We start from the raw sequence: 72,089 nt of genomic DNA, 5'->3' as shown, positions 1-72,089 counted from the left end.
GTGGATCGATGCTCATGATATCAGTCACTGGATTGTCTGGTCCAGACTCGATGATTTGCAGACCGCCGTCATATAGCTGGAATATTGCTGAGTGCGGCGTTAAACAAACCAACCTGACACCTCACTCCTGCCATTTGACGCGACGGCGGCGTGTAAATTAAATTATCTTTACTCATTGCGCGGCTGAATCTAAGTTGTTTTGTATAGTTCGTTCCAACTGAAACAATTGGAGGTAGAAGCTCAGAAAGATAACATGGACATTGATTTCGATGATTTAATACACTGTTGTGAGATTTGTATTTTACGTTGCTCAGGGCAAGGACAAACAGTTAAAAACAATTATTGTATATCATCCGGCCGATATGGCCTATGGGACACCAAATGTCTCATAAGTACAAATAAAAGCACATAGTGCTAAAAAAACAAATGTTACAAAAAAAATACATTTAAAATAAACGATGTAAAACGTGTAAGAGGCACGGGCGCGCGACATGTATCCCGCATTAAGTAAATGATTGGATAGATATAGGTAAATAAAATAGATGGATAGATACAACTACATGTGCAACAGTCATAGCAATGCGAGATAGACGACCCGGGCCTATGGCATATTACTTGTTATTGTAAAATGCGGGGGCACGGGTGGCCCAGTCGTCTAAAGCGCCGCGATTCGCTGTGCAGAGTTGCGTCCCTTGGACACGCCAGAAACCTATGATTGTGGGTTCGAATCCCGTTTCGCCCCGATTATGTTTCTAGGTTTGTCAGCACCATACCCGTGCTCGTGGGTTTCACCAAAGTGGTAAACATCTGAGACCTGCATCACTTCGGGCTTTCCCCCCACATTACGCTGACACGCCGTGATATAACTGGAATACTGTTAAAAGCGGCGTTAAACCCAACTCACTCACTCACTATTGTAAAATGCTTTCGACGCTGAAACACCCGGTTCACTAAAGCGGCAAGGCTTGCCGATAATTCATCGCATTGCATTAAGAAGGCGAGCTGGTCAGTAGGAGTCATAACCACAAACAATAGGTTAATTAAAGACGCTTGATGGAATTAGTTATATCTTAGGTCTGAATAATGGTCACAAGTAACTAAAAAGTGCGTTTCGTCCTCAACTCTATCTCAGTTACAAAACTTACAGGTACGTTCTGACAGAGGTGTTATAGGGCGAGAGAATTGCCCAACTTCAACTTCTAACGGAAGAGTGCCACAACGAAGTTTAGCTAAACAGCTACGGTTTGACCTGTTCCAGTTATTGTAGACATTGTATCATAAGTATGAAGCGTGTTCTTAAATAATCGAAATGTTCGGAGTTTATTACCGTTAGGCTGACCAGAATCGTTCCATAAGGCACTATGCCACCTTTCACCATCAATACTAATAAGTTTTTCTTTAATAATATGTAAATCTCTCGGTGAGACATTATAACATCTAAACCAAGGAGCTGTAAACTATTGAGCATGTTTAGCACAGTGTTATCCCAGGATTTACTGAATTTTCTTGACCAGGTTTTAATGAGGCAAATCAAACGTTTGGGGGGTGCATTATTCAATTTTGACATAAACGTGAGATATCGATTCTTTGTTTCGTTAGAGGTGATAGCCACCCCATTTCTGCGCGAGTTGCCAAGTTTGGGGCTTTGAGACCAACTCCCAAGTAGAAACGACACGCTTTATTTTGGACAGCATTAATACATCCAAACTCACGATTACCCCAAATAGCAGAACCATAGGATAACACCGGTTGAATCAGATTATCGTACAATGTATTGAAAACCTCGAACGGCATTCCACCCATTACTTTAATTTGCTAATTATAGCGCCGAGCGCTCTACCCGCGTATTTAGCTATTTCTTTTGCGGTATAATTTAAGTCGAGATGTTCCTGGAACCAAAGCCCGAGGTATTTATAGCTCGGAGCGATGTCAATCAAACTTTCACAACAGTTAAACAAATAGGTAGTTTTTGCGACACTCGGAAGTCTATAATGAACGATCTTAGTTTTATTTAAATTGATTTGCAGTCTTCAATTTTTACACCAGTCCGCGACACAGTCCAACATAGACTGGAGAGAGCGCTCGTCAGGGGCTATAAGTGCAATGTCGTCCGCATATAATAATAAACTTAGCATTGTACCGTCGACGTCTTTACCGCAGTGAAGACTGTTGATATCATGCGCCAAATCATTAATAAATACGGAGAATAATGTGGGGGATAAGACGCACCCTTGTCTGACGCCGCTTGATACGGGGAACATGTCTGTGAGATGACCGTTTAACGACACACACGACTTAATTTTTTTCGTACATCGATCTAACTGCAAAATAAAACTTTCCGCCAATACCCAATTTTAACAGTTTATACCACAGACAGTGACGGTTCACCCGGTCGAAAGCTTTCATAGCGTCAATGTAACACACGAAAGTAGATTTCTTAATTGCCTTTCTGTTGTTAATGACTGAGTAAAGTGTATACAGATGATCAGTTGTGCTCCTTTTTGCGCGAAAGCAATTTTGCTCTTCCGCAAGAATTTCGTTGTCGTCCAGCTATTTTGTAAAGCGGAGGTTTAATAAGTCAGAATAGAGTTTACACTGAATACATATCAACGATATACCACGGTGACTAAGAGGATCGTCGGCGAGAGTATCTGGCTTTTTGATAGGGGTTACCATGCTTTTTGCCAAGTGTCCGGACAAGTATTATACTCAAAACAGAAAGTGAAAATTTTAAGTTATAGAGCAACACATGTGTTATTTTTCAATGCTTCAGCTGGGATTTGATCAATACCAGGGGACTTACCAACTTTAGTACGGTTAATAACATTAACTAGCTCCTCCCGTGTTACCGGAGCATTTAGACTGCTAACGTCATATTGCTGTGGATAAGTAGAGGTGCTATTTACATCATATAAAATATTTTCATAAAATTATTCATCAAACGAGTCAGTAGGATCTGCATTATACAATGAGCAATAATCAGTTTTCCATTTCTCCAGAACAACTTTTCTATCCGTAGCAACAAACCCATTTAGAGTTACCTCCCAGGGTATTGAGCCACGCCTATCGTTAGCAGTACCGAGTTTACCAATGGATTTCCAAAACTCGCGGGAATCCTTATGCTGGTACTTATCAATCAGCCGCTGTTGTTCCTGCAACTTAAATAACCGTTTTGATTTTCTCAACAGCTTATCAAAGGATTTCCTTCCACTACGATACTTAACTTTCAACGATTTCTTTAGAACAGATCTGCATTTTAACCACTTACGCTCACAGTCTTTAACAATGTCCCACAATGTCTGTAGTTCGTCATATGGTTTAAAAATGATTTACCTCTAATGGGTTTTTTTTTGTCTTTTAAGGTACCAACCTTATTATCTAGTTCAGTACATGTATATAAACATGTCAAAAATTCATTATAAGCAGCATTTACGTAATTTTGGGAAGAAAGATGAAACTCGATATTCGTAATAGTATTATTAATACTGGTCAGGGCATCTTCGCTTGCCAAAAAGTCATTGGAGAAATTCTTCAAATTATATCGTTAAAAAAGCAGGTGGTGAATTATGTGAATGAGTTTCGTTTGTATCATCACGGTAATAACAGGTTGGAGATACCCCTGAAATGAAGGAAATGGACCCACCTGAGTGAAACACCCCCAATTGAGTGAATACACGCACCCACTAACCCCTATAAAAAGGTGAAAAATCCACCTTGCGGCGTCTGAACAAAACGTCGCAAGATGGTAAGTCACTTTTGATCAGTACGGTACTACATTCTCCACTATGCAACACATGCCGACATGAACACGTGCCTCGGTACATGCGTTGATAAACATTTAGAAACAGACATTCACTCGTTTTACAACAACTCTGACCTGTCACATTGCTATTACGCTTCGATACAACTCACAATTTACACCAGAACGGCATTAATATCCCCTCTCAACACACACTAACCTGCCGGAAACGATGGCCGCTCATGTCACTCGCCAACTGCGAAAGCACTCGTCGACAGAGATGTTGTCCGGAACTGTGGTGAACCGAAAGGGACACAATTCGAACACATTTACAAGCATTTTCCCGAGGCAAGTGAGTTAACTGACTATAATAGTCCAGTTTCCACCCTTGCCGAACTAGGCTGTTATTATGGAGTTACATTTTGGCTGGACTAACGAGTCTATGCATAGTCCAATCAAAATCGTGCACCGAAATCGAAATCCGGTTCGTAGAGTGTCATGCAGATTTCGGTCGACTGCAGGATTTGCAAAGCATGTGCACCGCTAACTCGTTGTCAACAGATATTTTCTAAATCTTTTCATGGTTTTAATCAAGGTGCTCACGTGATTTGATGCACTTCGCGATGTAAGACTCGTTTTATCACAATATAGATCTTGATTATCGATCAGATCGTCTTGACTGGGCGCCACCGTTTTGTTTGAAACAAATGCAAGTGATACGAGAGGTTGAATCTGATTGGTCAATAGGAGAGGCATAGAAAGGACATAACTCGTAATAGCCACTGGTGGCGCTACGATCGAGCCCAGGAATTCCAGCCTAGTTCGGCAAGGGTGGAAACTGGACTTTTATAGTCAGTTAACTCACTTGCCTCGGGAAGATGATTTACAAGAGAGGAAACCCTGCACGCATGTCATCATTGAGGGATGAAAAATCACTAAATTGCATAGGAAAAGAGTTATTTACATGAAGAGATATATAACATCATCCAGCTGCAACTACATGAAAATAAATTATTGCCACATTCAAAATAAAACATTGTTTCTGAATGTAAAAGGAAAGGAAAGTACAGATGAAAACAAAAAGTAAGAGGGCAACATGGAAAAAGACAAGTGTCCAAAAGTCCTCCACATCAAAAGGTCACCACACGGGCCCTAGAGGACAAGCTTTCACTGAGGACCCCAAGGACAGGGCCAAAAGCTTTTCCAAGCGGAAATTAACTTTGATTAAAATGGTAATTTATTCAGTATACAATATGTGTTTACCGTCATAAGGAGCGTCACATTCCATTGCAGCCTCCACACCCAGGAGCTCTTTATAAAAGACCATTATTTTAGCCTTTGTACCGGAGCGGACTGCCTTCAATTGACGGCGCATGTCATCATCAGCCTTAAACAACTACTATATTAATATACACATAACAATATGAATTCAAAACATACCAAAGAATACAAAAGTTGGGGTAATCTATGAACATAAACGATTATTACTATGTTATCAAAGGTACACTATTCATACCTGTACATGTTGCAATGTGACCTCCACCAAGGTCAGTAGTTCGTCTTTTGTCCGGTGCTCTATTTTTAGTGATTCCTCCCTGTCTGCAGCGGTCACCATGATCTTTGACAAGGGTGTCCCCTTACGGGAGAAATCCCCGCAAATGGCCTTATCCCTGTTTATATTAAAAGCGCAGACAGTGTTACAGGATAAAAAATGATGCACATACAATGAAATGTGTAAGCAACGTTACCAATTGCTAGTGTACGTAATACAAGTTTCAAGAAATGTATAAGGATGGGTACAATGGGTGAAGATCAATGCTGGTGTCCCCCGCCGTTATATTGATGAAATATTGCAAAAAGTGTCCGAAACCCATAGACAGTGAAGCACTGTTTAAGAAATAAGTACTAACTTAATAATATACACACCTGTATATTTGTCGGTTTTGCTGCCACTGTCGCACACAATTCACTAGGTCCACATCAAGATGAAGGCTCTGGTCAAGGCCAACATGCGGACTATTACTTTCAGGGTTTTGAAAGTAATGCAAGTGACTCAACCATGACCTCCATCCTGTTATGTCAGCAGCCAATGAAAAGTGTGTGACAGTTGAAAAGTCGTGGCTGACTGTCATGCCTGCAGCGTCAAACATGGCTGATTTCAACTATGAGAAAAGAAATAATGACAATTATGATACACTCTTCAAATGAACAGACAATACATCAAACCTAATATTAATGTATATTATCACGTATAACATGTATGTATGTCCAATTTATAACAAACAGGTCAAAGAGTTCATAACGACCACTGGAGCAGATGTGTAAATGGAGTTTTGTGCGGATGGGGGTGGGGCCCATTTCTATATGGCCACGCCCTTTTTTGAGGGAAAATACGGTGTATGTATACCAATGTTACTTCTTACAATATAGATAAATAACCACTTTGTGATAGATATGGCATATGGAGGTTATATTGCATACCTAAATACATTATTATGAATGGAATCCCTGATCAATTTCATATGCATTCACTATTTTAACAGGGGCGGTCGGGTAGCCTAGTGGTTAAAGCGTTCGCTCGTCACGCCGAAGACCCGGGTTCGATTCCCGACATGGGTACAATGTGTGAAGCCCATTCCTGGTGTCCCCCGCCGTGATATTGCTGGAATATTGCTAAAAGCGGCGTAAAACCATACTCACTCACACTCACTATTTTAACACGAGTGTTATTGGAAAACTAATAATATAACGTCTTATGCAGGAACCCGATGGAGCAGAAGCTGTTCACCAGAAAACAATCACAATCCCCAAACCAACACACATTATCACCCAGACACCTAATGAGCCATCATCACCACAACCATCTACATCTGCCACATCACCTTCCCATTGTATGGAACCGTCCATTTCCATGAAAACATCAGACCCGCCCATTCAAGACAAGAAAAAACATCAACATCACCCGCCAAAACGACAGCCCCTTCCAGACCCAAGAGAAAGGCCACTAAAAAAGTTTATGGACATTGTAAATCCACTAAAGTTCAAAATGTCACAATTTGCAGCTGTTGTCAGAAGGAATATACCCCAGAAGATCAGAGACTAAATGAATGGGTGGGATGTGAACACAAATGTCAGCCCGAATGTTCATTTTGGTGCCACATTGGCTGAATGGGTGTTCATATTAAATCAACCAAAGACCTGAAACCTTTAACAATTTACTGTCCTGTCCATAATCCATCATTAAAGTCATAATATGAATCACGTGGTTGTTGTTTGTTGAATTAATGTACTGTTTATTGTGCAAGGATACGGGACCGCCACTGTATACTGGTATTGCTTCATATGAAGTATATCATAGGTTTCGATGTGTTTTATGCATATTTTAAGCCGTAACTATATACAGGAGTGGGCATGTATTCTATATAAATCATGTTCATATAGTACGAAATGTGACGGTTCACATCATATTCATATTACATTATATGTTAATGTTTTTAATTAATGGTATTGCAGTAAAGTGTGTTAAGAAACACAACTTATACTCCTGAGAGTGACATTGTACCAGACTATTGTTTGTCTACTCCGACGTCCGCGCCTCACATATTTAAGCCGGGGCAATATTACAGAGGTCATAAGAAGAGAGCAGGCAATATTATCGTTCTGGGGACGAAGATCAAACCCTTTGGTTAAAAAGATATGGCAAGACAAAAACACTCGAGATGAAGCCCTAGCTCGAAAAAATCCCTCACTAAAGCCATCTTGGATATTAGTACGTGAACTCATTCGAAGTCACAATTGCGATGACATTCAGCCTCCAGAAAGTCACTACAAAGGGTTACACCCTCCCTGGACTTTACAAACTCCCAAAGTTGACACTGCTTTAACATCAGAAGTCACTAAAAGAGAAAACCCACCCCTTCTACGATCAGTAGCTATCACTAAAATTCAAACTACCTGGGACAGCTGGGCCCATATATACACTGATGGATCCAAGAATCCTATCAACAACAGTGCTCCATATCCACGGGATCCATATCCACAGCTCCAAACCACAAGCACATTCAGTTCGCTTGCCTGATGGTCAGTCAGTATTCACGGCTGGATTGGAGGCAATTCGTCATGCACTCAAACTCATACCGGAACTCCCGCAAGCAAAGGCAGTCGTCCTATCAGACTCGCTAAGTCCACTTCAGGCCATCAGTGGCAGAAACTCAAACTCCAGGCCAAACACAGTCAACAATATTCTATACGAATATACAAAACTATCGGACCAAGGGCAACAGGTGGAGCTGTGTTGGATCCCCTCTCACATAAATATTCATGGAAATGAAAAAGCAGACTTACTGGCGAAGCTAGCTCTAGACAAAGCGGATATACAGCCTATTCCCTTTAGTAAACTAGAGATAAAAATCAAAATCAAAGCCTCCATAGCAGAAAGATGGCAAGCCGAATGGGACGCAAGTAAGATCGGCAGATGGCTATACAAAATTCAACCCAAGGTCCAACAAAAGCCAAACTCATCCTCAAATGAAAGGAAATTGAAATTGCTATCTCACGCCTCAGACTTGGTCACAAAAAGCACTATGACAAGGTTTGTTCATCTTGCAATCAGGCTGAAACCATTGACCACGTGTTACTAGAATGTCAAGGCCATGCCCCAGCCCGGGCTAGGTTAAAACAAGAATTGCAGTTAGATCCGCTATCTGTCATAGATCTCCTAAAGCCAAGAGATGCAATAGCGAAGGCCAAACTAACTCTTTTTCTGAGAGATGGACAGCTACTCGAACGTTTATAAACAGAGCAGCCAAGGATAAAAAATGAAATCATATCAATATAAGAAAATAGAAATCATATCAACGCAAAAACAGAAATAATGAGAACACCGAACTCACAATAGATATGTGTACCCTTCTCACACACAGGAGTCCCAAAGAGGGACAGGTCAGCTGAAATTGCCTAGGCAGAAGGTGACCTCTTAAACACTTAATGCAACAACAACAACAGAGGTCAGTCAGTGGTCATTTAGCTGGATGATGAACACGTGAGTTGAAATATTGCTTGTAAAATAAGTCCTATACACTATCAGTTCCTTTAAAAGTCACTGTATATGAACGGCGTGAAAATTACATCATATGTTAGTACAGATGTTAAATACCTATAGGCTTTTTACCTTTTCTAATCTGTGAAGATTGCGACAACTACGGAGCCAGCCGTTTTCTGTTGGTAGGCCTGGTGGTATCCACATTTTTTATTTTTCTGTTCCAGGCTTCAAGGACGAAATCCCCTCCTTCCCCTTTGCTCGGGTGACCAGACTGAGAGAGAACTTCGCTGTGATGAAGAAATTCGGTTACCTCCGGTGGTGCCAAACATCGGAGGACTTCATCACGAAATTCAGTCTGCTTATACATGGTATTGTTCATGCCATAAAACAAAGTGGTCATTCTGTATTTGGAGGCCAATATGACACGGCTGTTGTTTCTACGAACAGAGGCACGAAACATGAAGAGGGGAATGACGAATGTTTTCAAAACTTCCCAGGCAAAGATGTGGTTTGGATTTGTACAATTTGATAGCCACTGGAGACATCCCTCAATGCTGAACTTTGTGTTGTTGACAATGCATTGACGAACATAAGGTAGGATCAATTCGTCGATTGTCCCATAGAGAAATATCAACACAAACTACCAAGACTTGTGATGATTCTGTGCTGCTTGTGCATAGGCCAGCGCATGTGGTGTACGAAACCCTGTCATAATTGCCATGTGTTTAAGAAAGGGATGCCATAGTAACTTAAATATGGAACGTACCATGTTCATTTCATAATGACCAAATCCAGGCACTAACAACACATTAGGACACTTCATACATGTGTGTACATTGATGTCATTCCTGTCATGTTGACTTTGCAGATGTTTGGTCAATTGTTCCTGGCCCCCTCTACATTCATGTTGACACAGAGGACAAATGTACCATTTGTTTATGATATTGGTCACAATGTTGTACGGACATCCATCACATCCAACAGCTATCCATGTGCGAACATCTCCTGTGCCAGTTTGCTGATGTAGCTCATGCAGTACCTTGTCTACATTGTCATAGCTGTTGGGTTTTGTCAACACAGGATCGCCCAAGGTGACAGTGGGTTGTTGGGGTGCATGTCGACTTTCTATGAATGCATGGGGATCATGGGATTGTTTGAATGAACAGGTGTCAATGAGTGGATGATCCCTATCAACATTGTCTCACAGAGTACCATCCTGTGTGGGGGACTGACCCTTCGCAACTTCATGTAGCCTGTGCTCAAGGAAGTCATGAACAAGACTTGTCATGATGTGTTGACTTTCAGTGGCCATTTCATCTAATAGTGGTGAAATAACATCTTTTAGGTTGACTGAATGCAACCACACATATGGTGACAACTATGGGACTGGTTGTATTTGGGAGGAGACAGGGTCATTTATGTAAATGATGTTTGTTGTAATGCTGCATTTAGTTTTGTTATTTAAGGTGACACGCCAATTCCGTTCAATCTTTTGATTGTTATAAAAAAATGCCATGATTGAGCCAACAGGTGGACACTTCAGTTTATGTTATGTCCCGCTATCAAGCCACTGTGAATTGATCGTATATGAACCAGATGGAGATGTGTGATTGTTGAAAACCGATGCCACTTTACTTCCGGTCATGAAATACTTGAGCAGGTTGATGCTAATGGCCCAATGATGTTGCTGGTCACCATGTAGCACATGTTTTCAATGATTCTAGACATGATGAAGTTTTTTTTGACCCCATTAAATTGATCGGGAACTTTAAAATCGTGACCTGTCATGTGTTGGATGAGAGTAAGCATCAGGGGATTCCGTTGACTTAACCAATGGGTGATGTTGATGTTATTGTAAAAATCTGCTTCACGGTATTGTGATTTTATTTTGTCTGATTCTGTTTTGATAATTTCATGTAGATAGTCTCCAACACTGGCAATGATGGATATGATGTTCTCCGTGTTTAGTTTCTCTTCACGTAATCCGTTTGTGATTTTATCTACAACATCATTAAATGATTGTTCACTGTCTGAAAAGTCATTCTTGACATATTCTACACACCCATGACAAATATATTATTTTTGAATCGTGAGTGTGTTGGCCTTGTTTTAAGAGTGCATCAATGTATTTTTTAGGGTGACGTCGAGATGATATTTCTGTAACTGGTGAGGTGTCTGTGGAATAGGCGTCATAAGCTTTACAGCTGCACCTGTGAATTTTTCGTTTAGGCATGATTCTTTTTTAGCCTTTACATCCACATCTGTAAATAATAGAAATTTGATGAGCATGCAGCTTTAAAATGTTTATTATCTGTACGTTTGTGGTGACGTTTATTCTGCAAATGTAGTGAATTGTGTGTTGTAACTTTATATGTTTTTTTCATTAACTTGTAAATATGTTGCTGGAGTTCCATTGTTTTATTTCAATAAAAAGATTCACATGCAATTTTGCTTTTTTCATCCCTAAATGATGACATACGTGCAGGGTTAACTGCCTTCAGTGTATTCGAATTATGTCCCTTTCGCTCCACCATGGTTTCTGCCAAAATCTCTGACGACGAGTGCTCTTTCGCAGTTGGCGAGTGACATGAGCGGCCATCGTTTCCGGCAGGTTAGTGTGTGTTGAGAGGGGATATTAATGCTGTTCTGGTGTAAATTGTGAGTTGTATCGAAGCGTAATAGCAATGTGACAGGTCAGAGTTGTTGTAAAACGAGTGAATGTCTGTTTCTAAATGTTTATCAACGCATGTACCGAGGCACGTGTTCATGTCGGCATGTGTTGCATAGTGGAGAATGTAGTACCGTACTGATCAAAAGTGACTTACCATCTTGCGACGTTTTGTTCAGACGCCGCAAGGTGGATTTTTCACCTTTTTATAGGGGTTAGTGGGTGCGTGTCTTCACTCAATTGGGGTTGTTTCCCTCAAGTGGGTCCATTTCCTTCATTTCAAGGGTATCCCCAACCTGTATAAGGAATCGAAAAATCACACAATAAGACAGAGTGGTTCGGAATAACATCAGGGGCATTACTTCCATTCACACAAGACGACATTTTCAAGACATTGACATTAGAAAAACGATATAAATCCTCAGGTGCCGTGACCATATAATCAACGACGGAACACCCATTTTTTTACATAAGTATAGTCTTGCTTACCCACTCGGCCATTTAAAACACACACATTGCTCTCAGTCAAAAAATCGACAAACAGACTGCCATATGCGTTCTCTTTGTTATCGATGACCACACGGTCACTCGCCGTATCCACACCGTCAATATAATCAGTTTTCATACCAATACGGGCATTAAAGTCACCACAAATACAGATCGTTCCTTCGTTCTGATATAGGTACACTTTTTCTAAATAAAGTCTGGAAAAAATTCTCTCCATCATTAGTTCTAGTGGAACCAGGCGGCGGTAAATAACAAATACATAATACTAAGGAAACTTCTTGATTAGTTTTAGACACAAGTTTGAACCAGATGACGTCATCAACAGATGAATCTAAATCAATCACATCAAACAGAGTTAAAAGAGAGTTTTTAAAAAGGGCGCCAACGCCACCCGATCAACGCTTGGCCCTTGGGTTGGCCTGTCTACGATTATTGCCAAACCACGCATAGCCTTCTACCTGAATATTTTCTTTATTTCTTAAAAAGGTTTCGCACACACCAAAAATGTCACAGTCAAGATCTTTAATAAGCGACTCGCGAAATTGTTTATTAGTTGACTCACGTCTAGACCAGCCGCCAACGTTCCATGCACACAGCCGCACCGTGCCCTATGCGTCTTTCATAGCAACCAGACGTTTTCCTTGGAAACGTATTTTCTTCCCCTTCCCGATTTCCGTGATCATTGTCTGCATGTTGTTTCGCGCTGCGAGTTCAGCCTGAGATAACGCACTATCAAAGTATATTCTCGAATAGTCCTTGCTCTTTCGTAAGTTCTTCTTGTTTTGAAGTAATTTATTTTTCTGTTCTCCAGATTCTAACTGTACCATACTCAAGCCAGGTTTGTTGTCATTCCGGTTTTTTCGCACGTGTCACGCGTACATCTGTCAGTTTCTGGCCGTCTCTAATTACATGGGTGACAAGTTGACATGTGAGGGTTGGATCACTGTTCTCAAGTTTATCAAAAGCCAAATTTCTGACAACCACTTTACAAAGCCAGATCATCTTTTGCAGTTCTACCTTTTACAACTTCCGAGAATTTATTTTCCAGATTTGTTAAGAGTCTCACCGCACCACATTTCTTAGAGTTATCTTCATTAGCCGTTCTCTTGAGATTTTTCAAGATACACAACTTCATCCCTAAGAATCTTTATTTCAGCATCGAATTCTTTCTTCAATTTCTCAGTCTCCTGCATCAACTGTTAAAGATCTCGTAACTCTAGCTTCACTCTCACTGAGTTGATTACTGAAAAACTGCTTCATATTGCCAATTGCAGCGAGAATCTCGGCGTTACCAATTCTCGGCGTTACCAGACGCCTGTATAGTGCACGTGCTGTGCGTGTTTTCAATGTTTACATGATTGTCAGATTTAATTGGTACATCTAAAACTTCCTCAGAATTATTAATTCGGTCTTTTTTCGCCGCCGACGGTGTACACATATCTGCCGTACATTCTGTAGTCATTGGCTGAGACATAACCGATTGTACAAAGTTTTCCGCTTCGTTTAAATGATGGCCTGTGACATTTTCACGGGCAGCAGATGTCCACATGGAAAGTCCCACACAATCGATAAAGAATCGGCAAAGTCGACAAATTCAGCTTCAGTAATCTATCAGGACTGGTTACACAAACGTTCAGCTTAAATTCAGTATATTTTACCGTAGGATGGCGCCGATAAGTAGAGATATTTCTCAGCTTTTCAAACTTTTCGTCAGAGACGATGTGCGACACGACCGGACCATCCAAGGGCAGTAACTCTAGATAAGCCTTTATTTGCCGAAATCTCACGAAGTCGACCAGGGGGATTAACTTACTCTCGTCGAGTCATGGGAAACTCGACTTCGTGTGCACAAACCCCACAAAGACTTCAAAATCAGAAAACTACAAGAAGCCATCAACATAAAAAGACCATCAACTCATCCAAGACCCCAATCGGCCATAATCCTTTTGTTTATATTACTGGCTTCAGCCCTTTGTTTATATTACTGACTTCGCCGATCAATATGTTCACTACCCTTTTTCTGCACATAACAGGCTTTTCCACTTCAGTGTAACTTCATGTGATATCTACTCTACTGTATAAACACTGCCTCCTACCCGAATATATACTTGTCATCCATACTCTGTACATCACTTGCTTGATAACGGTGTCAGAACCTTGACCGACACGACGCTCCTAATCGTAATAAAGATGACATGTTCATCCGAAAATCTTATCCTTACTTTTTAAATCACAGTGTCAACATACTTAGACCTATTGAGTGAGTGAGTGAGTTTTAACAGTATTTCAGTTATATCACGGCGTGTCAGATCAATGTGGGAGGAAAGCCCGAAGTGATGCAGGTCTCAGACGTTCACCACTTGGGTGAAACCCACGAGCACGGGTATGGTGCTGACAAACCTAGAAACATAATCGGGGCGAACCGGGATACGAACCCGCAATCACAGGTTTCTGGCGTGCCCAAGGGACGCAAATCTGCACAGCCAATCGCGGCGCCTTAGACGACTGGGCCACCCGTGCCCCCTCAGACCTATTGACGCTTGTTAGCATATGTTCACGTTTGACACCCAAAATACCAAGGTGACCCTTCAGTGATGACGGTTTTTATATGTACAGACTGTAAGGACATCTGATTATTTGTTTCAGCGAGGGTTTGTTTTGTTTGTTTGTTGTTTAACGCCGCACTCAGCAATATTTCAGCTATATAACGGCGGTCTGTAAAATAATCTGGACCAGACCTATCCAATGATTGACATCATGAGCATCGATCCACGCAATTGGGATCGATCGATGACATGTATCAACCAAGTCAGCAAGCCTGACCACCCGATCCCGTTAGTCGCCTCTTACGACAAGCATAGTCGCCTTTTACGGCAAGCATGGGTTGCTGGAGACCTATTCTACCCCGGATCTTCACGGGTCGTTACAGCGAGTGAATCGGTAATCATTTTACGAATTAGAAAACCCATACACAGTGAATACATGTGTTAATTTTACAGAACATTTTGTCAAAAATGAATTAAATCCAAACTGAAACTACACTGTGACTTCATCTGAAGGGCACATGACAAACCTGGAATTCATAATTATACAATTGGTGCGCAATCAAAATTTTGGTTAATTTAATTATCTCGTTAATTTAATTCGAACAAAACGTCTTACAGAATACTGTACATGCGCTCTAGGATTAACCTATCCGATAATGTAAAAAAGTACAGAAAAAAAACAATGTTTCCAATGTGCACTGGTTTATGGCACTAGTAATATAAGGTGACTGTTCAAAGATTCACGAACCAGCGACGCCAAATTATTTTTGCAAATCCATACCCAGTGGCTAAACCGTTAATTGGATTAAATGGGTCCATAGTTAGGATTCAGTCTGGCCATTCAGCGAGATTCAATAACGTCGTCCCGAGGCTTACGTCAACGCGTACAGTTGCACTGCGCCATACAACTTGTCGTCTTTAATAAGGATTAATATATTTTCGACAAAGCATTCAATAGACTAATCTTCATCAGTCTCTCGTTAGCATGAATATCATAAACATATTTAACTAATATCGTTAAAAAAGAAGGTAAATACTTAAAAATGGCTTTGATCTAAATTGTTGCTGGGCTGAAAACAATATATAGTTGAAACAAAGCAAACTTGAGGTCCAATACACAACTATGATACCCGTATCAAATACATCACCATCGAAAAAACGTTTCTTGTTTGTTTCACTTTCCTTCCTAAGGTGTATACTTTCTTTTACACAACAGTTAAGTCAGATTTAATTAAAGTCGGATTGTCAGGACATCTTGCTTTGCCGACAAAACCGTTGTGCCATAATGGAAAGAACCAGTCTGAAATATATAGTTTGTTTGTTGTTTAACGCCGCACTCAGCAATATTCCAGCTATATGACGTCGATCGGTAAAAAAATCGAGTCTGGACCAGACAATCCAGTGATTAATATCATGAGCATCGATCCACACAATTGGGATCGATGACGTGCATCAACCAAGTCTGCGAGCCTGACCACCGATCCCGCTAGTTACGACAAGCATAGTCGCATTTTACGGCAAGCATGGGTTGCTGAAGACCTATTCTACCCCGGATCTTCACGGGTCCTCAAATATACATGTCTTAAACATATGGGAGGATATTCGGAGGAAACAGAGAAGTTTGTTCGTATCGGTAAAACTACAAGGAACAGCAGCAAAAAATATATCTTAACCCGTTTTCGTCTTGTATGGCGAAAAACGACGTTGTCCTTCAGCAACACCATTCATTGTTGTAGTTTGTGAAGCGGACAGACGTCACTGCCACCGACAAAACTGTCTGGTCTACTCTCCTCACAGCTCTGCGAGGCAATACATAGAGACTGTCCTATTTTCGATCGTTACTCCCTCAAGGAGAGGCGGACGCGAGTGAGCCCTCGGGACAAAGACAGCGTTAATTGGTCCTTAATTGAAACGTGTCAGCGTGACTATCTTGTATTGTGTCATTCACCTGTTTGTGTTAATGTCATACTAGTCGTTAGTATTCACCGGAAAAAGCCTGTCTTGAATTAAACAGTAGCATCAGTCCACAATGGAGCCCCGTCATGTTGTTGGTCGTGAAAGCTGCCACAGCTTAAAAACTAGAAGCATTAAGCGAGACTGGCGTTGAACACAGTATTCTAAAAAGCGCATGACATTGTCACCAAACTGAATTCTCAACTCCCGCGGGAGTACACAGCCTATGCTTCTTGCATAGAAAGAAAACTCAATTTAGCATGACTTCATACCGGATAGCGTGGCGCAGTAATTTTTGCAAACTAACAACAAACAAAAAGAGCACGGAGGCGTGATTCTGTAAGTCACTTCCACACATTGTCCACCAGGAAGCGTATGAATGAATACATAATCCACCACATCCCCTTTCTTTAAATTACACATTGTCACTCGGTGTCCATATTCTAATCAGTTAATTTCATTAACCTGACAGGTCTTCAGCAACCCATACGTGTGCCGTAAAAGGCGACTAACGGGATCGGGTGGTCAGGCTCGCTGACTTGGTTGATGCATGTCATCGATCCTAATTGCATGGATTTGGCGTTAAACAACAAACCAACTTTTAGATAAAGACGCCACTCCAAGCTTTCTTCAACTAAGTGAAGTTTTCATCACACCTCTTGTCACTCATATAAAACAACACGCGTAACAGAGGCTTTGATAAGTAATCTCATCTACAGAGTGTCGCAAAACATTCCACACGCAGTTAAGGCTATTTTTTAGCCACTCGAGGTAATTTCATGTGGCAAAACATTCCAGATTTACAGTATCCATTCACTGCTGGGTAAACAGAAACAAATTCCGATCGAAGTTGCTTTCCAAAGAGACGACATTAAGGAGTCTCTAGTGAGTGAGTGAGTATGGTTTTATGCAATAAACCAAAATCACAGTTATGCGAGTATCTAGAATATTAAGGGTCCAGTCTGTCTTGAAAATCTCCAACAACGTGTAAGGTGCAACGTTGGTACAAACTGGCCCAATAGAAACGTACTACAACACATATTGAAGAACATGGGCTAAAAACGAGGGGCTTAAATACGGACAGTCCCGGTATGTATACATAATGTTGTGATAAGCAGCCAATTAACATTAACAACAACAACAACAACAAGTAATGATAACAAGTAGCACACAAGACAACCTTCCTTGACGACATGGATGAAGTCACGGAAGACTTGCTGTCATAATATGTATATTTAGAGACGTTTATGCACGTCTGTTTCTACCAAAATTTTATGTGTCGAAGCTGATGCTCCCGCCGTCGATGTTGGGAAATTTTGTGACATTAGTTCTGATGTGATTTGATATGAAACTATGTTCAAAATATGAAGAAGAACTGTGTGCATGTAGCTGTTGTATTACGTCTCCAGTATACCAGCTATTTTGCGTGTAAAGCAGTTAATTGATAGACAGTGGACTTTGCCAGTGACTCTAAAGACAGGTGTCTCACACAACAGGATGATGATGTTAGGCAAAGACGTTTTCCTTGTCCTACACAACAAACTGGGTCAGCTTGACCTGGTGTCTTTTGATCTTCACGGGTCGCTATTGATACTGACCATGTGTATTGTTATATGGCGGGGTCTGTGTCTCCAGGCGTTTTTCAGAGAGAAGTGTGGAGTTAGCAGACATTGTTTGTTTGTTGTTTTTTTTTGTTTAACGCCGCACTCAACAATATTTCAGCTATGTGACGACAGTCTGTACATAATCAAGTCTGGACCAGACAATCCAGTGATGACATCATGAGCATCGATCCACGCAATTGGGAAACGATGACATGCATCAACAAAGTCACCGAGCCTGACCAACCGATCCCGTTAGTCGCCTCTTACGACAAGCATAGTCGACTTTTACAGCAAGCATGGGTTACTGAAGACCTATTCTATCCCGGATCTAGCAGAGAGTGATTAACATGATTGATAAACAAAGTGTGAAGTGGATACTAACAATAGTGTAATATTAATACGCCATGACTATGGTACCAGCCAAGGTTATGGAGTAAACCTTTAAATGAACAACCAGTTACAGTTGACAGGAAAATAGAAGACTTGCATGAGAAGTTTGACGCAGATATGAAGAAAATATCACACAGTCTTGGAACTAAACGTAATGAACTGGCCTGTGCAATGAGTGAAATGGAAAGATTTTAGAGTATAGAGTTAAAGCTGCGCAGTGACATTAAGATCCTTGTGTTTCAAACGAGAGACAAGGACGCACGGAATAATATCCTGAGAGGCAAGGGCAATAAAAAAGGCGAGTGACATGGATGCTAACGTGGATTGTGGTAACAAGGGACAAGAGAAAAGTGTCGCCAAGAAGCCCCGATACAGTCAGAAGTGCTCAAGCAGTGCCCTACTCTCAACCACATTGTCAGTCAGGACACCTGCCCACACAGACCCTTCAGCCAAGGTGAGTTGGAGGACAGGAGTTACAGTGATATTGTACGGCGATACTATTACAACAGAGCAACCACAACACGAAAGACCACTCACGGCAGTGACAACATCACAGAGGAACCACCTTCGCAGAGACAGTGCGAACTTAAACGCTCCACACAGCCAACCAGAATCTCACAGCGAACATGTCACCCCTTGACAATGAATGCGACAGGTGATATAACAGCGCTTTACTTCGATACAGGAGGATCCAATGTCTGAGCTGATAAGTCGATTGATATTAGCCTTGATGCCATTACTGACTATGGGAAAACGAGTTCGAACCCAATTTACACAGTACATTTGAGTGAGTGAGTGAGTTGGGTTTAACGCCGCTTTTAACAGTATTCCAGTTATATCGCGGCGTGTCGGCTTAATGTGGGAGGAAAGCCCTAAGTGATGCAGGTCTCAGACGTTTACCACTTCGGTGAAACCCACGAGCACGGGTATGGTGCTGATAAAAAAACCTAGAAACATAATCGGAGCGAAACGGGATTCGAACCCACAATCATAGGTTTCTGGCGTGCCCAAGGGACGCAACTCTGCACAGCGAATCGCGGCGCCTTAGACGACTGGGCCACCCGTGCCCCCCACATAGTACATTTGAATATAGATCATAGGGTTGGTGAAACGGTGTTACGAGATGACAGTTTCTGGCCTCCAAGTTTTAATTTCAGTGATGTGCTAATAGGGTATCATTGATCATTTAATATTGGTAGTTTTGCTTATTTGATACTTATCCACATGCTCAGTATATGAACATGGAATTAAGAGGTGTACTGTATTGTCGCCAGTACTAAGAGAAACTAGTAAGTGACAGTGATGTCCTTGCAGTGTGTGAACCCTGGCTGCATGATAGAACGCAGGGCTGTCTTAATGATAATTGTGACGTTGCAGTTAAGGTTAAAGCTAATCAGAGAGGATACAGAGGAGAAGGTGGAGAAGGAGAAGCAATTTAAGTTTGAAAAAAACATGTACAGGTACACATATATGTGAATGTGAGTATGATAATTCTTACGAGACTCACCGTCCCCAGTGTGCTCTGCTCCCATCCACGAATCACAACGCAGTAGTGTTTGAGGAGAGCTTCAAGGAAGTGTTTGACGTGGTTGATGAGTTATCAGAAAACAGTTATGTTGTTCTGTGTGGAGATTTTAATACAGGTCTTGTAAATAACCCTGCATCCCTTCGCTCCACTACACAGCAGTCATACTTGGATACAAGAAACATGATACCATCATCGACACAACTGTGGTGGTATTCAAGGACATCTCTGTAGTGCACAAAGGGAGATAACCAGAGTTGTCATGAGGTAGCCCTCACGAATAAATGTGTCTCAAACACACTCCTGCGTCCGTCCTGATTTTGAAGGAATAAATAACATAACATGGTGTCAGAAGCTGGATGGTGTCGATACAGGACCTAACGGACATCATACCAAAAGGGTACTCGAAAGTTCTATGTCAAAAACTTTATTTTGAACTCAAAACGAACTGTTGCAGTATTTAAAGTGGCTTGCCAATCATCATCCTTCAGCATAACAAGTATTTTATAGTACATAACACAAGGTGAACAATCGTCCTGGAGTTTGCCTTATGTGGATCGCCTCTCTCGCATGCAGTCATTGTCCTGGCGCAAGGCTTCACTGGCTCACGTTTTGCACGCTTTTCTCACTAGACTTCCAACATTGTTTACAACTTGTCTCACTCGTCGTCTGGCGGTCTCTTTGAAGTGCTCTCTCACCAGGCATATTTTATAGACTGTTAACTTGTGCTGTTTTGAGTTATAATGAATAATTTGAAACCACCTTGTGAACTTGACAGGAAATATTGCTGAAAACTTCAGAACAGAATTTGAAATTTATTCAATTGCCAGCGGATTGGATAAGAAACCTGAGAAAATTCAAGCTAATACATTTCTACATGTTATTGGAAAAGAAGCCAGACAAGTGTATAATACTTTTGAATTTGAAAACGAGGCAGATCATGAATCAGTCGGAATTCTTCTGCAGAAATTCACGGATTATTGTAATCCAAGAAAGAACATTACATATGAAAGATTTGTGTTTGGAAGTCGAAACCAGGCTCCAGGAGAGAAATTTGATACTTTCTACACTGATATTAGAAACAAAAGTGCAACTTGTGAATTTGGTCAGTTACGTGATTCACTTGTTCATGACCGGATTGTGCTAGGGATTATAAGTGATGAAGTTCGATCTAGACTTCTTAGAGAACATGAACTAACGATGGAGAAAGCCCTTGATATTTGTCGAACTGCTGAAATGAGTGAGCTACATGCTAAATCTTTACAAGAAGAAACTCCTGCTGCTGTTGGCTTTCTCAAGAAGAAGACTACAGGCCATTCTCAAGGTCACAAGTCAAAGGCAACCAATAGAGATAAGCCCTCTCGTCAACCTCCTAGTCATGCTCGCCAGGCTCCTAACTGGAATGAAAGGCGACGAAACGACAGCTGTTCGTATTGTGGCAAAGACGCACATGATAGAAGAGCCTGTCCAGCTAGGAATGCTATCTGCAATTCATGCAAGAAGCGTTGACACTACTCATCAGTGTGCAGGTCTCATAGTTACGTCAGAACTGTAGATGATGACGTCCCCTACTCTAGTGATGCATCTGAAAGTCTAGAATCACTGTTCTTGGGTTCGGTTGATGGTACCAGTTCAAACCTAAGAGAAAACCACTTTGTCGATATACTCATGGACAAAACAAAGGTCACAGTCAAAGTGGATACAGGTGCTGACGTGAACTTTGTATCTGAACAACTATATAACAAGTACTTCAAATGCAAACCAAGAGGATCCTTCATGGAATTCAGAGTGAACTCTACGTTCTTGGTTACTTCAGTGTCAAGCTCGAGTGGAGAGATAACACCTTAGAGGACAAGGTGTATGTTCTGTGTCGAAAGACACACTCACTTCTCAGCTGCAATGCAAGTGAACAGCTGGGTCTGCAGTCACCACACCAAGGCGTGTTCCAATTCCAGTTCTCCCTAAGGTCACGGAAAGACTGCAGAAATTGGAAGTCACCAAAGTCGATGTGCCCACAGACTGGTGTGCTCCTATGGTAGTAGTGCCTAAGCCTCGAGGGGATGTCAGGATATGTGTGGACTTGCGTCGTTTGAATCAGTCTGTGCAGCCGTAACATCACATGCTTCCCACAGTTGATCACACTCAAGGTCAGTTAGCTGGTGCCAAGATCTTTTCGAAGATAGACGCTAACTCAGGATTTCATCAAGTGAAGCTGACGGAGAGATCCGCACTGTTGACAACAGGGTTCGAAATTAACGCTCGCCCGTTAGCCCGTGGCTAGAGTATTTCCTACAGGGCTAAGAACATCCGCAGAACGCTAGCCCGGGTGGCTAACTAACCTTAAACTGAAGAGCGCGTTTTTGCGTCTTGGACGCACAAAAATAAGTTTGAACGCACCTGCGTAACATGTGTGGGTCTCGTGGACGCAGTGACTGGGGCTATATTAATTTCATATCGAATTGACACTGTTATCGTAAATCAAAGACGTACGTCTTTGCATAAAGGTATTTGTTGCCAAACAAGACAGCGAAGCATGTTGATTAACACCCGTTTGCTTAACCAAACCAGTTTCATTATTCTCTCCCTTTTTATGACAAATACCCAAACCGGTTTCTTGACCTATATCTATTGTCGGTTTTGCATGTATTAATTTTCGGTATGGTCCGTAGCTTTGCTTCAGCCAATCAGGTGCCACATATTAAACAAGTCGGTATAATCGTAATTAATTTAGCTTGCTGATTGGTCGAAAATATCCTGACCTTGTGTCAAACTAAAAATAGCCAGGCACATCAAGGGTATACTTCAGAACGTGGTAACAGTGACCCGCGAAATCGAGCGACCGTGTAGGATGATACGCTATGTTATCGCGGTAGTTAATTTATAATGGATCGTAGTGGGGCACGCTTACAAACTTATTAAATATGTGATTCACAAAATGTTTGTTGTTCATTGGATTGATTGATGCTGATTTTCTTTACCGAGTTCGGTAAACAAAGTACCTGTCATTGGTGAATCTTACCGCAGTAAGTAAGGCTGTGTGGATTATATGGTATATCACTTCCTGTTTTGAATTTTGCATACGACCGGGGTTTGGTCAAGGGACTTCGTTTGAACAAATGGGTTCTTTTTCTAATCAATTTTGAATGGAGGAAGGGGTAATTCCACTTCAAAAACATCCCAGGAACTGTCATAAAAAAGTACAAGTACCCGTGACATACCGCAACGAGTCCTGTATTCGACCATGCGATGAAATATATCGTGCTTAGATTTGCATAAGTAAACAGTCGACAGGTTGTGTGGATTACGAGATTTATCAATACCGCGATACTGTATATGATAAAGAATGAATGCGAACACTTGAATGTACAATGATGTAAGCATTGTTTTTATGTAGCGGACTCTGAATATATTCTACAACAGACTTATCAAGCTGATAATAATTCAATCTCTTGTGAGTTATATTAAGAATTATTAAGACCTGATTTTATGGAATCAGGAACACCATCTTTCAAGTATGCAAATCACCTATGTCAAGAAAACCTTCTCAGACTTGAGGAGAGGGCTCAAAATCCGTTGTCTGCTGCTCTAGTCATTGCAAAGGATGTTGCTCAGTCTGATAACTCTCCATCTGACTATGAAGAGTGTTGTTAAACTAATGAATTGAAAGAATTTGCGAGAAATACTCAGTGAATCAGTGTTGTTGTTATTTGATGTTTCAGTGGCATTAATTTTAGAAGTTGAATGTGGTTGTGATGAGAACAAAGATGTTTACTGTTCATCTTCATCTTCTTCAGGGCTAGTAAAGTTCAGCTGCAGTTAACCCTGTGGACTGGATCACTTTTTCAGTTAATTTCTAACCCTGGACAACCTTCATGACTCCTTTCGGGAGATATTGCTATAAAAGACTCCCATTTGGAATAACTTCCGCTCCAGAATACTACCAGAAGCAAGTGAAGAAAACTCTTGATGGTTTGGATGGAACAGCTGGCATCATGGATGATGTGATAATATATGGTGCCTCTGGAGAGGAGCATGATAAACGTTTAAAGAACACTCTGACAGCTTTTATTGAAGCTGGCATCACACTCAACCAGGATAAGTGTGAATTTGGAAAGTCACAGATCCAGTTCCTAGGACAAACTGTGAGTGCCAAGGGAATCGAAGTCAGTGAGGACAAAGTCTCAGCAATCAAAGACATGCCAGAACCTAAGAATGTAGGCGATGTCAGGCGCTTTCTTGGAATGGTCAATCAACTTGGAAAGTTTGTCGTCAATCTAGCTGATATGACAAAGCCACTCAGAGATCTTCTCAACAAGAAATCTGTCTGGACATGGGATAAGCCTCAACAAGAATCATTCTCTCGGATCAAGCAGGCCCTCAGTAGCAGTCCAGTGCTAGCACTCTTCAATCCGAACTTACCAACCAAGGTTACAGCTGATGCATCTTCGTTTGGTCTTGGTGCAGTCCTCACTCAGAAGACCACAAGTGGCTTGAGACCAGTCATATATGCATCAAGGTCCCTCTCTGAAACCGAATTACGCTATGCGCAGATAGAAAAAGAAGCGTTGGCGCTGACTGGGCGTGTGAACGATTTCAGGACTTTCTTGTTGGTATAGACTTTCTTCTCGAAACAGATCACAAACCTCTCGTCCCTCTGCTAGGTCTGAAGGATCTTGATCAACTCCCTCCAAGGATCCAAAGATTCAGGATGAGACTAATGAGGTTCTCCTATACCGTTGAACATGTGCCTGGTCGTGATCTCTATACAGCTGATGCTCTATCTCGAGTCTAGTAGCATCTCAATCTAGTTCAGACAAGACTCTTGAAGCAGATGGACAAGTGTATGTTGAAAACATTCTCCACTCTTTTCCAGCTTCAGATCGGAGACTGGAAGAAATCAGACTTCATCAGAAAGAGGATGACATCTGCAAGGAGATCACTCGATATTGCCTGGAAGGACGGCCTGAAAAAAACACATGATCAAAGGCATTGCTAAACACTATTGGCCTTATCAAGCTGAACTTACCATTCAAGATGATCTCTTGCTCTGTGGTGAAAGGCTTGTGATTCCTGAAACACTAAGGCCAACCATCCTGGAAAAGCTTCATGATGGACATCAAGGCATCACAAAGACTCGTGAACGTGCAAAGCAATGTGTTTGGTGGCCAAATTTAAGCAAACAGATCGCTAAATTTGTGTCAAAGTGTCATGTGTGCTGTAAGAAAATGGACAACCACCCTGAACCATTGATAACTTCTAAAACTCCTGAAAGACCTTGGCAAAAAGTTGCCTCCGACCTTTTTGAGTTTAAAAACAACTAGTATGTTCTTGTGGTGGACTATTACTCCCGTTTCATAGAAATTGTCCGACTGTCAAGTACATCTTCAAAAGAGGGTAATCAACTCGCTTTAAAGTATCTTAGCAAGACATGGTGTGCCAGAGACTCTAGTTTCTGACAACGGTCCTCAGTACAGTTCTTCAGAGTTTGCCAACTTCAGTCGAGACTATGGTTTCTCTCATGTTACCAGCAGTCCTGGACATGCATCTGGGAATTGAGAAGCTGAACGCGCTGTGCGCACTATAAAGACTGTTACATTCAGCAGAAGATCCGTATTCAGCTCTTCTCAGCTACCGATCAACCCCACTCAGCTGTGGTTACAGCCCAGCTGAACTGCTGATGTCAAGGAAACTGCGCACAAAACTGCCAATCATAAAAAAGAAACTTAAAGTTCATCCACCTGTGAAACAAAAGTTTGTAACCTTTGAGAAACATCAACAGCAAAAGCAGGAATATAACTTCAATCGTCGCCATGATGTGGGCTCACTTCCTGTTTTGCAAAGGGGAGATAATGCATGGGTACCAGACGGGAAAGAAACAGGTACTGTGCTCAAACAGCTAAGTCCTCGGTCTTACCTCGTAAAGACTGACGATGGAACCTATAGGCGGAGTAGACGTGACATTAACTTGTTACCAAATTTTCCTGAAAAGGAAGTTCCGAATGTGACTGAAAAAGAACACTCACCTGAACCAAATCCTCATCCATGTCTGAAACAAACAAATGACTCCTCAGTTTACATAACACGATCTGGCAGAGTCTCAAGAAAGCCAGATAGATACTAAGACTTTCTCTCATTTAAAGTTTGACAAGTGAGTCAGTATTCATTGTGTATGGTTGAGAGATTTATTATTCTGTAACCCTGAGGCCATGGGTATGCTAAAGCTGTGTTCACAATGTTGTGTGAGTGATTCTTGATTTGTTTTGTTTATATGCATTAAAATGTTTCATTGTCAAGGCTCAGTTGAAAGTTAACAGTATTGTTCTCCTGGAAGGGGAGATTTAGTGGTATGCACAAAGGGAGACAACCAGAGTTGTCATGAGGTAGCCCTCACGAATAAATGTGTCTCAAACACACTCCTGCGGCCGTCCTGATTTTGAAGGAATAACTAACATAACAATCTCAAGACATGGTGCAATAACGCTGGAACACAGACATCTCTGATTCATTATATTTTCGTAGCATGTGCTCTTCAGTCTTTGTTAACGACCGCTGCCCATAACAATACCAATAATGAAATATATGATCATTCATTGGCGGTGGTACCATTTCATACTGATGTGTCCACGTCAGAGCAAAGGCTATGGACTCTAATGACATGAAGCTAATGGCGTTTGACTGAAGATTAGCACACCTGATAGTTAACTAAATACTTAATGACGCTCTACCAGACTTGAACAAGAGTCATCCGAAGATGACATATCCCCCCGACGTGGCATGTCGGTAAACTGTGTGAACCTTCAAATGAATTTAGATTGGCAAGGAAATCTTTTTCCTTGATGCCAAAACCAGAAATATAATGAAGGTTATTAAATATTGGTTCATGTAGCTCACTTTCTGATGATCTCATGAAATTGTAATAACAATAACTTCGCAGATTCGCATATGAATAGCTCCGTAGTGGCCTCATGACACAAAGGCATAAAGAGAATGTACTAGGTTATGTAGCTCACATCATATATAGTATATGATATCAGTAAATAGTACACCTTAGAAAAAAACACCTGACAAAAAAACAAACCCTAAACATCTTGTTTCATTATATGTCAGGGGCTACAAATTAAAAAGATTAAAATCTATAAATAACGAACTGCACTACTAGTGAACATGATTGATACGTGCATAAAGTTTGGTGAATCTCTGTCACATGGTTTAGAAGATATTCTCCAGACGAGGACATTACCCTAAGTTTATCAATTTTCAATTTAAATTTAAAAAATAAATAAAAACTCTGTTTACATCAAAGGCACCACTATATAACCTGTTTGATAGGTGTAAAAACGTTTGAGAAGCTAAGTTGATATGGTCCGGACAAGAGCACTACCCTCAACTTTCCTAAGTTCATCATATTTCCATGGAAACGACAAAAATTTAAAAAAATAAAAAATCTCTAAATAGCAAAAGGCACTAACACTGTGAAGCTAGGTTGTACGGTTTAGGAAATATGCTCTGGACAAACTGATTACAGACAGACGGACATACTGATGGCTATATCCCCCTGTCATTATATGTAGGGGGGATAAAAATGCCAACAGCAACATGGTGGAATATCATTTTAATGCTATAGCGTGCTCTCTCCACACGTCAACAGCGATGTACATCCCAACAGAATACTACAGACTGTACATTTGACCCTACTGGAGGGACTCTTGTCTGGACTACAACCACAACCAGATGCATCAGAGAAGACGGCAATGGACATCTGAAGGTAAATCTAGAGGAGATTCACTTAGCTGTCATAAACAATTATATAAAGCAGCTAAATGCGATTCCCTTCGACAGAAAAAAAGCTGAAAGACAGTGGGAGAGACAAGTACACAGAGATGTAAAGTGGGTGTGATGTGGACATTGGTTAATTTTACAGAACTGTAAGGAAACATTGGAGGACTAATGTTACACGTACATCTCCACAGTGTATGACAAGATGGCCAGCACAGATGAGGACATTTGTGGACTACGAAAGCCTATTAGGGCCAAATTCATTGATAACATTTGTTATTTAAAAGTTGTAATTACAAGTAGTAAAGTTGTAATTACAAGTTGTAAAGGTGTAATTACAAGTTGTAAAGGTGTAATTACAAGTTGTAAAGGTGTATTTACAAGTTGTAAAGGTGTATTTACAAGTTTCTCAAGGTGTAATTACAGAACTTCAAATGTTTCGATCATTCAGTGAAATGTCACATTTCCAACTCATAATTACACCTTTTCAAACTTGTAATTACACCTTTCAAAACTTGTTATTTCCATTTCTAAACTTGTAATTACGCCTTTAAATCTAGTTATTACACCTTTCAAAACTTGTATTTTCATCTTTTAAACTTGAAATTACACCTTAAAACATGTAACTACAACTTTATAACTTGTAATTACAACTTTTGAATACAAAATGTTATCAATGAATTTGGCCCTAATAGGCTTTCGTAGTGGACTGATTGCTATGTTGATCTGCTGTCTTTCTCGGAAGGCCTGAGTTTGAAACTGACATTGTTGAGGAAATCAAAGATGTGTGATACAGCAAACACTAACTTTATTGAGAATCCAATTCTGAAGACAGATATTGCATCTAGTCAAGTGCACCATCTTTAAGAGGCTGAAAGAAAAGAATGTTTGCTGGGCTGTATTTCTGTATATCACATCCATAAGGTTGACACTTTTCTGTTTCAACACCTGGCACACCTCTATACTATGATGGCCAGTGCATATGACACTCCTGTCATGATGAGAACTGGAACTATTATTCCGATCTACGAAGGGAATAACGAGGAGTTTGTATTGAGATATGTTTTCAGCTAAAGCTGCAAAACCAGATACTTTTAAATTCAAATTATGAGTTTCTAAAAAACACATTGCAACAATGTAATTTTGTCGCAGACATTTAATTTTTTTTAAAACAATATGAAGCATAATTATTTATTTCAAGAATCTTTGGGGACATTCTATTTTTTTATATTCATGAGAAATATCTACCAAACGCCGAGTCGATTGTAAGATTTTTGCACATTTCGCTTCAGTTCTGCTTACTCTGTTGGTCGCAGGGACGGTCGGGAAGCCTAGTGGTTAAAGCGTTCGCCCGTCACGCCGAATACCCGGGTTCGATTCCCGTCTTGGGTACAGTGTGTGAAGCCCATTTCTGGTGTGCCCCGCCGTGATATTGCTTGAATATTGCTAAAAGCGGCCTAAAATCAAACTCACTCACTCACTCAATTTGTCATATTTCTATTTCTATTGTCATTGACAAATAATGTAATGTAATCGCATGTACTACTCTCCATATCATTTGGGGAAATAAATCCATCCATCCATACATGTTGTGCTAAGTAGCAGATTAACATTTACAACATGAAATGAATAACAAATAGCTAACAAACAATTGGATGAAGCCAGATGTACAGTAAGAATAACAAATAGCACACAGGTTATGAAGCAAGATATATGGTAAGGAATTACAAGTCGTAACAAGCGGATTGCATACTTATCAGAATGGGTCTATTGCTTGGTTACGCGATGTAATACCCTTGATCTCCGTTGATCAAAGGTTTGTGACGGAGGATTTCTATGGCTTCTGAGTGTTTGATAGAGAGGATTTGGACTTTGTCAAACTGTCTTGGGAACTTTTGATGGTGGTCTGAGAGGGTTGAAATGCTGTCTGCAGTGGCTGTGGACGTTCTTAAGTTCTTTAATGCGGATATTTACAAGGCGGGAGATTTTACCAACGTACGAGACACCACAGTCACATTTAATCTTGTAGATAGTTCTTTTGTGGTATTGTTGGAGGGAGGGTTAGAACAGATTAGTGAAGCGATTAATGGACATTAACCATAGCATCTGAAGAACATCCCAATATGCACAACTTGCAAAGACATGATCCAGCCGTGAGTCCAAATGGAACAATAGAGTTGGTTTAAACATATTTTTATTTCAACTGAAAATTGTGATCAGTAAACAAGACAGCGCTTATTTGAATACCTCTCCACACACTGAAATCAGGTAAAGAAGATGGTCAAGGATGGACAAAATATTTACACAAAATACCTTGGTGGTCAGTTGTCAAGCATAATCAGCAGTGTCCGGCTTTGATAGAGAGGATTATATAGTCAGGATTATGGGTTTTCTAATAACATAATAACAAGTGCATTTATGATGCGCCAGATTCCATTCACCAAGTGGAGGCTCATAGCGCTACACTATTATTACCCCGGTCAATGGATCAGTGAGCACTCAATTTTCATTCTCAGCTCCCTAGGGAGTATACAACCCAAGCTGCCTGTGAGGCGCTAGAAGGTTAACAGCCACATTACCATCTCATCCTTCCGGGTACCCACTCACTGCTTGGTTAACAGAGGCACATTTCGAAGAAAGTCACTTGCCTAAGGAGACACCACATGTGGTACATGTGCTTCAGTGTGGGGCAGGACCGAAGCCCTAGAAACTCTCAGGAGTCAAGCTGCTTAACGTGGTCACCCATCCAACTACTCTCCGAGACCGACGTAGTATATGGTACTGCATAATGTACACAAGATACATATATATTACATGTGAGAGTTTGATGTTAACAGTATTATTTAAGTTTAAATTTACCAGAATTTAAAGAATGTATGGACAGATAGAAGAATTTCTTGATTTGCTTCAGATGATAGACCTTCAAATCCGTAAAGTACTGTGTTTATATCATATCCTTTTATATAAATATAATAAGTTGCACATAATAATAAGTTTAACAATACAGTTTTCACATACACTCCCAGAAATACGCTTCTGCTTAAGATTAGGTAATATTATTGACATTTAAAGTAACCATTTGCTATTGTCAAAAATATTCAAGTCATAAAGATTAAGGACATTCATGGGCATTTGTGTCCTATGTATATTCATGGCGCACACACAAATCTGTATACTCAGTTATTCTTCAACTACTGGTGTACTGGAGATATTTGTACCTGTGCCTTCATTACACACACAGTATCGTACAGTCCAAATCTGCACTCCTGTACGAACAGCTTCTAGTGGCAAAAGGGGGCATGGGTAGCCCAGTCGTCTAAGGCGCCGCGATTCGCTGTGCAGAGTTGCGTCCCTTAGGCACGCCTGAAACCTATGATTGTGGGTTCGAATCCCGGTTCGCTCCGATTATGTTTCTAGGTTTGTCAGCACCATACCCGTGCTCGTGGGTTTAACCGAAGTGGTAAACGTCTGAGACCTGCATCACTTCGGGCTTTCCTCCCACATCAAGCTGACACGCCGTGATATGACTGGAATACTGTTAAAAGCGGCGTTAAACCAAACTCACACACTCACTCACTCTAGTGGCAAAAGCAAGTTTTCATCTGCAATAAACAAACACTAAATACAAGCGACACAGCCCTTTAAATACTTATGATCAGACCCGTGAAGATCCGGGGTAGAATAGGTCTTCAGCAATCCATGCTTGCCGTAAAAGGCTACTATGCTTTTCGTAACAGGCGACTTACGGGATAGGGTGATGAGGCTCGCTGACTTGGTTGATGAATGTCATCGTTTCCCAAATGCGTGGATCGATGCTCATGATGGTAATCACTGGGTTGTCTGGTCCAGACTCGATTAATTACACACCGCCGCCATAGAGCTGGAATATCGCTGAGTGCGGCGTTAAACAACAAACAAACAAACGGGCACAGAAAAAGCGGCCTCAGCATCGATAGGTACATTCGTGCTTCGTGTGAGCTAAACACATTTCCTTTTACTTTTTGCTGTCGCTCGTATGATTAACAGCATTCATCCAAAAGAAATGTGTGGGCAAAGAAATTAGCCACATAGCCTGTCCTTAATGCAGCATGTGTGTGTGTTGCCACTAATGGCTTGGAGAGCAGGAGGCGAGCATGTTCCCACTCTCGATCCCACCAAATGAGGCCAATATCTGCCATACGGCAATATCTCAGACTGCCTTACGGCATGTCGTTATTGAGCTTCATTGAAATGTAAGTGGATTAACGACATTGATGTAGCTGAGGGAAACGTTCCTAACCAATTTACGGCATTTTTTCTCCTGGCGGTAATTAGTGATATGAAACATAATGATATGAAAATTCCCATCCTGGCTTCGGGATGGTCCCTATGGCAATGTATACGTTAACTGGCCGAGATAACAATGGATTCAGTTCCAGTCACAGACGCATCTTACAAGTCGCGGAGAAAGTCTTTGTGTTATTGACTCGTACTCGTCATTATTCTTGGAGTCACTGAACAGTGTTTTTGCTGCACTATTTCAAAAAGAGCTAAAGCAACACACACTCACCTGTGTTCCAGCTACATGAGTGAGTGAGTGAGTTGGGTTTAACGCCGCTTTTAACATTATTCCAGTTATATCACTGCGTGTCAGCTTAATGTGGGAGGAAAGCCCGAAGTGATGCAGGTCTCAGACGTTTACCACTTCGGTGAAACCCAGGAGCACGGGAATGGTGCTGACAAATCTACAAACATAATTGGGGCGAACCGGGATTCGAACCCACAATCATAGGTTTCTGGCGTGCCCAAGGGACGCAACTCTGCACAGCGAATCGCGGCGCCTTAGACGACTGGGCCACCCGTGCCCCCTCCAGCTACATGAAGGTGAATCGAGTGAGTGAGTGAGTGTGTGAGTGTCTTTCATTCATGTATATCAATATATAAGAGAGTTACGCGATAAATCGCAAAGAACCTTTGAAAACGAAGCATGGTTTATTTCACGATAATACATTGTTCTATCATAACGTCTGGAGATTCGAACATGCGCTCGATGACGTCGTAAATTGGACTTGGGAAGTGTCTTGTGAGTTGTTTCCATAAATGTAGCTCGACAGTGCAGATAACGCACCCAAAAATGGGAGAGAAATGACAATCGGTACGTGCAGATAATCGACATGAAAATTGTGAGAATACCAAACCCACATGTTCCTAAAATGGAGTTTTTCCGACTTTGCCGAGGTCGGATTGTATTCCGGGAGTCATCATGATTAAAAAACGTGTATATGTTTCAAAAGCGTGTACAATGTATTGACATCCTTAAAAAAGGTTGTACAAAATGTTGATATCTCATATAAAAAATAAACGACCAGTGATCGTTGTTTATCATACAATAAAACACTACAGGGAGAAAAAGGCCTGTGATGACTGCGCCCCTCATGGTTTATTCTCCCTGTAGGGTTTTATTGTGCGATAGGCAACGACCACGGTTCGTTTTTTTCTGTTTGTGAGGTGTTTATTTAATGTGATGTTACCCTCTAATAGTTGACATGAAAATGGTGAGTCCGGACGAGTGTACAATGAATAGTCTTTCCCTGGGTGACACTGAAAAGTTTGTTTGTTTGTTGTTTAACGCCGCACTCGGCAATATTCCAGCTATATGACGGCGGTCTGTAAATAATCGAGTCTGGACCAGTCAGTCCAGTGATTGACATCATGAACATCGATCCACGAAATTGGGATACGATGACATGCATCAACCAAGTCAGCGTGCCTGATCACCCGATCCCGTTAGTCGCCTCTTGCGACAAGCATGGGTTGCTGAAGACCTATTCTAACCCGGATCTTCACAGGTCAGATGTTAAAGGGGCACTGATCTAAAGCAATTCCCCGGGACTGGTTGTTGCCTTTTTCATTGGTTTCTGAATGTGTAATTTGTATGCAGGATACTGTAGAATCAAGAGAGCAGAACGTTAGTTTTACGGCAGTGTCAGGCTGACAATGTCAGCGTGTTATTCAGTCTCGAGGCATTTCACTGGGAAATGTAGTTATTTATATGTAATAAGATTACTCACACCTTTTTTTTATATTCCCGAACAACTATTACTCATTCTAAAACTTCTTAGGGCGATTTATAATCATATTCTGTCGCGAGAAAAGAAGAAGAAAAGTAATATTCTTTTCTCAAAATATTTAATGTTTATGAACTTCTGAGTGAGTGAGTGAGTGAGTGAGTGAGTGAGTGAGTGAGTGAATGGAGCTTTACGCCGCTTTTGACAATATTCCAGCAATTGCAAAGCGGAGGACATCAAGCATGGGCATTTTAAGCGAACGGGTATGATGCACACAGACCAAGGGTCATGATCAGTGTGAGTAGTGGGTTTGAACCCACGAGCAACAGATCCTTGCATGGCGAACAGCAAATTAGGGCGCAGTAAAGTGTTGGGTCGTCACGCCATTGAGCAGGGCTTGTATCTCCACATGGACAAATTGTGTGAAGTGATGTTGCTGAAAGCGGAGTGAAACATTACTCACATACTCACCCCTCGTTTGTAGGTCAAATATAGCCCACAACAGCTGACCTAGAGATTGGAGGCACACTTTCCTGGTAGGGTAATGCCGCCTAGTTTCCTGTATTTAATTGAAAGATATAAAGTACCAAGCCTAAATCTTTGCAGCTGAAATAGTAAGAAACACAGAAGCGCGGAGCTTATCTAAATTACACTAAATGTCGTTTTCCCGGAAGTGCCACGTGGTTATCATATACGCCCTCTGGTATTGTGTATTTAATGACAGCAGTGCTAACAAGAGTCCGTTGTTTCAAAATGATGTTACAAAGATTCTTAAGAAATGGTAGGTAACTTTTCAGATTCATACCTTCACAAGATCATGCTTCAGAACCCGTATGCATCTGTATGACTGTCATTTCCTCTCAGCATATGCCTTTCTTTGGAATTATGACCTGTAACATTGCATGACAACTGTTCGGTCAATGCAGTAGAATACAATGGGAAGAGAGTGAATGCGTTTTACCCAGATTGTAATGGTATTTGCACGGAGAGCGGAAGGTCGGTGGTTCGATCCCCGGCCGCGACCTAGCATAAGACCCTTAATGATTGTAATTGTTGTTTTCCTGACTGGCGCACGGCACTAATGGGATAATTCAAGGACCCGTCAGCTCGGAGGAGTAAGAACACACACACACACACACACACACACACACACACACACACACACACACACACACACACACACGTTGCCATATAAGAACAATTATCCTTAATGCAACGTTAGATCCCGTTTCACCTCCCCTTTAAATAGCATAAACCCAAAAAAATTCGTTTGACGGATATCTTTCCCGCCTTTGTGAATCTTGCGAGACATACCACGATCATCATGTTGAGAATCTGGGATTCGACCCAGAACCATTGGATCCTGGTCTCGCCATAGAGCCACACGTGCCATCCCGCTCCACTGAGTATGATTTAGGTGTTAAACATTTGAGGCTTATCTTATCTAAAATAAAAAAACAGATGTCGTAATCAGATATATTCTTTGCTATTTCTTCCTCTTTTATCAGTTATAAGGGCAATGCGTTAGAAACCCTCAGACCCGTCCGCCTTTTCGCAACGTGAAAACGAACTGCAGATGGACACACGCAAATGTCATGAGATTCATTGACGTGAACGATATTTTATTTCAGATGAAAAGCACTACTTGTTTTATTTCATTTTGTAAATGTCATTGGCCAGGATTTGTCGCTGGTCCTATTCCGTACACGACAATGACCTGAGATGATTAAAACAATCCTATGAAGCCTGCAGGAACCCAATGATCCAGTACCACCGACCGAGTAGATTACTTCGGGTGGTGTCGGATGAACTCGCGATTTAGGTTGTCCTGCAGGACGCACCTAAATGCCTACATAGGGAGTGAGTGAGTTAGTAAGGTTTAAGACCGCATTGGACATTATTTCTGTCGCATCATGGCCGTAGTTGCATGTGGTGGAAAGCCCTACGCGTACCACTATGGTAACCACCAACACCGGTGTGGTGCTGACAAACCAATGATCATAATCAGACCACATGTTGGATTCAAACTCAGGATCCTGGTATGTCTGAGTACATAACAACTAACTGCGCCGAGTACAAACAAATATAGACGAGGTGAGGTGAAATTGGGTTTAACGTCGCATCCAAGATTATTGCACTTATATAGCGACGTGCATGCACGTGTGTGTGTGGCTGCTTGTACTAGTCCGGAATAATGCCGATTTTATAGTGCCAGCATACTGAGATGCCATGTCGCAAGTTAACATGACTTCCCCACTCAGACACAGTGTACTGACTCCGAGCCGACCAGTCCTTGTTTAAGCCCCTTAATGCCGCAGGGTAACAATCTTTGTAACGTCTTAAGTACAATCTTTAAACGTCTTTTGGTATGACGCGGCCGGGAATCGAACCCCAGACCTTACGCTCTCCGGGCGGACGCTCTACAACAGACCACGGAGGCGGTCAGACAAATATAGATTGCATGGACATTCACCCCAAACGCCATCATACCCCGGGTGGATTTCGGCAAGCTATGCCGGTCATGGCAGGTGAAACAAATGGATTTGGAAGTCAGGGATCCATTCAAATGATTTTATTCACTATTTTGCTTTCAAGCCCAGTGAAATCTGTTTCGGCAGATACTCGAGACTGATTACTCTTTTGCATGGTCGTTAATATTTACAGAAACTGAAACAGGGCGCCGCAGTTCGATGTTCAGAGTTTTGTCCCTCGGCTGTACCAGAATCTGTTGGTTAGCTGTTCAAAGCCTAGATTCGCACTGACTGTGATCCTTGGTTTGTCGGAACCAAGCCCATATTCATATTTCATCAAAGTGACTGACATCACACAATAGCGACAGGTTCCATTTCGTCAAAAAAATACCAAAAATGCTGATGTGAAACAGTCAATATGCCTAATAAACCAATAATCGACATTCACCCATCGCGAAAAAAATAATAAGTAATCAGTCTCAGTTATTTTTTATGACATAATGCTCTGACACTTCCTCTCCAGTCTGTGTTTTCTTTCACTAAACAGCACTGACTTCCTGGAAATAGAACTGCCTTTCTTGCAGTGGACAGAAATTGTTGCTAAATTCCCTGAATCTGTGTCATGCTTACATGTTTTGTGTTAATTAGCGGAACCTCCTGACACGTTGGCACTGATGGATGCGTCGATTAGGCCAAAACGTTTTCACAGTCATTAGAATTTGAAATATACATGACTCTATTTGACAGCAGACATGTCATGCTTTATTTCATGTGTTGTTTGTGAGTGTGGTTTGAGGGTGTGTTCTCAGAGTGTGGTTTCAGGGTGTGGTTTTAGGGTGGGTTTTCAGAGTGTGGTTACATTGCATGGTTACATAGTGTGGTTTCAGAGTATGGTGTAAGATTGTGGTGCAAAGTGTGGCTTCAGAGCGTGGTTTCAGGGTATGTTCTCAGAGCGTGGTTTCAGAGAGTGGTTGCGGAGAGGGGTTTCAGAGCATGGTTTCCATTGAATCGTTGGCTTAACAGCATTTGGCGATGAAGGAACCTTATTTTCCTTTAAATTGTCTTCGATGATAGAACAATTTGACGAAGAAATCGTTATGTGCATATTTTCTATAAATAGGTTGGGTCGGATCCATGGTGTTTAATCCTTGAAATGTTAATCATATGCGCTTCAAACTTTATATCACCATTTCAATAATAAGACACCGAATGTTTATGCTCTATCCTTTACACCACCGTGAGATATAATGCGCTTCAGGATTCGACAGATACTACCGACAGGGTAGGACATGCTCGCGAGGTTCCATTTCTTGTGACGGAAATTCGCCATGAATGGGATCCTTCACTGGAATTCCTTGTCCATGGTCGTGTGTGTCAGTAAAAATGTAAACGTCTACCACATGGGTAGCTTCGGGCTTTCCACCCACATGAAGCTGACACGCTACGATACAACTCATTTAAAAAAAAACAAAAAAACTGGCGTTATGACGTTAGTACATTTGTTTCCTAGAACCCTGAGGGACTGTGAGATTCTCGGGGAAACCCCTAGGAACTCCCTACACACACCACACGCACGTAGGTACACAGACACGCACGCACGCATAGTGTGATTTACCAGGGGTATATAAACTCACGACCGCCTCCGTGGTCGAGTGGTGGAGCGTCCGCCCGGAGAGCGGAAGGTCCGGGGTTCGATCCCCGGTCGCGTCATACCAAAAGACGTTAAAAGATTATACTTGTTGTTACCATGTCTGGCGCTCGGCATTAAGGGGCTAAAACAAGGACTGGTCGCCTCGGATTCAGTATACTGTGTCTGAGTGGGGTATCCATGTTAAACTGCTGCATGGTATCTCAGTGTGCTAGCACAATAAATCGGCATCAGTCCGGACTAGTACAAGCAGCCACACACACACACACACGTGCATGCACGTCGCTATATCAGTGCAATAATATTCGACGCGACGTTAAACCCAATTTCACCTCACCTCACCTATATAGACTCACATACAGGGTATATCACACCATATGCCCCGAGGAATTGGTTGAGAACGAAGGTATCTCACCGACATTCATTTACAGACACCAGGACTATATGTCTCAAGTTTCACTGAGTAAAACGCTTTGATTCAGCCATTTTTAGAGCTCCAGACGAAAGCAATCGAACCGAATTACTTGCCTCTAACGAATGCATTTGGATAAACATCAGTTCATTTCAGTTCAAGAATACGTATGCGAGATAAACAAGTTACCTAAGGTGTGTTCCGATTGATTTCTCAGCGGGCAAAATGAGCGGGGCATATGTACGGTCTACGTGGAAAGAAAATGCCCGCTCATTAACCAATCAGAAATTGGTATTTCAATTCAAAATGAGATCATGGAAATCGTCACAGTCAGTGTTTGGTATTGACGCCGCACTCAGCAATATTCCATCTATATGACGGCGGTCTATAAATAATCGAGTCTTGACAAGACAATCCAGTGATTGACATCATGAGCATCGATCCTCGAAATTGGGATACGATGACATGCATCAACCAAGTCAGCGAGCTTGACCACCCGATCCCGTTAGTTGCCTTTTACGACAAGCATAGTCGCCTTTTACGGCAAGCATGGGTTGCTGAAGACCTATTCTACCCCGGAATCTTCACGGGTCTCACGAACATGGAGACTTCAACCTTCCACTTGTAATTATTCGAAGTAAGCAAAACTCAGGAGGAGAAATCGGTATACATCCCGAGTCTGTCAATTTCATATAAGCACGTAGATTCATATCAAGAAAGTTGACGCTGTGTATAGAAGAAGACCGTCATCAACTCTGCAGTATATCAATACGTCTACTAAATACAGACACAAGTGTCCACATATGTCAAGGCGGTCTTTCGCCGCCAAGACGAGACCAAAGTCATCAAAGGTAAACAGTTGTTAGTGAGATTTATATAAGAGTGCATGTTTATACGTCAAACATTTTGCTTATAGTGAAGACATGATGTACAGAATCAACGATATTAAGAAGTATTTATTTGTCTAGGACGGTTCAAAGGCCATATCGATTAACATAATAATTGCTTTCTTTTATTATCTCAGTGTAATTGGGACTAGTAAAAAGGTAGTGTTAAGCATTTCATTAAAGAAACCACATGAACATTCAGCATTATCGCTTACAAATCTTTTAGATTAGCGACCGTTCAAATCACTGCATTCTAGTCTAAAGTTGCAGTGAATTATCTGATGTACACGTTTACCACAATAATACAAGTAAGGAAAAGATTAATGGATGAACAACTTCTTTATTACAATCATGAGCGACGTTTCGGTGTAAGTTCTAACACCGTTATCATGCAAGTGTCACTATAAATCTTATCCTTACTTAGTACTCCAACTTCTAAATGCATCTCAAAGAACACAATAATCGAGCTGTTTAAACTGAGATACTGATTCTCTCCAAATCTAGTACATTCCAGGCGAAGACTGTTGTAGGTAAACATGATTCTTTATAAAATTCAGTTCGGCAATTAGGTTCATAGTGTTCATTAGTGTTACGCCTTCCATAATGTTTTATTAAGTTCAGATATATATTAACTGTATGCACTTACTTAGTATTGTCCTCATGAAGGAGCAAGAAATAGCTCTGAAACGTGTAAAAAAATGAAGTTGGTATCCATAAAAAGTTACATGTATTCATTGTTTCCCGTCTGGTGTTCTTTTCTTGCGACAGAAGACGATTATAAATAACCCCGCGACTTTGAAGTTGTACAATGATTAATAGTTGCTCGAGAATAAAGAAGGGAATGGGCAAGGGAATGCTGTTACATATCAGTTACATTCCCAAGCGAAATGCCTTGACACGCCATTACGTCACACAATCATTCAGTTTTGAAAAGATATTCAATTTGGTTTATTCATTGTTTCCCCTTTCTTTGGCCTTTTTGTCTTGCGACATAATACGACTATAAATAACCCTGAGACTTAATTTGAAGTTAGAGAATGGTTAATAGTTGTTCGGGAATATAGAAAAATATTTATATTATTAAATTCCAAGTGAAATGCCTCGAGACGCTACAAAACACCCTGACATTGACACTCTGAAACTAACACTCTGCTAATTTGTTTCTACCGTATCCAGCATAAATTTAAATTTAGGAACCAATGCAAACTTGCATAATGTATTCGTTTCATGTTGTGTCCAGTTTGTCAACATCTTTCAGTGTGACACAGGTATGAATCGGGGAAACCTCCTTTATTGGGCGGTATGTGTACACTCTGCCAGATTTACACTTTCCCAGTCAGCTTAACAAGGGTAAAACTTAATGAAACTCCTCACAAACGGAAATGCATGTCATATTAATTTACAAGAACAACATTTACACACGAACATGGATCACAACATTGGAAGTGCGTTTTTTGTACGTGTAACACTAGGAACAGGTCTATAAAAAGTGTGCGTGTTCTCAAGAGCCCCAAGCTTGTCTGTTTTGCAAATATTCAACGTCGAAGAACTGCTAATCGAAGAACAAGAAAACATCATCGTCGGACGAATGGAAGCGTGAGATTCGCAGTCGGCTGTAGACAGGGTATTGACTGTGTCTTAAAGCACCACCTCTAGACTTGGTAACAGTACCAACAGCATGGTACGTCACATGACCGACCCACCTCAGACCGAGCCCAAGTTACAAGAGCTGCCCAGGAGGTTATGTGCGGCAAGGGTGTACAACAGTATCCTCCACAAACCAGGATAACGAAGGATATCTGACCATATAGTGTGGAACATCTCTAAGAGGCAGGCGTCACCCTTTCAGATGTGTTGTTTTGGCACACAAAAAACATCGTCAATTGCGACATCAGTTCAACTTAAACAGTGATGGATAAATATTTAGTTCCACCCCGAGTCAAGACTCACAAGGTAAGGGTGTGCCGACGTCGGCATCACCGTTTTGCCTACAACTGCATACTGGACGTCGACAGATTCGGAAATGGCAACGTTATGATGTCGGTGGTAATCTCCCACAATTGTAGAACAAGCCCAACGTCTTTGTGATGAAATTCTACAGATGCACGTTGTTCCCATTATGAACGCTAACGCTATCTTTCAACGCAGCTATGCTAGCCCGCATACTTTACGTGATACGGCAGAAATGGAACCAACATGTACAAGTCCTAGGGTAACGGGTTGAAAATGGAGAACGAGTTGGAATGCAGCTTACATCGTCATCCTGAACCACAATCACTGCCAACAGCTTGAACATCTTCAACATCCACAATTCAAAGACACCAGATTCTCATGGACTGCTTTATACATAACTCCAATACCCCAACCGTGTGCTTGTGGTCCAAGAACAGATACATACAGTAATAGATCCAGACGTGACCAATCAAGTCCTCACACGCGCTACATTGTATAGAACAGTGTAGGGATGCAAGAGGTTTGTTGAAGTGTACTCAGAAGTCTAGGTTGTTGTCATGCTAACGTGTGACATATATAGATAGTCACCCATGTTTGTTGAGTTATCTTTCACAACTTAACATGCTTCAGTGACTTGCTGATAACTGACTTCAACTCTGAGGTACCGTACTCTTTAGCATTGAAATAGACAAAAACTGAGTATAGAACAATCAGTCAAAATTTACCCCAGTGGGTCAATCACAAAATAATACAGTAGGTTGCATGTTGTTTATGGAGAGGCGGGGGCACGGGTGGCCCAGTCGTCTAAGGCGCCGCGATTCGCTGTGCAGAGTTGCGTCCCTTGTGCACGCCAGAAACCTATGATTGTGGGTTCGAATCCCGGTTCGCCCCTATTCTGTTTCTATGTTTGTCAGCACCATACCCGTGCTCGTGGGTTTCACCGAAGTGGTAAACGTCTGAGACCTGCATCACTTCGGGCTTTCCTCCAACATTAAGCTGACACGCCGCGATATAAATATAATACTGTTAAAAGCGGCGTTAAACCCAACTCACTCACTCACTTATGGAGAGGCTGTCTCATCAAGTGTCCCAATTAAACGTTTCAGCGTAGGAGGGAGAGTTTGAAAGATGACCACCACTCTGGCCGACCCATCGCTTACACAACCAGGTACACGAACATCTACAATTGTCAAAGTCTTTTGGCCCGTTGGGTTCCTAGGATGCTACAGGATTAAATGAAGGCAACGTGGGTCACCACCTCTAATGCAACGTTACCAGATATAATGGCAACCCACAAGATCTATAATTCTTGTGACAAGTGACATGGAGTGAAAACACGGGTCTCCGAAAACAAAGAAGATTAAAGCAACAAGTTCACCAAAGGAAGCCAGGGGAGTGAAAGGCTTAATACACATCGATTGTTTACAGGGGAAAGAGACCAGTACTTGACCTTCTCCAAAACAGGGTTAACTGACCTGGAGAAGAGATGGAACACGTGTTTTAAACTGTGTAGGGGATTATGCACAACAGTATTTCATCTCTATGCTCAAAATTGTCTGACATCTTTGCGTATAAGACAGCAGCCTTGACATCAGGCCTTCATACCCATCGGAACTAAACACCAACGCATTTGTCATAAGACCGCATTATTTGATCAGAAGGTCGTAAAAACGTGACCGCAATGAGGTGAGGTGAAATGGAGTTTAACGTCGCGTCCAAGATTATTGCACTTATATAGCGACGTGCATGCACGTGTATGTGTGTGTGTGTGTGTGTGGCTGCTTGTACTAGTCCGGACTGATGCCGATTTATAGTGCTAGCTCACTGAGATACCATGCCGCAGTTTAACATGAATACCCCACTCAGACACAGTATACTGACTCCGAGCGGACCAGTCCTTGTTTTAGCCCCTTAATGCCGAGCGTCAGACAGGGTAACAACAAGTACCATCTTTTAATGTCTTTTGGTATGACGCGGCTGGGGATCGAACCCCGGACCTTCCGCTCTCCGGGCGGACGCTCTACCATTAGACCACGGAGGCGGTTGTGAACGCAATGAAATATTACAAGGTATAAAAGCCATTGGCAGAAGAACACACACACAGCCACCAGCGGATCAGCGATACGAATGCAATCGAAACACGTTTTTCATATTTGTGAAAAAATATCTTAGACGAAAGACGTCTCAAGCGCCGCGATTCGCTGTGCAGAGTTGCGTCCCTTGGGCACCCCAAACACCTATGATTGTGGGTTCAAATTCCGGTTCACCCCGATTATGCTTCTAGTTTTGTCAGCACCATACCCGTGCTCGTGGGTTTTTAACCGAAGTGGTAAACGTCGGGCTTTCCTCCCACATTAAGCTGACACGCCGCGATATAACTGTTTTACTGTTAAAAGCGGCGTCAAGCCCATTTCACACACTCATAATCCTGCCCCAGTCAGTGCCAACCCTAACAAACACTTGCAAAGGAAATGTTATTCATTACCTGACATAGTTTGATTCAGATCTTGTTTTCCATCACCGTTCATTTTCGATTCTGAAGAAATTAGTCGCTCCGCTACGTGACCTTAGTAACTACGGAAATTACTTTCCAATGCGTTACTAATATCCAATAGCAAATATTAATGATATAGGGTGAAAGAAAGAAAATGTACTCACATTTTGTATCCGAGAAATCGATTATAGGACAGTATGTTCAGGAGTTTTTACCAACTGATTTGTTTCTGGAATAGATCCATTGTGTGAGAAGAGGAGAAAGTCTAATCTTCCTGCTACCTTAAATGACCGGAAGAGTGAAAGAAATAATGGTATTATCAGAACCAATGACCTAATTACACACTCATCTTGACTTGACAGGTCCTTTCCCTCTTAAATCGGTCGAACGCGGGATATTAACATGATTCTTCTTGCACTCTTCAGATTAAGCGGGGGCACATTGACACACTGTGTACAGTGAAGCCTCATTAATCTGGACAATACCGTTAACAGTGAAAGTGTCCTGATTGACAACCGCCGGATAAACAAACCACCCTTTGACTTTTATGGTATATTTACGGATCATTTAAATGATCACATTTACTTCTAAATCAAACTTAAAGATGATTATAATAATCGCGAACAAAGGCTAATTTTTTTACATCCGGGACAAATGTTTCACTATCAAAATCCCGAAATGTCTGAGGACTAAACTCTGGGCAATTCCTTACAGAGTGTTTTTTCTTTCAAATGTAACATTGTTTTTGACTAAAGGGGTCCAACAGTGTTTTTAAAGGTTAATATCTATGACAGAAAATGATAAAGATACTTGTGCTTTAAAGATTAGGAAAATGGTATATTCATATAGATTTGGGTATGCTTGGTTATCACAAGAGATAGGTAATGAAAACATGTCTTTGTTTTTCTTTAAACAACAAAATTGGTCTTCTGGGTTAAACAAGATGTCTACTAGTAATTTAGATTTGATTGACATTTTAAAAGTCTATTATATGTTAATTGAACTGTGATATCCGAAGTGAAGTAAAGATGTATTTTGCAAAATTTAGATGTGGCAATTTTAAATTAATGACAGGCATTCCATTCCACCGGAGATATTGTTTTTACTGTTTGCAGGGAATTTCATGTTTGATAAGAGATGAGCTCCATATATTTGCAGTTTGTCCATTGTTTACTGACCTTAGCTCAAAGTATCTTAAGGAGGAGGAATACTAAAATTTGAATATGTTTAAATTAACTCTGATATTGAACAATGTGATTATTGTTCAAGCGAATTTATGTCTGTGATGTTCGGACACTTTGTGTCTAAATCATGTAACCTCTCACCGTGCCAAAAAGAATTGGTATGCCTATTGTACCATGGGCCACTGCCCTCCTTGTACCGAATTTAAGTCTCACTTTTCTCTAATGTCTCATATTAATGGGGTTCGGACTATCGGGGTTTTCAGTTTGACGGGGTTCACAATCTCGGGGTTTCCAGTTTATTGGTGTTTCTGACTATCGGGGATTTACTGGGAACAGTAACCTCCAATACCTTTCACCACACAACCAAATAGCAGAGAAAAATCTAACAACATCCGATTATAAAGACGGGTTTAGTGGATGTTTTAGTTTTTTAGAATTGATAGAATGTCGCTCTGGATCTGTCAGGCGTCGCGTGAGTGGTACATTTCTTTTGTCAGAGAATGACGAATGTACAAGGATTTATTGTCCAGCGTGGGTTGTTGAAAGTACAGAACTGATATGATTTATTCACTGCCCCTCCACTAATGTTTTCAGACAGTGATCAATATACTTAGTTTTTCGAATTCAAAGATTTTTTTAATATATTTTAGTACTGATCTACCCTGCAACAATCTTAGAATTAAGAGAGAGTTAATTTAAGGATTTCAACATCTATATTCTTTCAATGCGACGTTTCTGTGCAGATGTCACTACCGTTATCAAGCAAGTGTTGACAACTTGTCTTCATTGTTACAGCTTCTGAGGGGGCACGGGTGGCCCAGTCGTCCAAGGCGCCGCGATTCGCTATGCAGAGTTGCGTCCCTAGGGCTCGCCAGAAACCCATGATTGTGGGTTCGAATCCCGGTTCGCCCCGATTATGTTTCTAGGTTTGTCAGCACCATACCCGTGCTCGTGGGTTTCACCAAAGTGGTAAACGTCTGAGACCTGCATCACTTCGGGCTTTCCTCCCACATTAAGCTGACACGCCGTGATGTAACTGGAATACTGTTAAAAGCGGCGTTAAATCAACTCACTCACTCACTCACTCACAGCTTCTGAAGCGCCAGTGAAGTATAGCCTCAGAATGAGCGAGTTGAATTAACGCTGCATTGAGCAGTATTTTAGTTATATCACGGCAAGCCAGCTCCATATTGCTGGAAAGCCGCCCCAAGTGCTTTGACGTTTACCACTTTGGTGAAAGACACCATAAATAAAGAAAGTATATTATAATACAAACCAGTGAATGAAGGCGTGGTGGACCCTTACTCGTACCAGGATCCTGTGACGGTGGGTTTGTTGGTTATGATTCCCCGTGTCGTGGGTCATGAACATCTAGCTCTCTAGGCTTTATCCCACACGAAGCTGACACGTTGTGGGATAACTGAAATACTGTATGAGTATTCAATTAAGTCTGTGGACTCCAGGATGGACTAGGTCTTCAGCAACCCATGCTTACCGTAAAAGGCGACTTTGTTGTCGTAAAAGGCAACTAACGGGATCGGGTGGTCAGACTCGCTGACTTGGTTGATGCATGTCATCGATCCCAATTGCTTGGATCGAAGCTCATGATATCAATCACTGGACTGTCTTGTTCAGACTCGATTATTTACAGACCGCCGTCATGTTGCTGGAATACTGCTGAGTGCGGCTGAAGCAACAAACCAAACCAAAATAGTCCCTTACTTGATTGGCGTATCTACCACTACTTATCTCCATGATCTGATCTCAAGCTAAAAGCTCACTCCTTTACTTCGATCAAGTGACAAGGTCCTACTCAACATACCATCTTAAAAATGCACGTCTTTTAGTTCTTTCTCATTCAAACATGTCGCTGCTACACAGTGTAACTGTCTTCCTCTCAGCCTCAAATCAGCCTCTATTATGTCATCCTTCAATTAGATAGTCGACAGGTCCAGGTGTTAGGATTGTGCAAATAATCCCAAAGCCACTCAATTACAGTAAGACAGGTTTCTTGCCCATAGGATGAAGATATTGAACAAATATTTAGATAATACAGTCTGCTAAACACATCAAATTTGCAGGTGTTAATGGTTTGAACATTCACGCTTTTATCTTCATTCCACAAAGACAAAAGAAAGCTTAATCTAAATATTGTTATGGTTATAACGTGTGCTGGAAGCAGTTGTAAAGGAAATTTAAGTTAATATTTACACTTCGTATTTATTGGTTGCGCAAGCCATTGCAGCAAATCTGCACGTAAGACACTGGCAGCTACACGTTTGACAACAGCTTCCTAATCAAGAAGCTTTGATACCTTTCAACAATAACTTTTGTTTATTCCACCTGGAATCGGTCGGAGGAAGGGCAATTACATCCAATTATTAAAACTTGAGACTAAATTGATTGCAAGTGTAAGCCAAATGCATAGAAAAGTAGTTAAAAACAAATGTAACTAACACAATTTCTAAATGAACTGAAGAGTGATCAATTTGAAGAATTTAAAGAAGACATCAGCTGGTTCTAAACAGTCAATACATTTAGACTCAGCATGCCAATGCTCGGTGATGAAGTGTTAAAAACACAATCCAATAAATTTTTCCCCGGCTGCATATTAAGATGTCATTAGAAGTAGTATGCTTGGATGACAGTTGAAGGATTTAAAAAGTCTATGTACAGAAAAATGCCTGACCGCGATGAATGCGTTAAATATAAAATCCCACCTCAAAGGCAGAACTGCACATCTGAGGTTACAAATTTTATTGCGACGGTTTAACATCGATTTCTGTATTAAACGTTCGTGATGTTTTGAAGGAGTGAATGTGTTTGCTCATTATATTTGTGCATTTGAACGATCACGTCTTGTCACTGTGTGTATCAGCTCGTCTAATATCTGTGTGCATCCCAACGTCTACTATCTATTTGTAACACCACGCATTAAGTATATTAAAGATGAACCAAGAACACAAATGCGATCTCTCGACCAATGTATTAATCTTCCATTTACATTATAATTACTCTGATAACGTCAAGGTGACTGATGGCAAGAGCTAAATAATCAGCCTGTCTTTAGTGAACTTTGGGCATCAATCAAACATTAATACCTCACAAAAAAAAAGTTAAAAAATGGCGCCTGGGAACTTCTTCTGGCATAAGCTGCTCAGCGGTTCTGCGACAACATTCATTAAACAGATATGACGTCCTTGAAATAGAAGAAGTGTTATCAAATGAACCTGTTAACTTCTTCTCATTTCCGCAATCTGCCTCACTCTTAAACGTTTGTCGACCCGTGAAGATCCGGGGTAGAATAGGTCTTCAGCAACCCATGCTTGCCGTAAAAGGCGATTATGCTTGTAGTAATTAGAGGCGACTAACGGGAGCATGTCATCGATCCCAATTGCGTGGATCAACGTCGATTATTTTACAGACCGCCGTCATATAGCTGGACTATTGCTGAGTGCGGCGTTTAACAGCAAGCCAACTTCAACGTTTGGATTAACTAATTTCTGCTGGACCCTGTTTCAACCTGTGAGGTAATTAGCAACATTCCCATTACAGACTGCAGTAAGCATGGTAAAAGCTGACAGACACACAACTATTAGAACAACTTGCTGTGTGTGTATTCCGCACTAGCGTCTGTACATTTCGGTATAGACTAGGGCCTGTGATATATGACATTGCAGTTGTATAATTAAGGTTAACATCGCCTGCTTGAAATATGAAAACGTGAACGTGAGTGAATATCCAGTCTAGACTATCCGCCGAAACAGATTCCTTTGGCTGTAAAAGGCAAAAAAGCGGTGAAATCAATATGAATTGATCACTGACAATACGTGATGACACCAGGTGTCCGCGAAAAGGGTAAACGTGTCCTGCCCTTCCAGTGGCATCCGCCACTCACACTATTTGCATAAAAAGTGAGGTTTAGTTCGTTGCCACACATCAGTACTCCTGACCATTGGCCAGAACGTACTCTCACTTAAAGATACTGTGTCGATCTTAATGCACGATGGACATGTAGGACATGACAAACAGACGTTGTTGCGCATATACGCCGAGAGATAGAGAGAGAGAGAGAGAGAGAGTGAGTGAGTGAGTGAGTGAGTGAGTGAGTGAGTGAGTGAGTTGGGTTTTACGCCGCTTTTAACAGTATTCCAGTTATATCACGGCGTGTCAGCTTAATGTGGGAGGAAAGAAAACTCGAAGTGATGCAGGTCTCAGACGTTTACCACTATGGTGAAACCCACGAGCACGGGTACGGTGCTGACAAAAGAGAGAGAGAGAGAGAGAGAGAGAGAGAGAGAGAGAGAGAGAGAGAGAGAGAGAGAGAGAGAGAGAGAGAGAGAGAGAGAGAGAGAGAGAGAGAGTCTGGCATCTCACGTTTGTAGTTAAAACAGACAAAGAAGATCGGGTGTTTCGGATGTGTGTCTTTTCTGATTGCTAGTCATACTGACCCGATGAGAAGGTTTCTGGTCACTGGTTCGTTTGGTCCAGGCTAGATTATAATTATACAGACCGCCATGATATTGTTGCAGCATTTCGAACTGAGGCATTGATCAACATTCGCTCACATTTAAATGCGTGGCTACATTGCCCAACTGACTAAGAAGAACTCATGTGAATAATTGAACACATCATTAATGTTTGGCGACACAGTTCTCAGTTTAAATACAATTTGCATACACCAGCTAAAGTAAGATGATTTTGGATTTAATTAGGCACTTTGGATACAATGACATGCAGTAGCCAAGTCAGCGAGCCTGATCCCCCGATCCCCCGATCATGTTCGTCGCCTTACAAGAAGTATGCTGAAGATCAATTCTAACCTGATCTTAATGGGGCTATTAATACACACACGCATTAACTAAAGTACTAAATTTCAAATGGTTATGCATAAATATCGTACATCGGAAGAGATATAGATATTTCATGCCACCACCTATATATCTGAAAGGCATGATTTGACGAAGTACTTCTAATCCGCGTGGTAAACATGGCCCCAGCGTGCATTAATGAACTCTTTATTTCCTGCAAGAACAAAGATATCAGCACGCGCCATGAACATCAAGACAAAGCACAGGAACAACTGTGAACATCAAAGATGTGGCCGAGATTGTGATGTGTCTAGACCAGTTCAAACATGGCTTCCCTTGTTATAAACACATGCGTTCACAAGCAAGTGATTAAATAGCGTGTTGATCCTCTTCCTGCAAGTTGGCCTTTATCTTGGGCAGATTAATAGACGGCCTCAATTCTGTTTATTGACCACAAAGTCATATTTATGTTCAAAACATGCTTTCATTGTCATTGTACGAAATTCCATCAAAGAAAATCGTCCCGTGACTTCGCTGCTTAAGGGAGTCACGGAGCATTGAGCACAGACATTTCTGCGATTGTATTGCGTCGTGTGTACATCGATCAATGTGAATATCTTTTCTACATAGAGATTATTGAGCGGGTGTGTTACGTAGCGTAAATATCATACCAAACGCTCGCGTAATGCAATTTGTGTTCCTGAAAGAGGACATTTTCAATACGAAAACATGAAGGTAATGCTCTATGTCATGCTTAAAATAATCAAAGTTTGAGACACTGCTTTTCACTTTTATATCTTTAGAAATCACGTTGGGATATAGTGCCAAATAATTTACAGTCATATTTGTTTAGACAAGCACCCACACATCGGTAAGCCACTATGTAAGGATTATGGGAATATTATGTGAGAGCCTTTGAGCAAGCACATACTACATGATGGTCTGAAACTACTTAGAGTAATTCCTGCTAGATGACCTAATTTGCTTCTTTATTGGATAGTGATCCGAAGTTTATCTGGTTGGTTTATCGCATAGAGAACACTTCTATTATAAGATATCATACACAACCCTACCCGTCTGAAAGATACGAGTACGCCTATATCTGTGGAATTGTTCTCTTTAGGTTGGTGATCTTCATAACTATTTTGGAATCCGTGTCGTCATATAATCGAGACTGATTATTCTGTGGCGTGTACGTGTTAATTCTACAGAAGTTTAAAAAGTGCACAGGTGCCTAATTGGTCTAAGGCGCTGCAGTTTGCTGTTCAGAGTTATGCCCCTTGGCCGAGCCAGAATCTGATTCTAGATTCGTCCTGATTGTGATTCTCTGTTTGTCAGGACCAAACCTATATTCACGAGTTCCATTAAAGTGGCTGACCTCAGACAATACATTCCATCCATAACGTTGCTGGTTCATTTCGATTTCACAAACCTTTTGAAATAAAACCATCCTAATAAAAAAGTGCTCTGTGAAACAGTCCATACTAGGACTAATAAACCAATAATCGTTCTTCCCCCAACGCGAAGAAATGTAATAAGTGATATCGATTGTCACGGAGCTGTGCTCCAATGATAAGAATAAAGTAATAATGAAAACGTGGTAATAGGTTCACAAGTTTATTAATAACAGCTAACTGTATTAATAATTGACAATAAAAGATCAGATAAACCCAATCTGGCACAGATTACAGAATTAATCCATCAACGCAAATATACAAGTTTAGCTAAGCAACTGTATTGCGGCAATAAAAAGAAGCTAAAACAACACTTTGACAAGATACTGACCAGATGCGGAGACAGCCAATTAAGTCAGCTGCGACCAATTAACACCAAAATAAATCAACTCCAATGAGTGAATAACATCGGCTGGGTTAAATAACGGGAAATAAACACAGAGTGAATAATATCGGCTGGGTTAAACAACGGGAAATAAACACAGAGGGAATAACATCGGCTGGGTTTAATAAAGGGAAATAAACACAGAGCTAAAACATCGGCTGAGTTGAATAACAGGAAATAAACACAGAGGGAATAACATCGGCTGGGTTTAATAAAGGGAAATAAACACAGAGCTAAAACTTCGGCTGAGTTGAATAACAGGAAATAAACACAGAGGGAATAACATCGGCTGGGTTAAATAATAGGAAATAAACACAGAGGGACTATCCCTGAAATAAGTCACTAAGTCTACAAAATAGACGAGAACGTCTGAAAATCAAACGATTCTGAACGAATACAGGTTCTGTCACTTTGAATATACAAGGAAATACTAAGATTCTCTAATACTTATACAATCACGGGAAGGTTGGTTATCCACGGATTGCTAGCAAAACTGAGTATTACAAACCCTAGTAACTAAGTTTAGTTCAGAATAACCAGACTAAGTCAGAATATAGATCGAACCATGTCCCGGAAACAAATTACTGAAGAAACCTGAGTTTCGAACGTAACCGCTCCAGTGGCGAGACGAGATCCAGAAAATATTTTTTAAATAAAAATGCGCGCGGACGTCAGAGGGAGACATTCTCTCCTGGTCCGCCGGGGAATACAACTGACTGGGGCGTGTGGCCAACGTGTTTTTCTACACATGGGGAAAACACTTATACCAAATTAAATACTATATCTAAACTGGCGATGTAAGTATCAACATAAGCTATCCAACGGTTTAATTAAAGATAATGTACAATTATTAATGAGTCAAAAATGACCATAAGCACATGAGAAATATCTGAATGTATAATTACATGAATAGTTACAAAAAAAACATTTTCAATACAAGAATAAGGTAGCGAACATATACCTTCCGTTAGATCACAAGAGAATATTATTGGAATACTGTTAAAAGTGGCGTTAAACCAAATCATTCATTCACTTACAACAATCATCAGCATATTGGACACACAAGTAATTATATTTTTACAGCAAACATGTCATGCTTTATTTCATAGTGGGGTCTCAACTGGATTGTTAGTTAAACAGCATTGTTTCCCCACCATTGCCTTCGATGACAGAACTAAGATCGTGTCTTGCCAATGGGATTCATCAATGGCTAACGAATGCAGTCTTCCCCACTACGAAGAAAGAAATTCTATGGATTTAACAATGAAATAGTTAGTAACATCATGAAAAATAATTAATGAGTTTAAGAATGTGGATACCTGTGTTTTAGTCTGCATGTTATTCTCTCAATTGGAAGTACGTGTGGATTGGCTACTGTTAAGATCTGCTCATAATACGCCCATCAATATGGGCTTGTTGTATGGATCATATACTTGCCCAGGAACATGCAAGAAAATTCTTCACAAGAGATTTTGAATATCTGTTCAAATACGGTTTTTAAATAAAAGTGACAAAAGAAACGTCACCCTCTGTACAATTCCTACGATATCATGAGCATGTGTCTATGAATCACTATTAGATACCAGGTGTTCCCGAAAAGGTTAGTGTAACCTGCCCAACTGACACATGCAAAGGCAAGGCAAATGTAAAGCAACATTGTTGGAACACGTTTGGTGCGTCTGTTCTATTAGTAGGTCAATGTTCGGTCGGATCCCTGGTGTCTGTTCCTTGAAATGTTAATCATCGGCGATTCGGACTTTGTATCACCATTTCAACAATAAGACACCTGGTGTTCATGCTCTATCCTTTATACCACTGTGAGACATAATGAACTTGTGTCGTCAACCTCCTGCTTCACGATTCGACAGATACCACCGACAGGGTAGGACTAGTCCTGCACCATGACCATGGAATATATTTATTTTATGAAAAAATAATAATCTAGAAATGCATACAAAAGCAAGTCTAGCCAGCTCAATCTAGCTCTATTCCACACTGTGAAATCAGCATAGGGAATTTATATATTTTTAGAGTCAAGAAGGATATTGTGTAATATAAGATTTCAGAGACTAAATGTTAGTCTAGGGTAGGACATGCTCGCGAGGTTGCATTTCTTGTGACGGAAATTCGCCTCCATTAAGATCCTTCACTGGAATTCCTTGTCCATGGTTGTGTGTTTCAGTTAAGTAGAAACGGTCTAGAGATGGTTAACTTCGGGCTTTCCACCCACATTAAGCTGACACGCTGCGTTCTTACATTTTTCACGACCTTTTTTTCTAAATATGATTAAAATCCTGACGAACTACTTTCAATGTTTCAGAATTCCCAAGCACGACTACCACTAGAAGCAATGTTTATGATCACTTCGATAGTACTAATATTGTCGATGATTTGTATGATTGTCTGTCTGTCTGTCTTATCTAGGTTAAGAAGGGATGATTTTTATTATATTTAAACTGAAATATCAAACCCAAATACCCTTCCAGACCGATTTGTGAGTTCCCAGTCTATATATGTGAATTGCTGATTGTGGCGTTACACAACAACCAAACCAATATATATGCGAAAACAGTCATTCGTTTTCAAATGTGGTGCTTTGGTGTGACAGCTTCAAGGACACCTGATGATGTCAAACAACCTGGTATGATTTAATGACCATTACAGGATGAGACATGTTGTCAGTACACGAACATGAAGACTTCCTCCTTTCACTTGTAATTAGTCGAAGTGATCCAAATACAGGTAGATTATTCTCCCTGAGGAAAGGAGACACCCGCATGCTTCCAGAGTCTGTCAATTACCGTCTGTAAGTATGTAGATTCACATTAATAAAGCTGATGCTGTGTTTAGAAAGAGACTGCCTGAAATATATAAATAAGTCTACTTAATATAGAAATTACTGTGCACACATATCAAGGTGGCTTGTTCCAGCCATGATGAGAATAACAACAGTAAACTATAACACCTGGCAAATCCCTGCGCAAAATTACAAGACCTACTGGAAGTTACACCAACGTCAACGTGTAGCCCCGCCGCTGACATCTGACGTGTCTCTACTAATGCTGCAGTGGTTGGCTGGATGGTGCAGAAATCTAGCATACTGCTCAGGGAGATGGTTGATAGTGTTATTTATGCACTTTGAGCTTGTTTCAGTTACGAGTCTGGGGCATTTAAACTGTATATATTCTTCATCGTCGTCGTCGACGTGATCATAAAAAGTGAAAAGTGGAGAAAGTATCATCTTCGTGCTACATTAAATGTCTGGAAGAGTGAAGACATTTTCACAACCTACGACATAATTACATTGCCTAGGGTCTTGACAGGTCGTTTCCCTCTTACATCATTCGAACGCGGGATATTAACAGGGTTTCTCCTTGCACTCTTCAGATATAGCGGAGGCACACTGACACACTGTATTCAGTGAAGCCTCCCTCATCTGGACAATATCGTTCACAGTGAATTCATCCTGATTAACAAGTGTTGGAATAATAAAGCACTGTTAGTTTAGCCTTACATTGTTTTGCATGGTTTACGGATCTGCCGAACGTAAAAATAGCAAATTCTGAAACGAGAATGATTCATATGCCTCTACCAGATTTTAGATTGATAATATCTACAACTACAGGTGTGTGTTACATGTGTTTTAAGTTTAAACGGAGTTTGGACCATCAGAGTCTCTAGTTCAACGGTGTTCGGACCATCAGGCTTCCAGTTTAACGGGGTTCCGAATGTGGGACTTTAACGGGATTTCACTGTGATCAGAAGCCAGCCAATCGTTTCACCACTCTGCCAGATCTCACAGAAATTTCTAATAACATACAACTCGTAAAGAGATTTAGTAACTGAATAACGATTTTCAGTAACTGAGAAGCTGATAGGACAAATTATAACAAATCCTTGCGTCGCGTGATTGATAACATTCTTTTGACAGAGAATGATGAATATACATATATTTTCCAGTGTGGGTTTGATATAATATATAAAATACAGAAGTGATACATTGTATTCACTGTCCTTCCACTTGTGTTTGGAGACAATGATAGATACATGTAGTTCTTCGAATTCAAAGAGTTCTTATTTCTATATTTCAATACTGATCTCCCCTGCAACAATCTTAGAACGAAGAGAGAGTTGACTTAACGATTTCAAATTCTTTATTCTTTCAATGCGAGAACGCCTCCGTGGTCTAGTGGTAGAGCGTCCGCCCGGAGAGTGAAAGGTCAAGCAAGTGTTGTAACATTTGTGTTCATTGTTAGTGTAGCTGATAAATTGCCACTTAAGCATAGTCTTAGAATGACTGAGTTGGATTTAATGCTGCTTCGAGCAGTGTTTCAGTTTTATCACGTTGAATCAGCCTCAATGCGACTGGAAAGCCCCAAGTGCTCAGACGTTTATCACTTTGGTGAAAGCCACTATATCCAATGAAAGTATATGCAAACTAATGTGTGAATATAGGGCTTGTGGACGCTCAGTCGTGTCAGGATCCAGTGGTGGTTGCGAGTTCGAATCCTAGATTCGCCCTTAGTATGTCCCTTGGTTATGATTCCTGGGGTAGTGGGTATTATTATTATGTATTGTTATTATGTTTACTTCAATCAAGTGACCAGTTCAACATCCAATCAAACAAATTCTTTTAGCTCTCTATCTTTCTAACATGTCTCTACTTCACAATGGAACCCTCTTCCAGTGCTTATGTCTGCCAATGCCGCACATCTCCACATTAGAAACAGACGGTTAAACGTTTGACAACAGCTTCCTAATGAAAAAACCTTTGATACTTTTCAACAGTAGCTTTTGTTTTATCCACATGGACTTCATCGGAGGAACAGCAATTGTATCCAATTATTAAAAGTTCAACTAAACTGATTGCGAGTGTGAGACAATGCATAGAAAATGTATTTCATTAACTAATGTAATTAACAATGTAAAAAATCAATATGACGGATGTAAAAAAGATATCAGTTGGTTCTAAACAGTCAACACATTAAGACTCAGAATGCCAATGCTCAGTGATGAAATGTTAAAAACACAATCCAATAAATCTTAGGCTTAGTTTTTCCAGAATGCATATTAGATGTCGTTAGAAGTAATATGCTTGGATGACAGTTGACGGATTTAAAACGCCCATGTACAGAGAAAATGCTTGATCATGATGGATGCGTTAAATACTAAATCCCATCTCAAAGGCAAAAGCTGCACATCTGAGGTTAACAACTTCATTTCGACGTTTGAAATATGATCTTGAAGGAGTGAATGTGTATGCTAATTATATTTGAACGACCACGTCTAGTCACTGTGAGTATCAGCTCAGCTAATATCTGTGTGCATCACCACGTCTCCTCCCTATTCGTACACTACACATATATCAACAATTAAATTGAGGATGAACCAAAGACATAATGCGATGTCTCGAACACCAAAAGACCAAGGAAAATAAATGCATTAATCTTTAATCTACCTTAAAGTTACTCTGAAAACGTCAAGGTGACTGATGGCAAAGGTGGCATAAACGGCCGGTTGATACCACTCTAACTCTAACCAGGTGAACAGGGGGCATCAATCAATCACTATTGCAAAATATTAATACCTGACAAAAACTTTTAAAAATGACGCCCTGGAACTTCTTCTGATGTTAGTTGCTCAGCTGTTCTGCGTCAACCTTCATTAAACGGATATGATGTATACGACATAAGGGAACCGTTATGTCATGAACTTCTACTCATCTGCCTCACTCTTACATGTTTGTGTTAAACAATTTTTGGTTAAACCTGTTTCAACCCGTGAGGTAATTAGCAACATTCCCAGTACAGACTGCAGTGAGCATGGTAAAAGCTGACAGACACACAACTATTAGAACAACTTGCTGTGTGTGTATTCCGCACTAGCGTCTGTACATTTCGGTATAGCCTAGGCCCTGTGATATATGACATTGCAGTTGTATAATTAAGGTAAGCATCGCCTGCTTTAAATATGAAAACGTGAACGTGAGTGAATATCCAGTCTCGTCTATGCGCCGAAACAGATTCCATTGGCTGTAAAAGGCATAAAAAAGCGGTGAAAACAATTTGAATGGATCACTGACAATACGTGATGACACCAGGTGTGCATAAACAGTTAGGTTTTGTTCGTTGCCACACATCAGTATTTCTGACGATGGGCCTGAAGCTACTCTCCCTTTCAGATACTAGGTTGATCGATGGACATGCAGGACCAACTGACTAAGAAGAACGCATGTTAATAATTGAACACGTCATTAATGTTTGGCGACACAGTTCTCAGTTTAAATACAATTTGCATACAGCAGCTAAAGTAAGATGATTTCGGGATTAAATTAGGCAATTTGGATACAATGACATGCAGCAGCCAAGTCAGCGAGCTTGATCCCCCGATCCCCCGATCATGTTCGTCGCCTCACAACAAGCATGCTGAAGATCAATTCTAACCTGGATCTTAATGGGGGTATTAATACACACATGCATTTACAAAAGGACTAAATTTCTGAGCAAACTTTCAAACAAATGATTACAAGTATCGTACATCGGAAGAGATGTAAATATTTCATACCATCACCCATATATCTCAAAAGCATGACGAAGCACTTCTACTCCGCGTGGCAAACATGGCGTATTATGCGTGCACAAACATTAAATTTCCTGCACTGCAAAAACATCAGCACGCGCCATGGACATCAAGACAAAGCACAGGAACAACTGTGAACATCAAAGAGGTGGCCGAGATTGTGATATGTCTAGACCAGTTCACACATGGCTTCCCTTGTTATAAACACGTGCGTCCACCGAGCAACTGAGTGAACAGAGTGTTGATCCTCTTCCTGTAAGTTGGCCTTTATTTTGGGCAGATGAGTAGACAGCATAAATCCTGTGTATTGACCACAGATTCATAAATATGTTCAAAACATTCTTTCATTGTCATTGTATGAGTTTCCATCAAAGGAAGGCGCCAAATCGCTTTGCTAATTAAACAGATTCGCTATTGCATTGAACAGGGCCATTACTGCCACTGCAATACTTCGTGAGTACATCACAATACCGAAACAAATGAGGGAAATGGTCACTTTATCATAATGTCAAGCTTAAAATAGCTGACATTAAGCCTCCGTTATTGGCATCGTCAGAAAGCTTATCGACATATAAAGCCCCATTTATGATATAGTGCCAAATGATTTGCAGCCATGTTATGTATTTACCAGCGATGTAATCATTATGGGAATGTTATGTAATGTAGTCTTTCAGTAAGCACGCAGCACAGTATGTACAGAGCCTTCTAATAATAGTGCCTGTTAGGTGACCGCATTTGCATCTTTATCGGATGGTGATACCAAGTTTATCTCGTTGTTCTTTAGAATCGAAAACACATGAATCATATGCTATTTGTTAATCATACAGTGGGTACATTTGCAATTGAACTTTATGTCAAATATTCGTTTAAGCTTCTGATTTTTGCACACAATTCCATTTTCGATGTTTGTAGAATCTGCTTTACCAATTTTCTATATTTTCCTACTCCTCTTCTGTGGAGAGATGTTCATGATCATCCTGGACGTACATTCCATAAAGCGAGTGAGTGAGTAAAGTGTTATGCGGCTTTTAGCAATATTCTAGCAGTATCTCGGCGGCGGTGGACACCATGAAAGGGCCTCACATACTAGACAGTCTTAAATATTACACACCTAAATGTTCGTTGTCTTATTGATAAATTAAATATTCTAAGTGAAGAATTTGGTGGACTGAATCATGGACCAAAACCATAACATTTAATCGCAAAGCCGATTCCGATTAATGATGTACAAAGTCATATACAATCCACTTTGTCTTTACCTGTCAAAACTACAATGTCAGAATATCCTGTACTTTTACACACATGGTTATGACCAAAAACAATATTATATGGCAACAGTTTATTCAGTACTTCTTACAAATATGGGCATTCTTCAATCACTTCACGACTACATTATCAAACGCCCCCCAAAATGAGAAGCTTTAATTTTTTGCATATAGAAGGGACAACTGAATTATTTTATTTCACAGACACCGCTGACTTCAATATATTGGCTTCATCTATTGCAGTTTAAACAGATGTTGTTAATTCATTGCCTGGAGAGGTATTCATATAAACACGTTTTGGCTGATTACCGATTCTGATTTCTTTTAAAATTAAAATATGTTTAAACTACAATAACTTCCTCTTGATAAAAATACGGGTACACTATCAGTAGAAGCGTTCCCTCAACCACAAATTCTCAGTTGGATCCTCATCACTGGCTTGTCTTTTACGCCCAATGGAATCTGTTTCGTCAGATTATCGATGCCATGGCGCGGACGTCTAAGACGCTGCAGGTGGCTGTCCAGAGTTATGCCCCTTGGCCGAGCCATAATCTGCTGGCAAGGTGTTCAAATCCTAGATTCCTCCTGATTGTGATTTTGTGTTTGTCAGGACCAATCGCATATTCACGAGTTCCATCCAAATGGGTGACATCAAACAACAGCGACGGATTAAATTTTATCCAAACTGTTGCTCGTTCATATCGATTTCACGAACCTTTACCCGTACAATATTCAACATCTCTGTCTGTTTGAAAAATCCCACCCTAATACCCAAGCTTATGATGTGAAACAGTCAACAACATGCCTAATACACCAATAATCGTCCTTCACCTAAAGAGAAGAAATGTAATCAATCTCAGTCATATTTAATCAAATATCGCTTTGATAATTCCCCTGTAGTCTGAAGCTCCGTGTCATCTTTTATTGTAGAGCTCTGACGTCCTGGAAAGTTGACTGTCGTCCTTGCAGTAAACTGGTTACATTTCTTGCTCAGAAACTGTTACTAAAGTCCCAGATTCTGTTTCATGCATGCACGTTTTGTGTTAATTATTTGGACCCTGTCGCCACGTAGACATTGATGGATGCTTCGATTAGGACAAAACCTTTTAACAATCATTTGAAATTGAAACGTATATGATTCTATTTGTAAGCAGACTTGTCATGCTTTACTTCATGTTGGGTTTGAGAGTGTGGTTTCATGCTGTGGTTTGAGCTGAAACAGGGAACGGGTAGCCGAACGTTCCTTGGGCACGCCAGAAACATCCATGATAGTGGGTTGGAATCTCGGTTCGCCCCGATCATGTTTCTAGGTTTGTAAGCACCATACCCGTGCTCGTAGGTTTCACCGAACTGGCAAAAGTGTGAGATCTGCATCACTTCGGGCTTTCATCCCACATTAAGCTGACACGCGGTGACGTAGCTGGAATACTGTTAAAAGCAGCGTTTAAACCAAGTCAATCATTCGCTCACAACAATCATCAGAATATTTGACACACAAGTGATTATAGTTGACAGCAAACATGTCGTGCTTTATTTCATATGTGGTTTCAGTGTGTGGTTTCAAGTGGATTGTTAGTTAAACAGAATTATTTTCACATAATTGTCTTCCACGATGGAACAGTTTGTCGAAGAGCGTGCGTTGCCAGCAGGATTCCCCACGACGAAATATAGAAATTCTAGTTATTTAAAAATTACATATACTGAACCGCAAAAGAAACGTCACCATGGATAGATATATGATAAACCTTATTTGTCCAAACACTGTAAACATACTTTGAGACATATTGAAAAGATGAAACTTGCCACAACTGATCATCAAGGTTCAAATTAAAGTGTCAAATGTTTTTAAAGTGAAACACAACACTAGTCTCTGAGAAAATGGCATCACAAGTCAGTATCTCGTGTGTCCGCCATGTACATTGATGACTGCCGTGCAACGTCGATACATGGCATGAATGAGGCGGTTGATGAAGACCATAGGCACTTGAGCCCACACTCTGAGGAACGCCTGACGCAGTGTAGCTGCAGTTGTCGGCCGTGGTCGGACGTCATTCAGCCGTTTTTGAATCTCGTCCCACAAGTGCTCAATGTGATTTAAATCAGGACTGAGGGCAGGCCACTGCATGGTTCTGATGCCATTCTGCTGCAGGAAATCTCTTGTTACTCTCGCAGTGTGGGCACGGGCGTTATCATTCTGAAACTTGTGGTTGAGGCGACGTGCCAAATGAGGTATGGCGTGTGGTCTCAAGACTTGATCAATGTATCGAGCTGCTGTGACACCATTGCCTCTCCCTAAACCGATGTTCTAGAAAACCACAGGGCCGACCCTCTGTGCGAGACCAATTCCACCCCACACCATGTTGCTCGGACCACCCTACGAGCCTCTCTCAACAACACAAGCATCCGCATAACGTTCCCCACGGCGTGGCCAGACTCTCTCTCTCTGCCATCTGCTGTTGAGATAAAGTAACGGCTCTCGTCTGAGGAGAGGACTCTTCTCCGCTGCTGGTGGCGCCAATGCTGGTGCTGTGTTGCCCACTGAAGACGATCCCGGTGATGACGTGGTGGCAGAATGGGTCCTCAGTGTGGCCTGTGACAGTGGAGGTGTCTGCTCGTCAATCGTCGATGCACGATGTCCGCGATAATGTGTCGCTAGTGTGTCCCCATGGTCTGTCGAGCAGTTTCGGCAGCAGTAAAGCGATCTTGAAGATGCTGTCGCACAATCTGACGATCCTGACGTCGGGTGGTGACCCTTGGTCTTCCACTATGTGGTCGGTCATCTGTTGTGTTGGTGGTCTGGAGCCTATATATGGTCCTTACGTAGACTTGAATGCATTGGCTACTTGCCGGGAGGGTTGTCCAGCTTGCAATCGTCCAAAAGGCTTGGTGTCGCTTCTAGTCAATCTTGGCATGTGGTAGCAATTCAATAACGAATGAATGTTTTCCGATCTGGGTGGAATTTTATAGGGCAAGAAATAGGGGAACACATTGCATTTCAATTTGCACGGAACTCACGTGCATCGGGTTACCATGGCCGTTGTCGTGATGCGATTGGGCGATCGGTTTTATTGTCATCTGCTTTGTTTTTATCATCAAATTTCATTTTTCCGGACAAGGTAATGTTAAATTTTAGAAACTTGACAAACATTACCCACATATTTAAATGACAACTTTTCATGCAATGTTACTTTGGGTGACGTTTCTTTTGCGGTTCAGTATAGTTGTAACATCATTACAAATAATTACTGCGTTTTAAAATGGGTATACCTGTGTTTTTGTATGTTATTCTATAAATTGGACGCAATGGCGATGGGATGCTTTTAAGATTTGTTCAAAATACGCCCAACAATATGGGCATGTTGTATGAATTGTATACTTACCCCGGGACGTGCATATCATGTTCTTTGGAGATCATGAATATATCTTTTTCAAATACGATCATTAAATAAAAGCGACAAAAGCCTTTTCATATTCATAAGACATATCCCCGAAAAGCAGATTCCACTGCATGATTCCGACGATATCATGAGCATATGTCCATGAATCTCTATCAAATAGTGATGATACCAGGTGTTCGCGAAAAGATGAGCGTATCCTAGCCCACAGTTAGCACCCATCACAAACACATGCAAAGAAAAGTCAATTGTAAAGCAACATTGTTTGAACAATGATAGGTTATGTACTATTGATAGGTCAGTCATCTGTCGCTGGTTTTTATTCCTTGAAATGTTAATAGTCGGCGCTTCGGACTTAATTTTATCACCATTTCAACAATAAGACACCGGGTGTTCATGCTCTACCCTTTACACAACTGTGAGAAATAATCCACCTGTGTCGTCGACCTCCTGCTTCAAGATTTGACAGATACTCCCGACAGGGGAGTGAGTGAGTGAGTATGGTTTTACGACGCTTTTAGCAATATTCCAGCAATATCACGGCGGGGGACACCAGAAATGAGCTTCACACTTTGTACCCATGTCGGGAATCGAACCCGGGTCTTCGGCGTGACGAGCGAACGCTTTAACCACTAGGCTACCCGACCGCCCCACTACCGACAGGGTAGGACATGCTCGCGAGGTTCCATGTTTCATTATAGAAATTCTGCCCGATTATGATCCTTGACTGGAATTCTTCGTCCATGGTTGTGTGTTTCGGTAAAGTTGTAAACGTCTCTACATGGGTAACTTCGGGCTTTCCACCCACATTAACCTGACACGCTGCGATATAACTGAAATAACATTAATTGGTTCACGACTATAGCATCTCTGTCATCTATATGTCTATTTTATCTAGGTTCAGAAGAGATGATATTTATAATATTTAAACTGAAATATAAAAGACAAAAAACCCTCCCCCTCCATTTGTGAGTCCTCGGGATTCGTTTCTTTGCATCAAGTAAATAAGGTGTCTTTATATGTGAATTTCTGAGTGCGGCGTAAAACAACAACCAAACAAACATATATGCGAAAACAGTCATTCATTTTCAAATGTGGTGCTTTGGTGTGACAGCTTCAAAGACACCTGATGATGACAAACAACCTGGTACTACATTAGGTATGATTGAATGACTACTATAAGATGAGACATGCTGTCAGTAGACGAAATTTGAGACTTCCTCCTTCCACTTCTAATTAGTCGAAGTGAGCCAAACACAGGTAGAGTATTCTCCTTGAGGTAAGGAGACACCCGCATGCTTCCAGAATCTGTCAATTACCGCCTGTAAGTATGTAGACTCATATCAATAAAGCTGATCCTGTGGACAGAAGGAGACTGTCTGAAATAAATCAACATGTCTTCTTAATATAGACACTTCTGTACGAGATGTGTCAATTTCTGCTTCTCTCCCCAAGATTAAGAACAGTAAACTCTAACACAAGCCACCTGGCAAATCCTGGCGCAAAATTACAAGGAATACTGGTAGTTACACCTATGTAAACGTGAAGCGCCGCCGCTGACAACTGACGTGTCTTTGCTAATGCTGCAGTGGTTGGCTGGATGGTGCAGCAATGTAGCATATTGACCAGGGAGATGGTTGTTAGTGTGATTTATGTACTGTGATTTCAGTGTAGAGTCAGAGGCTATATCACTGTATATCATCATCATCATCATCATCATTATCATCATCGTCGTCATCATCATCATCATCGTCATCCACTTCCTCATTATTATAATTACTATGGATTGATATCGAGGCGACATTATTGCAATAGGTAAAACATTATTGAGATTCTATTGCGCTATGGGTGCAACTATTGCAAATACACCTACGCTAGGCTATGAGGTGGGTTTCCTTGCATTACTCGACACAGCCTAAATCAAACGTTACAAGATAAAGGCGAGCAGAAGTGGAAATGACGTGTACTATGTTTTTCATTCAATTACGTCACACAGTCATTCAGTTTGAAAAAATATTCAGTTTGGTTTATTTATTATTTCCTGTTTCTTTGGTCTTCTTGTCTTGCGGCAGAATACGACTATAAATAATCCTGAGACCTTGAAGTTAGAGAATGATTAATAGTTCTTCGGGAATATAAAAAGATGTATTGAATGTTATTACATATCAATTACATTCCACGTGAAATGCCTCAAGACTCTACAGAGCACGCTGACATTGTCAGTATGACACCACCATACACCCAACACTCTACCATCTTATTTGTACAGTTTCCACTTTGGAGATGATTTCACATTCAGAAACGAATGGGTTCTTGTTCTTTTTCAAAACTTGAATGATGTATACATTTCATGTTGTGTTCAATTCTTTAACTTAACGTCTCTCAGTGTCAGACGGGTTTGAATCAGGGACACCTTCTTTGTTGGGCGGTGCGTGTACACTCATCATGATTCATCATTTCCAAGTCAATTTTTTACAGGGTAACGTCACATTAATTCAACTCCTCACACACAGAAACGCATATTTTGTGAATATATAATGAAATACATTTACGCATGCACATGTACCACCAAATGGGAAGCAAGTGATCGATGTAAAATCAGGACCATGTTTATAAAACGTGTGTGTAGATTCTCAGTTGCCCACACCTTGTCCAGGAAGAAGTGCTAACTGAAGAACAATGGAACAATGTTGTCGGACGATTGGATGTATGAGAATCACAGTCGGCTGTAGCCAGGGTATTGAATGTGTCTTAAAGCCCCATCCTTAGACTTGGTATCGGTACCAAAAGCGTGGTACATCTCGTGACCGACCCAGGTCAGACTGAGCCTGTGTTACAAGACAGAACTGCTCAGGAACTTGCCTACCGGACTAGGCTGAAAATTCCAGGCTCGATCGTAGCGCCATAAGTGGCTATTGTGAGTTATTTCCCTTCTATGTCCCTCCTATTGACTTATCGGATTCCATCTCTCATATCATTTGCATTTGCTTCAAACTAAATGGCTGCGCTCGGTCAAGACGATCTAATCGATAATAAAGATCCATGTTGTAATGAAACGGGCCTCACCCCGCGAAGTGCATCAAAACACTTGAGCTCCTTGACTAAACTCATGAAAATAATTGGAAAATATCAGTCGACGCCCTTTTGATGGTACACATGCTTTTCAAATCCAGCAGTCGACTGAAATCTGCACGTTGAAATCAATGTTGTTAACGAACCGGATGTCTACATCGTTACGCGATCTTGATTGGACTATGCATAGACTCGTTAGTTCAGCCAAAATGTAACTCCGGAATTCAAGCCTAGTTCGGCAAGGGTGGAAACCAGACTTTTATAGAATAAATACAATCATTGTCAGTCCAACTTTTCGTGGTTATCCTATATTTATGACCCATCAGAAATATTGCCTGCTCTCCAGCTTCTCCTATGTCTGTCATTTCCTCGCAAGCATGATGTTCCAGTTGTGGCAATTCATCATTACATGCGCTTTTTCACAGAAGCGAACTAAATGCTTCAGTTGCTGGTGATTCCCCCAGAAGATGTACGTGTATCCATTACAAAGCTATTACATGACAGTATGTTCAGGAATTTTTACCAACTGATTAAATTCTGCAATTGAAGTGTGTTTGGCATATTGTGTGAAAAGAGTAGAAAGTATCATCTTCGTGCTACCTTAAATGTCTGGAAGAGTGAAGACATTATCACAACCTGCGACACAATTATATTGCCATATTGTCTTGACAGGTCGTGTCCCTCTTAAATCATTCGAACGCAGGATCTTAACAGGGTTTCTCCTTGCACTCTTCAGATGTAGCGGACATAATAACACACTGTTTACAGTGAAGCCTCGTTAATATGGACAATATGATTCACAGTGAAATCGTCCTGATTAACAACCGCCAAATTAACGAAGCACTAGTACTGTTAAGCCTCAGACTGTGTTGCTTGGTTTACGGATTCAACGAACGTAAACAGCAAATTCGGTTTCTGCAAGATTTTAGTTTGATCATATTTGTGTATGGGTGTTATATAGGCGTTTTAAGTTAAATGTGGTTTGGACTATCAGAATCCCCAGTTTAATGGGCTTCAAGTTTAACAGGGCTGGGAGTGTCAGCCTACCTACCTTTTGAATGGGATTCCACTGTGATCAGTATTCAGGAAAGCCTTTCACCGCAGAGCCAGAAAATTCGACTCGGAAAATGATTTTGTAACTGAATAACTGCATTTCAGTTTTATCACAGTGAGTAGGTTCAATATTGCTAAAAAAGACCGAAGTGCTTAGCTTGGTGAAAGATACTTTAAATAAGCGCCTATATGCAAAGAAAGTATTTTTAAATCATTGTGTGAATGTAGAGGTAGTAGACCCTTATTCGTGCCAGGATGGGATGGTGGTGGTTTCGAATTCCAGAATCTCTCTTATTATGTTCCTTGCTTATCATTCCCGGAGTCGTTGGGTATACGACTTTCGTTACCTGATATGGCTTTCCCCCACGTGAAGCTGGCACGTAGCGGGATAGCTGAACTACTGGTTAAATATGCAGGTGACAAGTCACTGACTTGTTCGGCGTATCTAGCCCAATCTTCCCGAGGCAAGGGAGGTAACTGATTATAAAAGTCCAGTTTCCACCGAACGAGGCTGGAATTCCTGGGCTCGATCGTAGGGCTACCAGTGGTTATTACGAGTCATGTCCCTTCTAAGCCTTTCCTTTGGACCAATCAGATTCCACCTCATGTATCACTTGCATTTGTATCAAACAAAATGGCGGCGCCCTGTCAAGACGATCTGATCAATAATCAAGTTCTATATTGTGGTAAAACGGTTCTTACATCGCGAAGTGCATCAAACTGTGTGAGCACCTTCATTAAAAACATGAAAAGATTTGGAAAATATCGGTTGACAACGAGTTGGCAGTTTTCATGCTTTCCAACTCCTGCAATCGACCGAAATCTACACGACAGTTTGCTGAACGGATTTCGATTTCGTTGCGCGATTTTGATTGGACTCTGCATAGACTCGTTAGTCCAACCAAAATGCAACTCCATAAATACCAGCCTAGTTCGGCAAGCGTGGAAACTGGACTTTTATAGTCACTTAACTCTCTTGCCTCGGGAAGATGATCTACCCCTTATCCCCAGGATCTCATCTCAAGCTATAGACCTCGTTTATTTCAGTCGAGTGACCAGCTCCTACACAACATCCTATCTTACTCTTCAAGTCTTTTAGTTTTCTATCACTCCAACATGCCTCACTATGGAACTCAATTCAACTCAACTTCACATCAGCCCCTACTCTGTCTTTCATATACACAGTCGACAGTTCCAGGTGTCAGGATTGTGCAAATTATCCCCAGCCACTCAATTACAGTACGACAGGTGTCTGGATACATTGGAAGAATGTACTGAACAGATATTTAGGATATTAACACATCAAATTTGCAGGTGTTAGTCGTTTTTTTGTAACTCAAGTGTCAATATTCATTCTGCAAAGACAAAGGTAGTTTATGTTAAATATCGTCGTGGGTATAATGTGTGCTAGAAATAGTTGTGAACGAGGCTTTAATTAATATTCACACTTCATATTTCTTGGTTTAACATACAGTTTGACAACATCTTCCTAATGAGACACTACTGATATCTTTCAACAGTTACTTTTGTTTATCCTACGTGCAATTGGTCGAAGGAAGAGCAATTTCATCCAATTATTAAAAGTAACACGAAATTGATAGCAAGTGTGAGCTAAGGCATAGAAAGGTTGTCCAATAGGAAATGTAATTAACACAATTCCTAAATGAATTGTTAACAATCAATTGAAAAAAATATGAAGAAGATATCGTATGGTTCAAAATTGTCAACACTTTTAGGCTCAGGATGCCAATGCTCGGTAATGAAATGTTAAAACAAATAGTCAGTCCAGTTATATTAGACCTATCCTTTTCCCGGATGCATGTTATGATGTGAGTAGAGACATGCCAGGATGAGATTTGAACGATTTAAAACGTCCATATACAAAAAAATGCCTGATCATGATGAGGGATGAGATTTAAAAACTTAAAATATCACCCCAAAGGCAAGAGCTACACATCTGAGGTTAAGAGCTTTATTGCAACGTTTCACAATTTATTTCGGTATCAATGATGTTTTGAAGGAGTGAATATGTATGCTTATGGCATTTCTGCATCTGAAAAAGACAGCCGAACCTAATGTGTGTATCTGCACGTCCGATGTGTGTGTGTATCACCATGTCTACTCCCTATGTTTATCCCCACACATATATTAACTATTTAATTAAAGATTAACTGGAGAGATTAAACATAAATTTACATTAAAACTACCTTGATAACGTCAAGGTGATTGATGGCAACACTTGAATAATCGGTCTGTTGTTTACCATCCTTGTCTAACTAGGTTTAGTGAACTGGCGAAATCAATCAATCACTGTCGCAAAACATTGATACCTAACAAAAGGTTAAAAAAATCACGCCTTGGAACATCTTCTTATATAAGCTGCTCAGTGGTTCTGCGTCAACCTCCATTAAACAGATCTGACGTCCTGGGAATAGGAGACCCGTTATGTCATGAACTTGTTAACTTCTCATTTCCTCAATCTGCTTCACTGAGTCTCTTGCAAGTTTTCATTAATTAATCGGACCTGTTGCAGCATGTTTCAACCCGTGTGGTAATCAGGACATTCGCAGTACAGACTGCAGTGAGCCTTGTGAAACTGACGGACTACTGTATGCCTTACTGCCGTGTGTACATTTCCCGTTATATTAGTCGCTTAACAACGAGCATTTGATGCTGGAGACTAATTCTAAACTGGATATTTATGAGGAGTAATTATTTTCCTGTCATTGTTATTAATACACCTTTGCGTTACGAGATTTCTAAGCAGGATTAAAACAAATAAGTATAAGAATTGTACATCTGAAGGGATGTAGATTTTTCATGCCTTAACTCATATATATGAAAAGCATGATTTGACGAAGCACTTCTACTTTCATTAAAGGAAAGTTCAAACAAATAATTACAAGAATCGAAAATCTTAAGAGATCTAGATATTTCATGCCATCACTCATATATTTGATAAAACATGATTTGAAGAAGCACTTCTACTCCACGTGGCAAACATACGTGCACAGATGTTAATCTCAGTTACTCAGATTTCAAACACATACTAACAGGGTTAATATAGTTTATTCCTTGTTCCAGAAATCAAATTACATTCCACGTGATATGCCTCAAGAGTCTACAGAGCACGCTGACATTGTCAGTCTGACAACGTCACATTCAGAAACCAAGAGGTTGTTGTTCATTTTCAAAACTTGCACAACGCATCCACTTCATGTTGGTCTCCATTTGTTAACTTAACACCTCTCAGTGTCTGACAGGTTTGAATCAGAGACACCTACACTCATCCGGATTCATCATTTCCAAGTCAACTTATACAGGGTAACGCCACATTATATCCACTCCTCACTAACAGAAACACATATGTGATACAGATATGCTGAAAGACATTTACAGATGATTATGTACCACCACATGGGTAGCAAGGGATTGATGCAGGTATGTGTAACTTCAGGAAAAGGTCTATAAAACGTGTGTAGATTCTCTAGGAAGAAGTGCTGACTGAAGAACAAAGGAACAACGTTGTCGGACGATAGGAAAAGTGAGAATCGCAGTCGGCTGTAGCCAGGGTATTGAATGAGATTTTAAGCACCATCCTCCGACTTGGTATCGGTACCAACAGCGTGGTACGTCACGTGACCGATCCAGGTCAGACTGAGCCTGTGTTACAAGAGCTGCCTAGGAAGTATTTGCGGCAAGGTTGTGCAACAACATCTTTTACAAACCTGGATGAAGAAGGATATCTGACCGTATAGTGAGGAACACCTTTAACAGGCAGGCCTGTGAACCAGGCGGCCTATGAGAGGTGTTGTTTGGGAGCAAAACATTGTCAACTACGACGACATCATGGCCTGACAGCGATGGAGTCATCATTAGCACTTCCCAAGTCATGCTGTATCGACCTCATCATGACCGCTTTGGCCGAAAAAATCTCCCACAATTGTAAAATAAACCCAACTCCATTGTCATGATGAAATTCTACAGGACATTGCTGACGACATCTTTCAACAGGACAAAGCCAGACCGCATACAGTACATGTTACAACAGCATCCATAGTGATCCACAAAGTACAGGTGTTGCCGTTGCCCTTAAAAACATCCCAAACATGTGACCCGTACCCTCTCCTGTGGACAGCAGGTGCCAGTCAGTACTTGATACTTATAGTGGACACACAAGGTATCATGTTCTTATGAGCTTGACCTTTGTAATCTCCATATGAAGTCTTCATATTGGACACGTGTATAAAGAATAGACTTACAGTATTCACCAAGATGTCAGGACAGGGTGTCCCACATCTCGACAACTCATGGACTGATCTATACACAATTCCCACACCGTAATCACCTGGTAGTCGTCGAAGAAGAGATACATATAGAAATGGATCCAGAAGTGGCAGTACAAACCCTATCACATGCCATGGCTCCATATGTCTAGAACAATGTGAGAACGGAAGATGTTTGTTTATGTGATAACGCTGAGCCTGGGAATCTAGGTTGTCGTTACACAATGGCAGCCTTTATATCAGGCCTTGCTATCTATCTGAGTGAAATAAAGAAAATTGGAACTAATTACCGACGTATTTGTTATAAGGCCGCATTATTTGATCAGAAAGTCGTAAAATGAGAACGCAATGGAATATTACAAGGTATAAAACCATCGACAGTGGAAATAACACGCCCCACCACGCGATGGTAATGGAAACATGTCGTTCATAGCCATGAAAACATATCTTACATGAACGACACTGTTTCCGGAATTTCAACGAGAAGAAAATGGTGGACAACAAGAATCTATTTTCCAATTTTCTATGTCTATTTGTAATTAGTTTTAAGATCAATGTGATTCATCAAGTGACAGGTTTGTCCAAGTATCAATATGTGGTATTTTTTTCCAATCTAAACATAATGGCCAGCCAGGTTTTGTATTTTCAGTAAAGACAACTATTTCCTTGTTTCCACCCGCTATATTCAGTTCCTAAAGTATAGATAAAATACATACGTTTCGATTTCACGTTATAATAAGCAATTGTCCCTCAATATACTGGCTTAGGGCCCATGTGGTGATTTTAGGAATTAAATGCAATTTGCAATCGCCACACGATCTCCACCGTGTACATGAATTTTAGCAATGAATGTGTGTGACATTCATCAAATTTAACATTTCCTTGAATAATAATAAGTAATACACTGGTTGTCAGTCCAAATTTCGTAGACATGTTGGTAATTC

The sequence above is a fragment of the Haliotis rufescens genome, unplaced genomic scaffold, assembly GCF_023055435.1.
Source record: "Haliotis rufescens isolate VD_foot unplaced genomic scaffold, xgHalRufe1.0.p SCAF_9, whole genome shotgun sequence".
Taxonomy (NCBI): domain Eukaryota; kingdom Metazoa; phylum Mollusca; class Gastropoda; order Lepetellida; family Haliotidae; genus Haliotis; species Haliotis rufescens.
Note: the sequence above shows the minus strand (reverse complement) of the source record.